At 46.8% G+C, this 70,184-nt stretch overlaps 3 protein-coding genes and 2 non-coding genes across 6 annotated transcripts; 3 read left to right on the top strand and 2 right to left on the bottom strand.

Annotated features, from left to right (window-relative positions):
• The first annotated feature begins 1,560 nt into the window (after nt 1-1,560).
• On the top strand, nt 1,561-28,292 carry Haus7 (HAUS augmin like complex subunit 7). Of its 2 annotated transcripts, none has more exons than XM_026412810.1 (10): nt 1,561-1,695; nt 2,509-2,624; nt 6,895-6,962; nt 8,614-8,675; nt 15,415-15,506; nt 16,033-16,191; nt 16,341-16,437; nt 17,176-17,400; nt 18,964-19,078; nt 28,134-28,292. In XM_026412810.1, the coding sequence occupies exons 1-10, from the start codon at nt 1,585-1,587 to the stop codon at nt 28,202-28,204; spliced, it is 1,116 nt and encodes a 371-aa protein (XP_026268595.1). In that variant the 5' UTR covers nt 1,561-1,584; the 3' UTR covers nt 28,205-28,292. The 2 variants fall into 2 exon arrangements, with proteins under 2 accessions (XP_026268595.1, XP_026268594.1); XM_026412809.1 differs by having other exon boundaries at nt 1,566-1,695; nt 17,188-17,400.
• On the bottom strand, nt 22,442-22,515 carry Trnaa-ugc (transfer RNA alanine (anticodon UGC)). Its single transcript has one exon. It is a non-coding gene; the product is annotated as a tRNA-Ala (tRNA).
• Nucleotides 22,543-22,614, top strand: Trnag-acc (transfer RNA glycine (anticodon ACC)). Its single transcript has one exon. It is a non-coding gene; the product is annotated as a tRNA-Gly (tRNA).
• A 2,664-nt stretch (nt 28,293-30,956) lies between the features above and the next one.
• Nucleotides 30,957-31,667, top strand: Trex2 (three prime repair exonuclease 2). Its single transcript, XM_026412832.2, has one exon. It carries the CDS (start codon nt 30,957-30,959, stop codon nt 31,665-31,667), a length of 711 nt encoding a protein of 236 aa, XP_026268617.1.
• A 13,909-nt stretch (nt 31,668-45,576) lies between these two features.
• Zfp92 (ZFP92 zinc finger protein) lies at nt 45,577-48,867 on the bottom strand. The gene is made up of 4 exons (XM_026412830.2): nt 48,835-48,867; nt 48,392-48,518; nt 47,130-47,234; nt 45,577-46,796 (listed from the first exon to the last, which is right to left on the bottom strand). Exons 1-4 carry the CDS (start codon nt 48,865-48,867, stop codon nt 45,577-45,579), a joined length of 1,485 nt encoding a protein of 494 aa, XP_026268615.1.
• Nucleotides 48,868-70,184: the final 21,317 nt, after the last annotated feature.

Below are 70,184 nucleotides of genomic sequence, written 5' to 3' on the forward strand. Positions count from 1 at the left end.
TGCTGGGACCCTGGGCCAGGGCTCTTGGGCCTTCCTCTCCCTAGGTCCCTTCAGCTCAAGTTTGGAGGCTCCATGACCTCAGAAGAGCCTAAAATTTCAAATCATTCAAAAAGCTGGGCCTGGGTCAGGGTCTCCCAAAGCCAAGCAGAGGTCCCTTCCTGTTAGCCTTAGATTCTGCGCACTCCTTCCTCCCAGGATAGAGCTGAGCCTTCTCCTGTCATTTGGATGACTGCAGTTTCCATTAGCAGGTCCCTGACTTCCCTGCCTCTTGACTTGCCCCCCAAGATTCCCCTCCAGCAGAATGCAGGGCAGTTGGCAGATAAGGGACAGTTGCTGGCCCTGGCTGGCTATCTACTGCCTGTTGCTGTCTCCTAGCTTCCCCACACCATCCTTCAACTCCTACCTGCCTTGTCCAGTCAGCAGGGTCCAGTGAGGGGGCATTCAGCAATCTGAGGGCTTTGGAGTTCTGGGGAAGGAGGGGCTGACAAATTTCACTCCAGTCTGATTCCACAGGCCTGAGAGATGCAAAGAAACCTGTAAGTGGTCAGGGCAGGAACGAGCCACAGGATCATCCAGGAAAGCCAAAAGTAGACAGGGGAGGAGGGTTGGCCAGGGCCTAGCATAATAATAGTAAACATCTGCCGGGTGTGGGGGTGCTCATCTGTAATCCCAGTCACTCAGGAGGCTGAGGCAGGAGGATCACAAATTCGTAGGTCAGCTTCACACACTTAGTTATCGAGTCCCGTCTTAAAAAAATAAAATAAAATAAAAGTCTGAGGATATAGTTCAGTGGTAAAATGCCTGTAGGTTCAATCTCCACTAACAAACAAACAAACAAACAAACAAACAAAAAACACCAAAATAATAGTGAACATTTATATGGTGCTTTTGACCTATTATTTCATAGGAATTATTACCTTAGTTCATTCTCACAGCAACTCAATGAGGTAACATTTCTCATTATCTGGTTAGGTGAAGGCAAGGAGGCACAGAGAGGTTAGGTAACTGGTCCAAAGTTACAGAGCTAGTGTCAGAGCCAGATTGAATTTTAAAAACTTCTAACTATATTGTGAGCTAGAGAAACAGGAGACAGCACTCTGCGCTGGGAGATGAGTCGCTCAAGTCTCAGTTTCGTTCTGCACCCAAAGTCGCTCCCCTTCGTCCTCCTGGGGACTAGAGTCCGCCGAGCTCTGACCAAGGAGAGCTGTGGCAGGAGCGCCCTCTCCCGGAAGAGCCTCGCTTCTAGGCGTTCTGCTCCCGGGTTGCCACTAGGGGCGATGCCAGCAGGCCTGCAACACCGAGCAAGTTCAAGCCCGTCCCGCCTCCCGTCCCGCCTCCGGTCCAGCTCGGGTGGTGTTAATGCCCACGCTCGATTCGCTCTCGGCCGGCTATGGAGCCGCTGCCCAATAGGAAGATGCAGTGGGAAAGGGGCGGGGCCACAGATGCTCTAGACCCCGCTGAGAGGCCCCGCCTCCGCCGTGCGAGGACGACGGGGCGGGGAGAGTGCGAAGTGTGGTGTGATTGGCAGCCTGATTGGCGAGTGAGGCTGGGGGAGTGGGCGGGGCTCTGCTCGAAGCGCGAAACATGGCGGGGCAGGACGCTGGTGTTGGTGGCGGCTCTGGGGACGAATACTACGAAGACAAAGGCGAAGACAGCGTGTCCAGGGAAGCCATGGAGGTGTTCAGGAAGCTGAAGGTGCTGCGGGTCCAACAAGCCACCCCAGGGAGGGGGGATGGGTAGGGTCCAGTCCACGGCCTGCTCAGATGGGCCGTGCGTCGCCAACGCACGCTGCCACTGTCGTGGGTCCGGGCTGTACTCTGTTGACCCCGAGTGCGGGGCTGCTTGTAGCCCATTTGCCCTTCTCTTTGGGGTTCCCTGGACCTTGGCTCTTGCTGGCTTCACGGCCCGTGCCCAGCCATGAAGTTGAGTTCAGCGCCAAGCGTGGAACTCTGCAAGACCAGGTCTGGGAACTCAGGCAAGTGCAGAGACGGAAGATGCAGGCCCGGACGTCAAGGGAGTTGTATAGTCTAGGGAGACAGATGAGTAGAACTCAGTGTCACCTGTCAAGTCAGAGAGTTGGGGGGCAGCGTGGTCAGGGAGCTGCCTGGGCCCTTTGCCCTCCCCACACCCCCCCTTCCACAACAGGATTCGTGTTCCTTCTTGCTCCCCCTCCCTGTTTCCAGTCTGAACCTGGGATCTGAATATTTCTAAAGATCCACTCTTTAGCCATTATTTCTAGTCTAGTTCTGCTGCCACCAGAGCCCAGAGGGGGCACACTTAAACGTGATGGGGCAGCAGGCTGCAGCATACGTAGAAATGAGGATGAAGGACTTGCAACTCCTGGCAAGATGGAAGTATATCAGGAGGAGTGTCCAGGGCTGACCTACGGGCACCCTGCCCTAGGCTCCTGGCCCAGGAAGGGATACAGAACACAGGCTGGCAGAAGTGCATTGCCACCCTGCCGTGACAGATTTCCTAAAGCTTCCAATTTTCCTTTTCCTTGCTTAGGACCTAAACTGCCCCTTCCTTGAGGGTCTTTATATCACAGAACCAAAGACGATTCAGGAACTGCTGTGTAGGCCCTCGAAGTACCGCTTGGAGATACTGGAGTGGTTGTGTATACGGTAAAACCTGGGTTTCTTCCTCTTTTTATGGGGTGTCCACCACACCAGCAGTCCACCTGGGGGAGATGGGATGTATCTTGTAGGGCTTCATAATAGCCTAGCTGGAGAGCAGCTGGTTATTGGCTACAGAGCACAAATTGGGGGCTAAGTGGCCCTCAGCAGTACTGGGGCTAGTACATCTATCACCTTACTCGGACAGTTGGTTTGGCTTGGCTTCTGAGTGTTCTTCTAACTTTAACTACAAGTTTGGAAGTCCAGGGATGGCAGGACCTGAGAAATGCTCTGCTTAAATCCTTCTCAGACTAGAGAGCTGAGTGTCACTTGGATTCATGAACTGTCTTGGATCTGTGGTGGAGGGGGACCAGGAAGGTCTGTGTGATGGGTTTACCAGGTGGCTCTTATGCAGTACCAGCTCTTGCTAGCATCTGTATCATGATCCTGTTTCCCAGTCCTTTTGGTCAGGTGTGGCATGGGGTATGTTCTTCCTGGGTATGTGTGCTGGGAGCAAACCATGCCCAGGGGGCAAAGGGAACACTCCAGAATACCCCACAGAAGGTTTGCTTCTCAGCAACACCATTACCTGAGGCACATGTTCTTCCCCTCAGCTCCTGGGCTGAGCATCTGTCTTTAAGCTGCAGGTGCAGAAGTCTTACCCCAGCCTCCCTGGGGAACACAGACTCTTGTGGGATTTGATATGACCTTCAGGAACTTCTCTGAAATGGTGATCATCTGTTGGTATGGGAGTTTCTTATGAGGCCAGACCTGGGCCTGTCTACCTCAGCCTGTGGCCTGCTACCCTTGCCACTGAAAAGGGGGGCTGGGCTAGCTTGCACTCAGCTTATATGACCTGTCAGGCCATAGGATATCAGGAGGACAACCAGAGGATATAAGCATTTTCACATTTGAACCTCTGCCTTTCCACCAGACCTTTCCTCAGGCTCCTCCCCAGGCCTCAATACACCAGCACTTTATAACTTTTTGATCTTACTATACTATTTTCCTTCTTGGAAGCATGCTTTAGGTCTCTGCTTGTCATACATACTCCTACAGACCCTCAAAGGTCCAGCTCACATGCCCCATTTCCTTTTATATTCATTTTTGTTAATGATGATTGAACCCAGTGGCACTTTACCACTAAGCCACATTCCCAGTCCCTTTTTATTTTAATTTTGAGACAGGTTCTCACTAAGTTGCTAGAGTGTCTTGTTAAGTTGCTTAGATTGGCCTCAAACTTGTGATCCTCCTGCCTCTGCCTCCCAAGTCATTGGAATTATAGGTATGTGCCACTGTACAGCTCCATTTCCTTGTATAATGTCTTCTGTTTGCATGGCATGGTGGCATATGCACATTGTAATCCCAGTGACTCGGGAGGCTTAGTGAGGCAGGAGGATCACAAGTTGGAGTACAACCCAGGCATCTTAGGGACACCCTATCTCAAAATAAAACACGAAGATGTGTTGCGATATGGCTCAGTGATAGAGTGCTTGTGGGTTCAATCCCCAGTGTTAAAAAAAACAAAAAGTGTCTCCTGTTCCCAGGGTGAATCATTTCTTTTCCCCCTGGATGCCTATAGTCATTTGAACATACCTACCCCTGCTGGAGTCCTTAGCCTGTTGTTCTCTTGGACCCTTGTCCTAGCTGGATCTCCAAAGCATTGGTTCCAGCATGGTGTGGCACATGGTTGGGAGGTGCTTCAGGGTGCAGCCTGATAGGCAGGTGCACACATGCATGTGCACTGTGTGCTGTTTCAGGTGTCATAGGCATAGATTGATATCCTCAAGGATCCGGGGTCCTAGTGGGCCTGGGTTCCAGTAGCAAGCAGAAATAATAGTTGCATGCTGTGGTTGTTGGCAAGGAGCAGTTGGCATTTGATCTGGGAGAGAATAGGTAATGACTAGGTGGCTGGGGGTATAGCTCAGTGGTACAGTGCTTGCCTAGTGTGCATGAGGCCCTGGGCTCAATCTAGCACTGAAGAAAGAAAGGAACAAACAAATGAAAGAAAGAAAGAAACAAAAGGGAGGGGAGGGGAGGGCAGCACAGCAGTGGCCCAAGGTGGCATCTTGGTGCAGCTCACTCAGGGCCTGGCAAGCCTTGTGAACTTCATGTTCTGGGTATGGCAGGCAGGGGACCAGGGGAGTGAGATGCCAAAATTGGCATTATGGGGGCTCTGTGGCAGATGAAGTTTTAGAGAGGAATCCTGGAGGTAGGGCTACCAATACCACAGGAAAGGATGGTAGAAACCTGGCTTAGAGTACATACAGCCTGTGTGACAGCTATTGTAGGTCCTGGAAGGACCAGTGCCTGGTCCAGGAACCTGGGAGGAAAGGCATTAGTGGTGATGGCCTGGCCAAGTATAAGGTCTTGAGTGAGGCCCCAAGGAGGAGGCTCTCATGGGAGGGAGCACAGATTTGCCAGGCCCAGGCAGAAGCTGGGACCAGCAGGAACCAGGGTACTCTGCTGGCCAGAGAGGAATGGGTAGGGGGCTGAGGCCACATCCCTAGAATGCTTCCAGTACTTCTAGTGTATCCTAGAATACTTCCATCCTAGAAACAGAATCCTTTTAAGAAGCAGCCAAGAAAATATAATGCCGTTTTGTGATCCCAAGTTGGTAAAAGCACCTTAGGCCTCTCAAGGGGTGGAGCATATAGACCATGCCCCGCTTAAGGAGGAGATTTGGTGGAGTGCCTAGGTATTGCCAGACTTCATGACTTATAGTCTCATCTGGAACTTGTTCTGCTCAGAAGATTGCTGTCTTAAGACATGGTGTTTTCTGGAGTGATCATTGTGACCACTGTCAAGGCTGGGGCAGAAGATCTGGGACATTGACTGTAGATTCTATTACAGTAAGAACTTCAGATGGCTTAAAGTGGGTCTCAGCACAGCCTTTCTGGTGAAGGGCTAGTCAACATTGTTGGTCTGTGTTGTGACCACTCCTAGAGGAGTGGAGGTGGGTGGGTGCTGATAAACCTTTATTCACTAATTGTTTTGCACTACTGGGGATTGAACCCAGGGCTTTTTGCAGCTAGGCAAATGCTCTACCACTGAATTATGGCCCCAGCCTTCAATAAACCTTTATTTACAGAAATTGGGAGCCTACTTGTAGGTTCTCCCCATCTTTCAACTCTGAATTATGGGTCTTTTTTTTTTTTTTGGTACCAGGTACTGAACTCAGGGGTGCCACAACATCCCTAGCTAGTTTATTGTTTTATTTTGACACAGGATCTTGCTAAGTTGCTTAGAACTTTGCTGAATTGCTGAGGCTGGCTTTGAACTTGTGATCTTTCTACCTCAGCCTCCTGAGCTGTTGGGTTTATAGGTATGTGCCATCACACATGGCTTCTTTTTTTTTTTTTTTTTTACATTTGGAGATAGGGTCTTATTAAGTTACTTAGTCTTGCTAAATTGTTAAAGCTGATCTTGAGCTTGCAATCCTTCTGCCTCAGCCTTGCGAGCCACTGGGATTACAGGCACCTAGCTGAATTAAGTTTCTTTCTTTCTTTTTTTTAAACAGGATATCTCTGGAAAGAGGTTAACATCAGTATTTACTAATAGCAGAGGTGGTGGTCATTCATTCATTACACACTCACTGGCCTCCTCTGGGTTGTTATCCAGAATTGTGCTAGGCTCCAGAGATATAGAAGAGAAAGCCAGCTTCTGGCCCCAGCTCTGCTGGGATGGAGGGCCACCAGAATGGTTTCAGGCTTCCCTGGGGTGGCCTTTGTGAAATGTTAGCCACTGACTTGGGGATTGGAGTTTTGCCCACCTTTATCTATGTACATTACCAGGTTAAGGACAGTTTCTGCCAAAACATGATAGGAAAAAAAAAGAGGTTACAAGACAGCCCCATAAGGAGCAACCAGGGTGCTTCTAGGAGTGCCATGTGGTTGGACCACTGGTGATGCTGGCAAGAATCACTGTCTCTCTGCTTATAAGTGCAGCAGTGGAACAATATACTTTTGTGGCTGTCCCACTGGCAATGCCTAGGAGACCCTCATTCTAGCCTCTAGTAATATCCACAGGGTATGCACCACCCAGAACAAAACACCAGTCTGATGGAAAACTCAGTTAAGAAGGGGGATTCTCTATGGGCTTGGGTTGTGGCTCAGTGGCAGGGCACTTGCCTAGCATGTGTGAAGCACTGGGTTTGATTCTCAGCACCACATATAAATAAATAAATAAAATAAAGGCTCATTAACATCTAAAATTAAAAAGCGGGGGGGGGTGGTTTCTAGTCCCTTCAAGCTTGACTGGCTTTGCTATTTTCCTGCAGGATCTGTCCCTCCTTGCAGGACAAGTTCAGCTCATTGAAGGGGGCCCCAGTGGAGGTGAAGATTCAAGGTAGGTTTCTTTATGGGAGGGTGGAATGTGATGGTAAATTCTGGGCAATTCTAAGCTTGATCACAGTTCTTCTTACTAACAGCTGTGCCTGAATGCTAGGGATTGAACCCACGAGTGCTTTACCTCTGAGCTATGTCTCCAGCCATTTTTATTTTATTTTGAGGCAGTGTCTTATTTAGTTGCCCAGGCTGGTTTCAAATTTGCCCTCCTCCTGCCTTAGCTTCCCAAGTAGTGGGGATTATAGGCCTGTGCTACTGCACCTGGCTTAGGCTAGTTCTTGAATTCGTTTGATGTATAAGGAGCTTGCATGTTAGGTAATAAACCAAGAAGGTCCTAAAATTCTCAGTGCATGGGATGGTAAGAAGAACTATAAAGACTTGGGGAAAAAGGAAGGTGGTGCCTATGGTGTCTGGGGGAAGCATGGCCCTGTTGACATAAAGATGGCAGGAAGGGAGGAGATGAGCCTGGGTGATACCCTGGGTGTTTAGGGTAGAGGGACAGCAAGTGCAAAGGGCCTGAGGTAGGCTTGTGCCTTGAAACTTTGAAGAAGAGTCAGGAAGCAGATGTGGCAGTAGAGGGAAGAAGAGGGAGTGTAGGAAGTCCAGAAGTGTTGGGACCACATTAGATGAGGCCTTGTGACAATAGAAGTCCATTGGTTTTTACTCAAAGGAAGGCTACAGTCCTGTATTGAATTTCCCATGTTATATGGGCTCACTATGGTTAGAATAGGAGCATGTTGGCAGAGGCATGGAGACCAGTGCTGGGATCTTGCAGTGACTGATCTAGTCGAGAGGTTGTAGGGGAGTGCTAGCCAGGTCCTGGATTTATAGTTGAGGGAGGGTCAGCTGGACTTGCTGAGGGGAAGAGATGATTCAGGGAGGACGTGGGTTTAGGGCTGTGAGTACAGCAGGCATGCTTGTGGGGAGCAGTTGGCATTTGTAGAACATTTCCAGGGATATTGAGAGCTCACACAGATTCTTTGCTTCCTTCTTGCATAGGCCTCCCAAAGCACTGGCCCCAGGCATTCTGGCTCCACATCTTGGCCTTTCTTCGTATTCCAGGTGGTTACAAGATGCCCTGGACACCCTGGAAGATGTGGCTAGGTGTTCTGTGGCCTGCGCAGGGATTTGGGCTTCCCATCTATAAAATGGAGCCAATACCCTCTCAGGGTTGCCACAAGATGACAGAGAGGAAGACATGAAAAGCCCTTAGGGTGTGAACCAGTGTGAACTGTGGTTCCTTTTGCTTTGGCTTTGAGAGGGCTACGCACAGTGCATTTCAGAGGTTCCCTGACCTCTGTTGGCTCCTCAGGCAGCTGACTGGTCTCAATTAGAATCCAGCATTAGAGAGTTCCATACATGTGAGAGCACGGAGGATAACCTCTTATTTTCAGACAAGGAAACTTGTTCAGAAAGGGGCAGCGAATGGGTGCAGGCCACACAGCTAGGGCACTGGGTGTGTCTTTTACTTGCTTTCTTGTCCACCTGTTCTTCTATACTCAGCCCAGCCTAGTGGGTGCTGCTGCTGCTGCTGCTGTGGCAGAAGCCAACTCACTGAGGAAGGGCCTCAGCACCCCGTTGCTGTGGCTTACTGGGTATCTGGTGTCCCCTGTTTGGGTAGGTATTGTAACAGGTTCTTTGTGCTCCAACAGAAATGGTGAAACTAGCCCATGAGCTGATGCTGTGTGCGCCAGATGACCAGGAGCTTGTAAAGGTGAGAAAGGGTCCTTGTCTGTCCCTGAAGAGGTAGTGCACATTTCCTTTCCTAGGCTAGGGACTTCAGCGATGCTATTGTGGGGGTGGGAGGGGTTTCTGTCTCCTGTGCCTTTGAAGGTTCTCTTGCCCCAGAGTCAGCCTGGTGTCTGGGCATTCTGTTTCTGTAGGTGTCCCTGGGGGCAAGAACTGCTAGGAGTCTCTTGGGTAGATAACTTTAATCATCCCTTAGGCGAAGTGGGGAGGACAGCCATGGAGGTGGAGGCAGGTCTCTGGTTTATGATAACCAAGGAATGGGGGAGGTGCTCTTTCCTCATTTGATGCCATACTTGCCTGGCACTGTGGTAGGTACTTTACATCAGTAATTGTCACACCCACCCTTGGCACTAGGTGTTTGTCTTAGCCCTATTTCAGTCTACTTACTCAAGGTCACATGGTGATAGAGCCAGATCTGAAACCCAGATCCCTGGCACCCAGGCCCATGCACTTTCTCCCTCACATGGCCCACCCAAGGTTTGTATGCAGAGGTGCCTGATCCACCCCACAACTAGCCAAAGAAACCCACTCCCTGCCATGAAAATGTGTACAATTCAAAGTATTCGTTTCCACTCTTTGACTGTTGTGTACAATGCAGCTATGCAGTCTTATTGTTATTATTTTTGGTTGTTCTGGGATTGAACCCAGGGCCTTGTGCATGCAAGGCAGCATTCTACCAACTGAGCTATATCCCCAGCCCCCCTTGCTTATTTTTTTGAATGAATCCTTCTTTTCACTTCTTTTAGGTGTGTGACTGGGAGTGAGATTGTTGGGTGAGGTGGTGGCTCTGTGTTTAACTTTCTATTCTTCTGTTAAATCTATCTGGTCAGGTTTCTTTTTTGTAATAAGTAGACTTTAGTACACTAATAAAAGCAAAAAAAGTAATATTAATGTTAAACAATGAGTACAGAAAATTCTCACAGACTCCCCCCACAAGCCTCTCTATCAACATTTGTTACAATCAGTGAACCAACATTGACACATCATTATCACCCAAAGCCCATATCCAGTCAGTTTTTATTTCAGCTTATTCTGTTTTTCTGTTCTCAAGTTGCTACATGGTTGTTGTTTTATTTTCTGCTTCTTTGCTGATGCTTCCGGTTTTAACTTTTGTTCATGTTCATAGTTGCTTATTCAAGCATTTTTATAATGGCTGTTTTAAAATCTTTGTCAGAACATTCCAACATCTGTGACAGCTTGTCATTGGCATCTATTGATCATCTTTTCTCATGCAAGTTGATGTTTTTTCATGTGCCAAATAATTTTGGATCGCATCCTGAACATTTTGGCTATTCCTTTGATTCTGGGTCTCATTAAATTGTGTGGAGAATGGTAACGTGTATTCTAGCAGGTATTTGACCTGGTTAGGCTCAAACAGCAAGGTCCAGCCATCCCCTGTGTCCTGCTGTTCTGTTGGCAGCTCAACTTCTTCCAGTCTGTCCTACATGTGCTCCACCCAGTGGTCATCCTGGGACCTGGGCCTTGGTTTAGTAATCCAAGTCAACTGTTAGGTCGAAATCAGATCCACCCATGCACAGGTAGGGCTCAGCCCAGGCATTCAGAAATAGATGAATGAGGTTACTTTCTTGAGCACCTTCCTCTCCACCATCTCTTTAATATGTTTTCTAGTTTGTTGGGGCTTCCTGTTCCCATTCTCCATGACCATGGTACAGTGGTTTCTGTAGAGAGAGTAAAATGTACTAAGAAGGTTATCCCTGTGCACTTGATGCTACTATCTCTGTGCCCCTCAATGGAGCAGAGGCTCCCCCCATCAGAATTTTTATTTTGAGAGAGTCTCAGTAAGTTGCTGAGGCCGACCTTGAACTTGTGATCCTCCTGCCTCAGCCTCTCTCTGGGATTTTAAAGGCATGTTCCAATGCTCCAGCATCCATCAGAGTTACAGCTTCTGCAGATTTGTCTCCCTGGCTACTTCTGTCACCCCCACCATATTGCCTGGGGTCTGAGTGACAGATTTCCTACTATCTCTGAGCCTTGTGGGTTCTCTTCTCTGCTCCTTGAGCCAGAACTACCTAGTAGGTATGTCCTAGGGCTCTGTACATCTGCTCTGAAGCACTCCCTTCTGGTGTTCCATCTGGCGAGCTCTCCACCAGGCTGAATGATGGCTTTGAATTCTGGTGTTCCTCCCCAACCACCTGCTGGCATTTACTGTCCAGAGATTTCAACTCCTGCCCTCTGCCTTCCAGCTCTGACAGACGGGTCTTCAGTGGGAGAAAAAGATGGTGTGTTTTCTCCTGCAACTGGAACCTTTCTCCTCTCTTTAGTCTTTTGTAGTATTTATTTTGGCAAGCTGCACATATTATAAAATCCACTATTTTAACAATTTTTAAAATAATTTCCAACAAGCTCTGAGAGGGCTCTACTCTTTTTATTCATTTTTATTTTTATTTAGAATACCTCTATTTTATTTTTATGTGGTGCCGAGGATTGAACCCAGGGCTCTGTACATGCCAGGCAAGTGCTCTACCGCTGAGCCACAACCCCAGCTCCAGCTCTACTCTTTTTAAAAGAAACATTTTAACATACATATAAGATAAAATTTGCTATTTTTATTATTGCCACTATCCATGTCTAGGATTTATTATTCTTCCCGAGTTGAAACTGTTTTTTTTTTTTTGGTTTGAGATTGAACTCAGGAACACTTAGCCACTGAGCCACATCTCCATCTCCAGCCCTTTTTGTTTTTTATTTGGAGTCAGGGTCTCACTAAGTTGCTGAGAGCCTCGCTAGGTTCTTGAGGCTGCCCTTGAACTCACAATCTTTCTGCTTCAACCTTGTGAGTCACTGAGATTACAGTTGTATGCCACTGTGCCTGGCTGTACTCAAAGGTTTTAAACCATTTTTAAAAGCATAAAAGTGGCATTTAGTGCATACATTCACAATATACTACATCCGCTGCCTGTAACTAATTCCAAAACATTTTTATTCCCTGAAAGGAGACCATGTACCCATTAAATAGCCTCTTCCTGTTCCCCACAACCCTGACACCCATTCATTTAGTATCTTTGTGTCATTTAAATGGGATTTTTCACTGAGCACAATGTTTTCAAGGTTTGTCCAGGTGGCAACACAGTATATCAGGGCTTTATTCCTTGTATGGAATGAAAACTAGAAGCAAATGTATGATTACATTGACATTATTGAGACATGGGAAATACATTTGTAAGATTGGAAGGTTTGGTCAAACTCTGTCATCCTAAATTTTAATTGGGAGTATCAATGCTAATATATTTTAACTTAAAAGTGTATATGCATTCCCTTCTCTTGTCCTCCACAAAGGTCTAGATCAGTGATGGTCCAATTGTAACAGTGATGGCTGGGGGAGGAAAAGTACAAATTGAGCCAGGAATACCTTATGACAGCAAGGAGGAAGGCAGCCATCCACGACTTAGAGTGACGTCTGTGGGACTCTGGAGCCAGCTAATGATAGAAACCTTCACTGGCCAAATAGGGGCATACATGAGTGCCATGAGCACAGTGGCTGCTGTGGATTGCTGTCCTTCACATACACTCTAACCCAGGTGTTCGTAATGGTGGTTTAAAGAGTCATCATTTGACATGAAAAGCACAAGAAACAAAAGAAATAGGGCAAGTGGACTTTATTAAAATTAAACACTTTGGTGCACCAAATGACACCTTCTAGCAAGTGAAAGAACAACCTACAGAATGGGAGAGAATATTTGGAAATCATCTATAAGGGACTTATCCAGAATTCATAAAGAAATCAATAACCCATTCAGAGAACCCATTTCAAACATGGTCCAAGAATCTTGAGTAGATACTCCTTCAGAGAAGACACACTGATGACTAATAAGCTCATGGAAAAATGGTCAGCATCATTGGCTGTGAGAGCTCTGTGAATCAGAACCACAGTAAGAAGCTCTTCACACATACCAGTGTTTTTTTTAAAGGACAATAGCAAGTGTTACTGAAGATGAGGAGACATTGGAACCCTCACACATTGCTGATGGGGACATGAAATGGTGCAGCCACTGTGGAAAACTATCTGGTATTTTCCCAAAAGGTTAAACATGGAATAGCCAAATGACCCCAGCAATTATACTCCCAAGGGAATTGAAAACACCTGTGCACACCAAAGCTTATATGTGAATGATATTACCATAATAGCCCCAAACTGGCAAAAACACCCAAATGTCCATCATCTAAATGGATCAACTGATTTTCAACAACAAAGAATAAATATTGGGGCTGTGGTTGTGGCTCAGAGGTAGAGTGCTTGCCTAGCATGCATGAGGCACCACATAAAATAAAAAAAAAATAAAGATATTATGTCTACCTGTAACTAAAAAATTTTAAAAAAAGAAAAAATATTATAGCTAGACACAGTGCTATAATCCCAGCAACTCAGGGTACTGAGGCAGGAGGATTGCAAGTTTGAGGCCAGCCTGTCTCAAAAAATGAAAAGGGCTGGGGATGTAGTTCAGAGTGAGAGCGCTCCTGGGTTCAATCCCTAATACTGTGAATTAAAAGAATAAACTATATGGGGATCCTTGAGGACATTAGCCAAGAGAAAGTACTCAGGCACAAAAGGTCACATACTGTGATTCTATGTACATGAACTGTCTGGAAAAGGCAGATCTATGGAGATACAAAGGAACTTGTTGCTAGGGGCTGGGGACAATGAAAAATGACTGATAATGGTGACAGAGATGTTCTAAAATGTGACTTTGTCAACAACCACCAAACCAGTACTTTAAAAGGGTGAATTTCATGGTATGTGACTTAAAACTCGAAAAGTATCAGTCCAGCCACATGGAATGACAACATCTGGGAGAACACCAAGTACGAAGGCCATGAGGTGTTGTGTTCTTGGTATGTTTAAGAAATCACCAGAAAGCCCATTAAGCCCTGGTAGAATGGAGGGGTGTGGCAAGGGTATGGAGCAGGATGGGAGGACCATGAATACCTTTGTAAGCTCCAGGAGGCCTTAGAGTGGTGGTGGTGGTCATCAGAGAGTTTCAAGTTCAAGAACACTGATTTCCATCAAGTATCACTAAGACGACTGTGGCTAAGGCATAAAGGTTGGTTGGAGCAGGGGTGGCCATTGGGAGGTTCATTGGTAGGTTGGCAGTGTCCAGATGTGTGTAGTTGCTGGCTTGAGTGGTGGTGGTAGCGGAAAAGGTGGGGGACTTTCTGGGTTTGGCCAAGCCCATTGGACTTGCTGATGGATGGTTTGGGGTAGGGTGCAAGGGGCTTTGTCCTGGGGTTCAGCATGGTGTAAGGCCTTATGGATTCATTCTGTAGATCTTTCCAGAGTGCCTTTGCTGGGGAGTAGGGAGAATACAGGGTTCCAGCAAGGTGCCTGCAGACCTGTCTGGGATTACGTACAGAGGCCAGCAAGTGCCCTCAGGCCTTGTTGGGGCTGGGGCCTAGTGATCCAGAATAGACTGGGTGGCCAGCCCTGTGGCTTTGGAGAACCATAGGGAGACACATGCCAGGACTGCCCAGGGGAATCAGTGCTGTGGCCATAACCTGAACTTAGGCTGGCAGAATGCTAGATAGGCTACTCACCTTTTTCTGAACATTGGGAATAGGGTTCCTGGAGCTATCTTTCCACTGAGGAGGTAATAGCAGGCAGTAGTATTTCATCCTAGGCCACTCGTAAAAGCTTTGTGAGGTTCTGAGTAAAGACACTCTGTGTTTTTGTTGGGGGCATTTCTTATCTAGACAATCCCACCATCCAGTGTGTGTGTACCCTGCAAGTGTGCCCTTTGGGTCGATTGGGAGACTGAATCAATAGAAAAGGAATAAGAAAGTCCCAGTGGCAGTCTATGGTCCTGGAGTTGGAAACTTCTAGAAGACACTGGTCATTTTCAACTTGGTCACATCAGTGGGAGCAGGCCTGCTGAGAATAGCAGGCAGCTGCAGATGTGAGACTTGGTACCTATGGACAGGAATGGGGAGCTGAGCTACCCCCAAGTCTGGGAGCTGAGCTACCCCCAAGTCTCCTCACCAGGGCTGACCAGCCCTTTTGTTGAAGCCTGTGTCTTCAGTGTGGAAGTTCAATATGAAGGCTTGTTGTAGGGCATTCTAGAAAGTTGCCAGTGATGTTCTCTGGGTCAGTTTTCCTCAGAACAACAATGAGGTAAAATCTGTGAGACTGACCCAGCTTTTATCATGGTGCTCTTACTTTTTCAGGGCTTTCTAGGGCAGGCATGACCTCTGAGGTTGTTTGGTTCTGGGCCTTTCTGGAAGGAGGCAACCCTTAAACTCCTGACCAGGTAGCTCCTTATAGGAATTTCAGCGCAGGAGATCAGGTCAGCCCATCAGGAGCTGCTTCCTGAGTCCTTCCTGACTGGACCTCCAGTCCCCTGCTGGAGAGCAGGCCACCTCCAGGGCCCCCTCATATCACACTCACCCCATAAGCCATGCAGCTGGTTGTATGACAAACACACTGCAGTATGTTTCTACAGCATTTGTCATTTTTCAGAGTAGCCCTAGGCGTCATTGCAACCTGAGGTGGGGGCTGGGCAGGGAACACTTCATGGCAGCAACTTTTGAGACAGTCCAAGATGTTGCTGGGTGCAGACAGGGAGCTGGTGGGCCAGGTCCTTCCTTTTCAGTGGCCCCCAGCAGGAATCCACATGAGAATAGGGCATCTAAAACAGATAAACTGGGCTTAGCCTGGGTCTAGCCAGCAGACATATGTGACCTTCCCTGTACAGGGCTGTGCCTGTGCCCAGAAGCAGCTGCACTTCATGGACCAGTTGCTGAATGCAGTTCAGAGCTTGAACATTAGATGCTTCACTTGCTCCAGGTAATGGTTCCCATAGCCCAGCAGGGCACCCTTGACAGGCTGGTCTTGTTCTTAGATATGGAACTGGAAGGGACCAGGATACCTTTCTAGCTGGGATCTTGCTGTCTCCCTCCTGTGGTACAGACTGCTTACTGGTCCAGGAGCTGGAGGTACAAGCTGAGAAGGACTGTGCTCTGGGGGACTGGCTGGCTGGTCAGGGGCCAGCAGTGTTCTAATAGGGTGAGGTACATCCTTTGGGTGCCAGGTTGCTGCCCAAGGTCCCAGGCACTGTGCCTAAAGGGGTACTGTGGTCTTTGGAGAATACAGTCTGGGAACATTGGAGGAGGGTGAGCCCCTGGGTGCCCATGCAGATGAGTGGGCTTCTTGGAGGAGCCAACGGCAGGCAGGGGCAGTGAGTGATGCCGAGCAATGGGCTTCATGCTCCCTTTCCTTCTGCCTGCTCTCCTCTTGGGTCTTTCATGTGGGCTGTGGGCTCATTGGGTTTGTGTTCTGCCAGTGATGATGTGTCCTGGGTGTGCCTTTGCAGCCTAAAGGAGCATTTGGAAGACACCACAGACAAGAACGAAGCATTGCTGGGAGAGCTCTTCACCAGCTCCCACCTGCGGATGCTCCTGAACCCCAGGTGTGACCCATGGCCCCTGGATGTGCAACCCCTTCTCGATAGACAAAGTGACAACTGGCCAAGGTAGGGATCACAGAAGGCTCCTGTCCCAGCTTCAGCCCTGCTTACTTCTGTCACCAAAGGCAGATCCTTGTGTGTGGCCCATAGTGTGCCCCACTGCCCTTGGCAGCAGTGGCAGACAGCTGGAAGTGTCTCCCTTTCTTTCCCTATAGGGCCAGCCCCTCTGCTCACTCAGAGGAGGAGAAGGTGCCACAACTGGCCAGGCAGCTGCAGGAGAGTACTGCCAAGCTGCAGGCACTCAGGGTAGAGGTGAGGGGCATCAGCTTCCATGAGCTATGGGGCTTAGGGACTAGACCCTGCTCTGTGTCCTAGGGCAAATGACATCATCCCCAGAATGGGGTGCTCTGAGACTTCATTGAAGTGGCTTGTGTACATGGCCTGCTGGGTTCTAGAAGGTAGAAGGTGCTCATTTCACATGGAGTTGGGGAGGTGGGTGCAGAGGTGGAGCTCCCCCCATATCTGGAAAGCTTCTGAAAGAAGGGGAAGGCTTGGCTGGGTGCAGTGGTGTACGCCTGTAATCCCAGTGGCTCAGGAGGCTAAAGCAGGAGGATCACGAGTTCAAAGCCAGCCTCAGCAACGGTGAGGTACTAAGCAACTCAGTGAGACCCTGTCTCTAAATAAAATACAAAATAGGGCTGGGGATGTGGTTCAGTGGTCAAGTGCTCTTGAGAGTTCAATCCCTGGTACCCAACAAAAAAAAAAAGGAAGGGGAAGGCTTGGTCTCAGGCAGCAGCCATGTGCCAGGCATATACCAGGCCTGAGCTCCATTGCTCCTGTGTACCTTGTTAAATGTGGCCCTCCCAGCAGCCCTTGACTGGGCCTCTTTGTTGAGCCACTCGAGCATCAGCAGCAGGGCCCAGGCTGTGCTCAGCTCCTCCATCTCCTAGTTTTCTGGAAGCTTTCCTCATCCTGCTTTGCAGTGCTTAAGATGCTGGCTCCTAGCCCAGCCAGGGCAGCGTCTAGGGACTGTCCCTTCTGACTTTGCAGTGCTTTGCGCAGCATAAGCCAGGAGCTGCTGCAGGTGGGACTGATGCTAGTACCCTAGACCAGAAGCTGCGCCTGGTTGTCTCCGACTTCCACCAGCTCATCTTGGCCTTCCTCCAAGTCTACGACGATGAGCTGGGGGAGTGCTGCCAGCGTCCTCGCCCTCACCTCCACCCAAGCGGCCCCATCGTCCAAGCAGTGTACCAGACTCTGACTTCCTGCAGCCAAGTAAGAATCCTCCTTTCCTCTTCCTACTGAGAGCTCACACCTTCCCAGGTTCAGGGGCCTCAGCAGCCCCTGATGAGGGATGTGAGGGCTGGGACAAGGGACTGCAAAGGGCTTGACTTCGGCTTCCCAAGCTAGTGGCATGGAAGGGCTCTGGGCTCTAGGCCTGGGGCCTTTGGTGGTTTGGAACAGACACTCTGCACTTGTGCAGTGGAGGGGATGAGACCTGATGTGGATGTTGTCCCTAGGAGACCCACTGCCTTCCAGTAGAAGGGGCATTAACCAAGCCAAGAGCCTGGGTTCTGGAGAGGTCTGTACATGGCCTGAGTTTGGTCTTTGTTGATTCCATATGAGATCCTTTTCCTGGCCTTCCAGCCCCTGTCCCTGTGGTGGTCTTGCTCCATTTTTACACTATGTCCTAACATACCAAGGTGCTTTCAGTATTTTGTATGACCAATCTGTGCACCAGACACGCAGACAAATGCTTGTTGGTTTGTGCCCAATGAGCCACCTTGGACAAGACAGGAGAAAACTGTCTCATATAGCTATGCCAACTAAGTAAATGTTCTCTTGCTTTGTTCTGCATTTTGGCTCCTGTTAGGCCAACCTCAAATGCTGGGTTAATATCATTGTAGTTACCATGTGCAGAACTCTGGCCTTGGCTCAAGGGTCATGATGTTTCTTCTTCATTCTTTTCTTCCTTCCTTCTTTCCCTCCCTCCCTCCCTCCCTCCCTCCTTTCCTTCCTTCCTTCTTTCTTTCTTTCATCCCAAGAGCATTCTCCCTCTGAGCTACATCCCCAGTCCTTTTTTCTGTTTGTTTTGTTTTTCCTTATTTTTTTACTTTGTGGTTGGGTCTCCCTAAGTTGCTGAGGCTGGCCTTGAACTTGTGGTCCTCCCACATCCTCCAGAGTTGCTGAGATTACAGGAGTGTACCACCATGCCAAGCTTATTTTGGGGTTTTAACAGAAAGGTTCTAAGACTTCCAACACTTGGGCCAGCCTGGCCAGGAGACCCCCCAGCAGGACAGTTAGGGCATTGTATCCTCTCATCAGAAAGGCCTTTTTTCTCTCGGGACATTTCTTTTTTCTTTTTTTTGTTTTTTAAAGAGAGAGTGAGGGGGGGGGGAGAGAATTTTTAATATTTATTTTTTAGTTCTCGGCAGATACAACATCTTTGTTGGTATGTGGTGCTGAGGATCGAACCCGGGCCGCACGCATGCCAGGCGAGCGCGCTACCGCTTGAGCCACATCCCCAGCCCTTGGGACATTTCTTTTCCTACCTTACCATTTGCTTTGCTTGGACTGGGATGTCACACAATGCTGGCATGTCACTGAGCACTGAGGGTTGCCAGAATGACATGATTGGGTAGTATCCCCACCAGGCCAGGAGGAAGAAGACTTAGGTTTGATTGGTTATTCTCTGGGTGGGAGTTCTGCCCCTTGCCCTTGGCTATTTCTGGGGTGACTGCTACCTGCTGAGGGTGAGTTTGCATGGGAAACAGGAAATACCATCTCCAGGGCAGAGCAGCAACACTGAGTGCCTGCATGTGTCTCTTCCCGTGCTAGCTGTTGAAAGCAGTTGTGGAGGTGACCAATACCTCTGCAAAAGCTGTGGAGATGGTGAAGAAGCAGCAGGACGAGCAGATTTCTTGGGGCAGCAGCAGCTCCGTGATGAGTCTAGGTATGTGACTGCCACTGACGGGGAATGGGGGCAGGTGTCCCAATGCATGCCCAACACTCACTTGGCTCAGGACTCTACTAGTCCTTGGGGAGCATTTGGGGACTGGCCCTTTCGTTTTTTCTTTTTCTAATGCATGTTTCCTTCCCTGGAGAAAAAAAAAATACTCTCAACAGATTATAAAATAAAAACATTCATAATAGAAAATTGGGATAATCCAGAGATGTATAGAGGTATAATGACAATCCAGAGGTGGTCAGTGTTACTGTTTGGAGTCTGTTTCCTGCTATTCTTTCTCCTATTGTCATTTTTAATTTTTTATAACTTAAGTGTAATCATTACATATACAGTTATTTGTTTCCTTTAACTTCATTTTATATGACTTTTTCCAGTTTTCCTAGTAAAACTTTTCTTTTTTCCTTTGGATACCAGGGATTGAACTCAGGGGCACTTGACCACTGCTAGCATCCCCAGCTCTATTTTGCATTTTATTTAGAGACAGGATCTTACTGAGTTGCTTAGTGCCTTGCTTTTGCTGAGGCTGGCTTTGAACTCATGATCCTCCTGCCTCAACCCCCTGAGCCACTGGGATTGCAGGCATGTGCCACCCTACCTGGCCCTAGAAAACATTTTTACTTGTCAAATACTATTCCACTCAGGCATTTGCTGTAATTTGCTAAACATTTTCTATTACTGAGCCTGCAAATCATTTTCATTATTTTCTATTGTATATAAAAATAATGTAGAGTTCTAATGTTGGGTAGTGCTTTGTTAATAATGTCTATATGGTGGGACAGTAATTATTGTTTAAAGAATTAGTTACAATGACATGAGGGAATGCATACTATAAAATGTTAAAGGAAAAATCTAGAAGAAATCCTTGAAGGAAATGAGCAGGATATGGACATTGATTTTTCTTTGTGTTGGAATCAGTTTGTTTATCCTTCTGTTTGTATTTGTGTTTGTATCTGTGTGTATGTATTATTTATTGTGGTGCTGGAAATTGAGTGCTTTACCACTGAGCTATATCCCTAGCCTTTTTTGTTGTTTAATTTTGATACAGGGCCTTGCTAAGATGCTGAGGCTGGTCTTGAACTTGTGATCCTCCTGCCTCAGCTTCCTCAGTTACTAGTATTATAGGTGTACACCACTGTGCCTAGCTGAATTTAATTTTAATTAAACTTTTTTTTTCTAAATTTTTCTTAATTGTGGAAATATACAGTCAGAAAAGCTTTTTTGTTTGTTTTTGAATAAGAAAAATAGCATTCTGGGAAGAGTCTCATTTTTCAGATCCATAATGATCAACTGGTTTGGATATTTTCCCTGTGCTATATCAAACCCAAATTGATGATTTCTAGGACAATGGTGTGTGACCCAGGTGGAGAACAGAATGTAGCTGTGATGTACCCTCAAGGTCACTGCTGACCTTAGTAATAATTCTTTGTGAGATTTATCTACATCATCTGTGTCTGTAATCTGCTCATTTCATTGCCATGTGGCACAGGCCAGCAAGCTTTTTCAGTAAAAGACCAGATAGTAAATATTTGCAACCTTGCAGGCCACATGGTCTCTGTGACACTTCCTCTTCTCTGCTTTGCTAGTGAGAAAGCAGCTCTCTGGGATGCAGAAATGAATGAATGTGGCTGTTTCAGTAAACTTTTACTTATAAAAATAGGTGGGGCTGGGGATATAGCTCAGTTGGTAGAGTGCTTGCCTCGTATGCACAAGGGCCTGAGTTCAATGCCCAGCACCACAAAAAAAAAAAAGCAGGTGGTCTATACCTTGTTGACTCCTGCTATATAGTGTGCCACCTGCCTACAAGGCATTGTGTCTGCTGTTCCTGGACATGTGGGTTCTTTCAATTTGGGGGTCTTGTGAATAATGCTGCCATGAATATTCTTGAACAAATCTCCCTGTATACACTTGCCAGTTTCTCCAAGATGTCATCCTTGGAGTAGAATTCTCCACCTTGCCACGTTGCTGGTCCATGCACGAGCCATCTTATTGCTTCATGTCTCATCAGTACTTGGTGATGGGTGCTATTTGGTAGGTGTGTAGTGGCCTTTCAGTGCAGCTTTAGTTTGCATTTCCCTATTTACTAACAGGATTGTGCTTTTTCATACTTTTTTTTTTTGCAGTGCTAGGGATTGAACCCAGGGGTGCTATATTGAGCCACATCCCCATCCCTATTTATTGCTTTTTTCCAATTAATTAATTTTTTTTAAGAGAGAGAGAGAGAGAATTTTATTTTTAATATTTACTTTTTAGTTTTCGGCGGACACAACATCTTTGTTTGTATGTGGTGCTGAGGATCGAACCCGGGCCGCATGTATGCCAGGCGAGTGCACTACCGCTTGAGCCACATCCCTAGCCCCCAATTAATTAATTAATTAATTAATTTTGTGGTACTGGGGACCTAACCCAAGGATGCTGTACTACTAAGTTACATCACCAGCCCTTTTCATTTTTTGTTTTGAGACAGGGTCTTGCTAAATTGCTGAGGCTGGCCTCAAACTTGCTATCCACCTGCCTCAGCCTTCCAAGTCTCAGGGATTATAGGTGTGTGCTACCACTTCATGCATTTATTTACCATTGAAGTTTCTCATGTGACGTGCCTGTTTAACTATTCATTTTTATATTGGGTTGACTTGTCTTTTTCTCCTTGATTTGACCCCTTTTTGTATTATAGATACAATTTCTCAAATGTAAAATATCTCGTGGATATCTTTTTTCTTTTCTTTTCTTTCTTTTTTTTTTTTGGTACCAGGGATTGAACTTGACCACTGAGCCACATCCCCAGCTCTATTTTGTATTTTATTTAGAGACAGGGTCTCACTGAGTTCCTTAGCACCTCACTTTTGCTGAGGCTGGCTTTGAACTGGCAATTCTCCTGTCTCAGCCTCCTGAGCTGCTGGGATTATAGGAGTGCACCACCATGCCCGGCTCTCATGGATAGCTTTTGTTTCTTACTGAAGAATACTTTCCTATTTCAGCTATCATCTTCCAAAAGATTTGTAGCATTACCTTCAATAGTGAGGTTAGTAATCTTCCCAGAGTTGATCTTTGAATGTGGTATGAGGTGGGGGGTCTAATTTCATTTTTTTCCTATAAGGATACACATTTGTCTTGGCACCATTTAATGGAAATCCACTCTTTCCCAATTGGTCTATAGTACCATTGCCTCTGTTAGTTATTTAGTGTCCATATGTATGGATTTTTGGGTTCTCTATTCTTTTCTATTTCTGTTTTCTTTCTATCCTTGCATCAGCACCATATTTAACAAGATTAGAAAATATGTCAGGTACAGTGGTGCATGCTTGTAATCCTAGTAGCTCATCAAGACCCTGTCTCTATTCTTTTTTTGTGTGTGTGGTGCTGGGGATTGAACCCAGGACCTCGTGCATGCAAGGCAAGCACTCTACCAACTGAGCTATATCCCCAGCCCAAGACCCTGTCTCTAAAGGGGCTGGGGATATAGCTCAGTTGGTAGAGTGCTTGCCTACCATGCACGAGGCCCTGGGTTCAATCCCCGGTCCCACATAAAAAAAACCAAAAGACCCTGTCTCTAAATAAAATATTGAAAAAGGGCTGGGGGGTTGGGGGCTGGGGCTGTGGCTCAGTGGTAGAGTGCTTGCCTAGCATGTGTCAGGCACTGGGTTTGATCCTCAGCACCACTTAAATATAAACAAATAAAGGTATAAAAATACAATAACTTCATTAAAAAATGGCTGGGAATGTGGCTCAGTGGTTAAACATTTCTGGGTTCAATCCCTGGTACAAAAAAAAAAAAAGTCAAAGCAGCAGGTGTAGTGGCACACGCCTGTAATCCCAGTAGCTTTAGAGGCTGAGACAGGAGCATCACAAGTTCAAAGCCAGCCTCAGCAACTTGGTAAGACCCTAAGCAACTTATTGAGGCCCTGATTCAAAATAAAATATAAAAAGGGCTGAGGATGTGGCTCAGTGGTAAACGCCCCTGGATTCAATCCCCAGTATCAAATATAAATAAATAAAAGTCAAAATAAACCCAACAAAAGAAGGTAAAGGTAGTTTCTTTATCTCTATCAGTGCTCCCTTCTTTCTTCCCTCCCTTCCTCTCTCCTTTTCTTTCTTGTGCTGGAGATTGAACCCAAAGCCTTATGCATGCTAAGAGAGCATTCAAGAGCTGGGATTATGGCTCAGTGGTAAAGTGCTTGCCTAGCACGTGCAAGGCCCTGGGTTCGATCTTCAGCACCACATTAAAAAAATAAATAAATAAAACAAAGGTATTGTGTCCAACTACAACTAAAAAAAATAAATATTAAAAAAAGAGAGAGAGAGCATTCTACCTCTGAGCTACACCCCAGCCCTATTTTTAGTAACAGCTTTAACTAAGGTAAAATTTATAAAATTATAAATTTATAAAATTCACCCTTTTAAAATTGTACAGTCCAGTTGTTGTTTTTTTTAGGATATTCACAGAATCACATAATCATTACTACTATCCAAGACTACAATATTTTCTTGGGCTGGGGATGTGGCTCAAGCAGTAGCGCGCTCGCCTGGCATGCGTGCGGCCCGGGTTCGATCCTCAGCACCACATACCAACAAAGATGTTGTGTCCGCCGAGAACTAAGAAATAAATATTTAAAAAAAATATATTTTCTTGTGTGTGTGCTATTACCTTGTTTTTTTTTTTTTTTGGTCTTTTTAATCCTTTTTTTTATATATATACTTTTTTAGTAATTGTTTTTTACAGGGCTGAGGACCGAACCCAGGGCCTTACGCATGCTAGGCACTGAGCTAAATCCCCAACCCCCCAAGTCTACAATATTTTCATCACTCATCTCTATGGATTTATTTCTTCTGGATATTTCCTGTAAATGGGATCATACAATATGTGGTCTTTTGTTTCTGTCTTCTTTCTCTGGGCATAGTGATTTCAAGGTTCATCCACATACTACATTTTTTTTCGGGGGGTTGGGTACCAGGGATTGAACCCAGAGGTACATAACCACTGAGCCACATCCCCAGCCCTTTTAATTTTATTTTGAGACAGGGTTTCACTGAGTTGCTTAGCGCTTCACTAAGCTGCCGAGGCTGTCTTTGAACTCATGATCCTCCCTCAGCCTCCCAAGCTGCTAGGATTACAGGTGTGCACCACTGTGCCTGGCTGGCCGGCCTCTATAGGTTTTGATATGAAACTAGATTTTAATTTTTTTTTGGCAGGGGATACCAGGGATTGAACTCAGGGGCACTTGACCACTGAACCACATCCCCAGCCCTATTTTGTTTTTTATTTAGAGACAGGGTCTCACTGAGTTGCATAGCATGTTGCTTTGAACTCACGGTCCTTCTGTCTCAGCCTCTTGAAGTGCTGCAATTACAGGTGTGTGCCACGTCTGGCTCAGATTTTAATTTTATTGAGGATCCTTTTATGTGAGAAATGTCTTCATTCTTTTTTTTTGTTTTGTTTTGCAGTGCTGGGGATTGAACCCAGGCATGCTCTACCACTGAGATATACCCCCAGCCCTTTTTATTATTTATTTATTTATTTTTAACTTTAAGACAGGGTCTTGCTAAGTTGCTAAGCCTCTGGAGTAGCTGGGATTACAGGTGTGTGTCCATGCTTGGCTTCTTCACTTTCTTTTTTTCATAATTGTATTGGACTCTGAATTTTGACAGTTTGGTTATGATGTGTATTGGTATGGGTCACCTTGAGTTTATTTGATTTGGAGCTCTTTGGACTTTTAGATCTGCAGATTTCTGTTTTTCATCAATATTTAGCCAGGCACTTGACAAATCTTCCTTCTCTACTTTTTTTCTGGCTTAGGGCCTCAAGGTCAACTGGAAGGAAGAGCTAAGGACTTTCATTGGTCTCCCCTGGTCATTCACATGGCCTTCTGAAGACTATTAAGAGCTTTTCAGAGTGCTGTGGACAAGCTTGTTCCTTAGTCTTTCTTTTCAGGCCTTTTGGTTAGTCTTTTGTTTGCCACACTGTTATACATCACCTCAGGCAGCACCAACCAAAGCCTTTGTCTGTGAATGTTTTCCACTAATGTGTCCCCAAGTAGTGGCTTCACATGGCCTCTGAGCCCCCTCCCAAGACTGTCAATGGATGAACTCTCCAGCTGGCTCTCTGCTCTGACAATTGGCCTTCTTGCCGCTCTTGTCCTTGGCACTCACCTGCCACATGTAAACCAGACACTTAGGAGTCTATTCATACTGATTGAATGGCAACTGAATCCTCCATTTTAAAATTTATTATAGCATTTATCCTAATCACCACTGTCACTCTGACTCTTGCCACAGTCTGTATAATTGCTGTTAGTAAAATGCTTATAATCTATACTGTCATTATTATAATAATGATTACTAGTATGCTTAACAGTATGCCATTTCACTGGTCACCAGGGAACAACAGGACTGGTGATAGGTGTGGCTTTTCAGAGTGGCACTCTTTATGTCTAGGCTGTGTGAACCAGACAGTGCTGGCCCTGGCCCCACACTTCACCTTGAGCTCTCAGCATCCTTGAGGTTCAAAGCCAGGGCTCCTGACAGCTCTTGTCAGTACTGCTTTCTGATTTACTTTAAGACATGTTCTTAGACTCTAGACATGCTCAGAGAAAGGAGCCAGTATCATATCCAAGCCAAAGTGCACTTGGAATGGTCCTTTGCTTCTCACCTGTCTCCCAGCATGCACATTAGGGCCTTGGTCTCAACCTCCTCAAGCCCCACCTCTTGGAAGGATTTTTGTTTCTACCCCTACCAATCTGGGTGCCAGTAGCTGAGCTGTGTTGGTGACATGTCCTGGAGTATGAAGTGAGGGTTTGTGTGAGGTGATGAGTGCACCTGCTGTGAATGGAACTACCATGAAGTCACATTTAGAAGACAAAGCAACACTGTCAGTGCTGAGAATGAGGGAGTGTGTCAATGACCCCAACACAAGAAAGATGTTTACAGCTATAGACAGTAGGAAGGGAGTGGGAGCCATTTGCCTGATGCCATGCCTGGGGAAGCTGCGGGGACAGGACAGCCAAGGCAGCAGTGCTGGGGGAGCTAGTCTGCCTGGTGGAACTTGCCACAGTGGTTCCAGGGCCTGGCTGCTCTAGAAGCAAAGCAGGTGAAGCAGGCCTATAGAGAGGGGACAGCTACATAGGCAGATGCCCCCCAGCAAGATTCTAGCCTGCCCTGGTGTGAAAAAAAATGATGGAGCCAGGACATGGGCGGGGCACAGGGGCAGCCTGCCACCTAGGCTCCTCTCCCCAGCCCAGCGACTATCCAGGGTAGGGGATGAACACTAGCACCAGGAAGAGACGAAGCCTGGGCATGTAGGAAATCTGACCTGGAGAACTTTCAGAGAAAAGACTGAGCACTTGCTCAATGTGACACCCAAACACAAAGACCTAGCAGTGAGGAAAGGCAAACGGGCAGCACATGTCTAAGAGTGGGGGGAAAAGCCAGAAAATGGGTATGAGGCTCAGAGAGGTAGAGGCTGGATGGAGGTGGCCAACTGTCTCCAGAGCCAGAGAGGAAGGGAAGCCTTGAGTGGGCAGAACTGAAGTGGGTGAGTCTCCACACCAAGTCCAGAGCAGATGGAACCCAAAACATGCAGCCCAGGACCCATGCCATCAGGAGTGCCAGGACCAGTGACCTGAGGGCAAAGCTTCCAGAGAGAAAGCTCAAGCAGGGCCTCAGGAGCAGCCATGGGGGCCAGATGATAGTATCTTACAAGGGCCAGGCACAATGGCACACGCCTGTAATCCCAGTGACTCTGGAGCCTAAGGCAAGAGGATCACAAGTTCAAAGCCAGCCTCAGCAACTTACTGAGTCCCAGTCTCTACATAAAAACTAAAAAGGGCTGGGGATGGAGCTCAGTGGGATAGCATCCCTGAGTTAAATCCCTAGATCCCCCCTCCACTAAAAAAATAAGGACCAGGTAGGTGGCTTAGGGCCTCGGATACTGGACATAGCCAAGCTGTCGGAAAAAATCAAGGCAAAGCAGCTGGAAACATGCCAGGGTTTGATAAAGGCAGATGCCACCCAAACTAAAGGCAGGTTGGAATCTGGGAAAACACCATCTGCAGAGAGGAGTGGATTGCCACAGGAAGCCCTCTCAACTGGCATGCCCTGGAAGTACTGGTGGCAATTGGGAAGGGTCCTCAGGGCAAGGTTCAGAGTGGCCAAGCACATCCCCTCTCTGGAAGGAGAAGTCTTCCACTCAGGCACACCTATGTATGAGTCTTGAGCTCCAGAACCACCCTTGGGATGGGCAGCGGATGACAAATTTAGGTGATCACTAATGTCTATGTTAATGACCTTGAAATGTGCAAGGCAAAGTACAGCTGAGGGTGGGATGTCCTCCCCAGGAGAAGGTGGGGGTGGGGAGTCAAATCGGTAGAGGAAGAAACAGGTTTGTGTTTAAGTTAGGAAAACTCAAAGATAGAACTTAGCTCTGGGTGGGAAAGGGCAACTGAAGCTGATGGCTGGGGAGGCCTATGCAGTTACTGGGAACATCAGCTATAGCCCCTCCCTCCTAGGCAAGCTGGGTATCTCGTGTAGTGAGTGTAGTTCCAAGCAGGGTGGGGTGGGCAGCAGAGACAGGAGCTCTTCAGCTAAGGTCTTAGAGCTGGCTGTTCCATATCACTGGGTTAATTATTATGCACACACATTATTCATCTGATTAAAATAGACACATCATCATCAGTCAGAACAAGCCCCGGCTTCTCACTGCATTGCATCCCCTGGGCTCTGGGGTGGCCGGCAGGGGCAAGGATGTGACTGGCCTGAGCCTCGGCTCCATGCTGTAGTCAGTGTGACCCAGCCCAGGACTCTGAGCTGCTTGCCTGGCACTTACAGTAGTTTCTGGGCACAGTAGCTACTAAGACTGGCACCTAGGTTTCAAGCCCCATGGGGGCTAGGTGGGGCCCCCTCCCTGCCACTCAGTCATGTCTGAGAGGGAGGATGCGGGCCTCAGGTGGGAGCCAGGAGGCGATCCTGGGAGGTGCTGCCCAACACTGCCTTTGCCAGGCCCAGAAGCACTAGACTCACTTTTCTGTTTGTGTTTTTCTTTCCTCTGCAGCCACCAAAATGGATGAACTAACCCAGAAGTATAAGGTCTTCAACGACAGTCTGCAAAAAGGCACAGAATAATGCAGGAGCAGGAGGCCCTCCCAGCACGCTTGCTGGAGAAGTGGTTCCAGTACCCATTGTGCCTCCATTTGCCGGGTGCCTTCAGCTTCTTGGGAGGGTGGGTGGGAGGGCAGAGAGGGCCAGGGCTGTTTGAGCTACAAAGAAAGGAAACCTCAGACTCTTAAGAAGTTGCCTCCAGTCTGCTCTTTGCTTCTGCCATTTGGGTCCCTTGTCTCCCCTCTGGCCTGGGCTACTGAGCTCCCTTCCTGTCCCTAGTATCACAGGTCTGGGGTCTGCTGTCCTGGTGGGCCTGGGCCCTGCCTCTACTCCTTCCTATCATTACCTGCTTAAACTTGGCTATGCCTGGTGGGCGTGGGCCCTGCCCCTCGCTTGTTGCCTTCACTCCTTCCTGTCATTGCCTGGTTAAGTTTGGCTGTGCCCAGCCAAGGCCTCCACTCACCATGCATGCACCCCTCTCCCTGCCACCCCTGGCCTGTCCCCATTCCTGTGTGAGCACTTCTCGTAGCCCCTCAGGAGCCCTCATCATGCGCCTGGGAGACAGCTTGTCTATTCCTTCCTCCCAGGGTGCTCAGCATCTATTGGGGAATTCTTGATGTAGCCTGACTGGTTGTCCAGGAAGCTGCTCTCTGGGCTTCCCAAGATGACCCAGTATCTCTCTGAGCAGTGTGCCTGTCACAGACACCTCCCTCCCTTTGAGCATGGGAACAGGAAGGACTGGTGGGGCCTGAGGGAGGGGGCTCCCTCCTGCCTGAGGCTGCTCTGCCTACTCAACTCCCTGCACCGTCACCTTTACTCTCCCAAATTCTCCTATGGGCACTTGAGGCAAGGAAGCACCAGGGAACCAGGCACCAGGCCCCCTCCTGCTATCACCTGGGGTGGCCTCTAGATTGCTGCTGTGGGGGACAGGCAGACCTGTGCTCTCCACTGTCCGGGTGAACTGACTGCCTTGCAGGTCAAAGGACACATGAGGGTTTGCACTGGGCAGAGAGCAGCATCCTGATGCCCTCCCTATTCCCCTAGCAGGAGATTGGACCTGTAGTGTGTCCACTGCCAAATGCTGGCATGTCGTGCTCTGGAATGAGGTTCTTGGGATTCTACATGCTTCCTGGACCAGGGATGGTTCTCTGGCCATCCTCCCATCTTGACGGTGTCCTTCATCGGGAGCCAGGTGGAAAAGGGGTCCCAGGAGCTGGGCTTTACTCCTATTCTGTGATCCTGGGGTCACCTAGCCCCTACCCCCCCATTTTGCGTGTTCCTATAAGTGGAAGAATCTGTACAGGCACAGCCCAGCCCATGGGGCTTGCTGGGCCAGGCCCAACCACTTCTCCAGCCCAGCAGAGTTGCTCCTGCCTCACCTCTTCCCTCTCTGACAGCCTCTGCTCAATGCTTGTTAGACACCATGGGTCATTTCAACCTGGAGCAGATAAACATCCCACTCCCCTTCCTGATGGAAGATGAACCCACAAGGTGGGTGAGCAAAAGCCAGGCAGTGTCTATACTGGGCACATCCCTGAGGCCACCCCTGGTCATTAGGGTGACCCAAGCCTGTTCTTAGCACCCCTCCTTCTTCATAGGCCGAGTGAGACGTGGGTGCTTGTTTCACTGTTGAGGTCACATTAGGACAGCCTGGTCCCCAGTGATGGGGAAACCAAGGCCTGGAGAAGGTGACAAGTCTGTGTGACATGTCCATCATGGGGCTTGGCATCAAACTTGGGTCTGCCGGACCTGGTAGCTGCAGCCTGACCCTCATCAGACTCATAGGCAGGACTAAGTAGAGGGCACAGCCTTCTGCCCTACTCCAGCTTCCTTGTACCTGTGAGGACACGTTTCTGCAGCCCATGGCAGCACTCTTCGCTCACCGGAAGCCTGCGTGTGGCCAGAGCCTGCTTCCCAATCTGTAAACATGGGGCGTGTTTCCCAGTGGTGGTGAGCTTGAGAGGGGGTGGCAAGTGAGCCGGCCACACAGGTCCTGCGGCCTCAGGCCTCTTGGTTGCCCAACAAGCTGCTGGGGGCGGGCCACAGCTACTGATTAAAGGCTGCCTCGAGCAGCCTGTGTGGAGACAGGTGTCCCGTCCTGCAGCCTAGGAAGCCGGCCAGCGCCTGCCCCAGGTAAGCCAGTGTGGTGGGGTTGGCGAGGACTGCCTCTGGGAGCCAGGAGGCAGGCAGAGGCCTGTTTAGAGCTAATATTGGAGGAGGAAGGCTAGGACCACTGTGTGGGCTTTCTTGGGTGTCTGCTCCCAGTCTTGGTATCTACGAAGTGGCCAAAGTGCCATTCCTGGGCTATATCTGCCTCCCAATGTCCCTGAAGGGAACTGCGGCTAGACAATGGCCTGGCAGCAAAAGGCAGAGGGAGGGCTTGGGACTAGGATCTGGGCTCTGTAGGCCTTCCCTTTCCTCTGTTAGGTGGTAGGAAGTGTGGCTGGCTAGGGAGAGATGTGAGGGATAAAGGGGGATGGGTCCCTAGCAGGCCCCTTCCAGGACAGAAGTTAACAGGTCCTGATCACTGGGTCCCAGCCCTGTAGAGGCCCATTCAAAGTCTCCTTGGACGTAGGCTTTAGATATCACTTCTAGAGCCAAAGCTCTGTGAACTGGAGTGGGGGTAGCAAGGAAGTGAAACCTAATGGGGTCAGAACTTTGACCAGAGAGATGGCTGTGGGTAACAGGGCCCAGGTGTCCCCATCTCTTTAGCATTCAGATTTATGCCTCTTACTCTGGCAGCTCTAGGCCTCACTGCCCCTGTGAAAACATCACCATGTCTGAGCCAACCCGGGCTGAGACCTTTGTCTTCTTGGACCTGGAAGCCACTGGGCTCCCCAATGTGGATCCAGAGATCGCTGAGATATCCCTCTTCGCTGTTCACCGTTCCTCCCTGGAGAACCCTGAGCGTGATGAGTCTGGCACCCCCATGCTGCCCCGTATCCTGGACAAGCTCACATTGTGCATGTGTCCAGAGCGCCCCTTCACTGCCAAGGCCAGCGAGATTACGGGCCTGAGCAGCGAGGGCCTGGCGCAGTGCCGGAAGGCTGGCTTTGATGGTGCTGTGGTGCGGACGCTGCAGGCCTTCCTGAGCCGCCAGGAGGGCCCTATTTGCCTTGTGGCCCACAATGGGTTTGACTACGACTTCCCTCTGCTCTGTACAGAGCTTCAACGCCTGGGTGCTCACCTGCCCCGGGACACTGTCTGCCTGGATACGCTGCCAGCATTGCGGGGCCTGGACCGTGCCCACAGCCACAGCACCCGGGCTCAAGGCCGCAAGGGGTACAGCTTGGGCAGCCTCTTCCACCGCTATTTCAATGCTGAGCCAAATGCAGCCCACTCAGCTGAGGGCGATGTACACACCCTGCTCCTCATCTTCCTGCATCGCGCTGCTGAGCTACTCGCCTGGGCAGATGAGCAGGCCCGCAGTTGGGCCCACATTGAGCCCATGTACACACCCCCTGATGGCCCAAGCATTGAGGCCTGATTCCACCTCACCAGTTCATCCAGGCTCTGTGGCCTGGAGCTGGTCCTCACCAGGGAGATTTGCTGCCCCTTATCCTAGTTCTTAGCTGGGTGACCCCAGGCCTGGTTGACCATAGAGCCCAAGAGCCTTTAAGCCCACCTCCAGGCCTATACACCCTCTTGGTGGCCTGCACGCTCTTGCCGTTGGCAGCTTTGGGGATTCCATTCTTCCCCTGTTTCTCAATAAACATCACTAACTACTTACCTGCTGACTTACTGGCCAGACCTTGAGGCCAGGCTCCCTGCCTAGGCCTCCCATCATCCTGTCTAGAGAGCAGGCAGGGAGCTGTGCCTGCCAGAGAAGAGCCCCCAGCTTGCCCCACTGTGGTCTGTCCCTGTGGGGATGTCAGAATCCATGCGCTACTGACCCTGAGCCACTGGCTGCCTTCCTGGCTTGTCTTAATGTCACCTTGAGTATGCCTCTCTGTAGTGTTGCCCCGGAGGTCTAAGAAATGAACGAACAGGGTCTTGGGTTGAGCAGCTTCAATATGTGCCAGGAAGGGAGATGAAAGGGGGATCTGAGCCTAGAGAATTGGCACCTATCAGGATGCAAAGCCCAGTCCAGCACTCAGCCATTGTGGGGCCCATCCAGAGTTGTCTCTGTGCTGTGAAGTGGTAACAGGGTGAATTAATATGGGGCACTGGGAGAAGGGAGGTGCCTCCTATCCACATGCAGGCATAGTACATGTACATGCTGCGCCACAGGAAGTCCACGGAAGCATGCGGGAAAGGGGTGCACAGAGGAGGTTATGTTGTAAAACTGACCTGAGGAGTGGAAGAGGGGTAGGTAGCCAGCACAGAGGGCACTACCTAGAAAGGAACATATCCTGGGCCCCACTTCTAGAGGCGCAGCCCTAGGAAGGCTAGGAGGGCACCTCACTAGCCAACTCAGCTGGGCTTTGGGTTGCTGGTTAATCTGTCTCTGGAGCCCCACCCTGAGGCACTCCCATCTTGCAAGGAGGTGGACAAGGAGAGACCTGTCACCCAAATCCTGGGATAGGTAAGAAGGGGTGGAGTGGCCACATCTAAGAGTGACTCTCACAAGCAAAGCCTCCAGCCTTGAGCCAGCCAGGCCCGTTTGGGGAACCCTAAGTAGGTCAAAAAGTGTAGGACTTCTGCAGTATGCAAGGTGGCAGGATGATAAGGACAGAACAGAGGCAGCAGCCACACCAGATGGTCCTCATGGCCTGGCTGGAACTGAGCCTGATGGTAAGGGTGAGCTACAGATGGTTGTAAGCAGGAGAGGGCAGGATCTGATTTATGTGTAGTTTTCAGTACCTCTCAGGCTGCTATGTGGAGAATGAAACTAGAGGAGGTATGGGGAGGGTGACAGTAAATAAGAGACAGAGAAGTAGAAGGGTTAGGGATGTGGAAGGAGAGTCATCAGTCTGGTTAGGGACAAAATGGTGGGGACAGGGGAGGGATGTAGTAAGGGGAAGCCCTGCAGTGGCTAGTTTGGGAGTGGGCTCAGTAACCAGGTCTTGTCACAGCCAAGCTTTCTGATCAGAGCTGTGCCTGAGGGAGTGTTGCAAAGCCAGGGCTGGGCGGGCGGGGCCAGGCCTCAGAGAAGCTGAAGGAGTAGGGGGTACAGGGTCTCCCAGAACTGCCGACCAGACAGTTTGTCCCTTTTATCTGTTGGCTGGGCTCCAGGTGGGTAGCCTGAACCAGCAGGTGGTGCCCTTGGAATGCTGGCCTTACTGCTGACTCAGAGGGCGCTCAATGCCAGGTCGTGCAGAGAGAAAGACTGCCCAATCTGTGTCAATGTTGCCTCTGCAGGGTGGTCTCCAGTTTGTGTCCTCCCATCCCTCCAGGACCAAGGAGCCTGTCTCTCACCATTCTGGGCTCCCTTGACCTCATGGTGTCCTGGCCTCAGGCACCCTCCCTGAGTTGGTGCTCCCCGGGACCAGCCAGGACAAGCGTTGTGCTTCCATGTAGTGTAGACAGGCTGTGACCTGCCTCCTGCTGTTTCAAAGCAGTGTTATGCTGATAAATGTATAGCAACTGGCTATCCAGGAAAGGACCCGGAAGCATTTGTATTTATATTTGTATGTTTGTGCCTGAGCTGTGACAGCATCTGATGAACAAATGTAGATCCCACATAAATGTTGGCTGAGATTCTCATTTATCTTAAGGTGAAGGTAAAACAACGAGGCAGTATGTTGGAGCATCCTTACTCATGGTGATCATAATGTCATGGTTACAGACAAGACATTCTTCAGTTTGATCTGTATTATTAACATTTTCCCCATCATTTGCTAAGTCTAGGCAATTAAAAAAAGCAGAAATAAATTGCTGAAGGTGGACTTGGCAAGAGATTTTACATAACATGCTAGACCTTCCATTTCCACCATGCAGATCTTCTAGATGAACAGCAACACATAGAAAAACATGGTCAAATAAGATGTGATGGTGGGCTGGGGTTGTGGCTCAGTGACAGACCACTTGCTTGCACATGTGAGGCACTGGGTTTGATCCTCAGCACCACATAAAAATAAATAAACAAAATAAGGATATTGTGCTCATGTATAACTAAAAAATATTTTCAAAAAGATGTGGTTGGTTTTGAGTATCATCTTTCTTTTTAATAAATGGAAGGTGTTCTCGCTACATACAACAGTTTGGGTGAGTCTCAGAGCAATATGTTGAGTGAAAGGAGCTGTGGTGTGTCCTAAGAGCCAACTCCAGAGCTCCAGCTTGTCCCTGGCCTACCACCTGCCCCTTGCCAAGCTGCATTATTGATTGACATGAGATCATGGGGGATATCTGCCCATGGGGACGTCGCTGTGATAACAAGAGCATACCTGGGGAACATTTGACACAAGCCAGTTGAAAACAGAATTATCCACAGAGAGAGACAAACACTAAAATTAAAAGGCCATAAGCATTTCTAGCTTGTCTGTGCAGGAGACAGTGACAAGAACAGTCATAGCTCTTAGTTATAGAGGCTGGAAGTTCAAGACCAAGGTAATAGCAGGCTCAGTATCTGTTGACAGCTCCCTTCCTCATGGATAATACCTTCTTGTTGAGTCCTCATGTGGTGGAAGGGACTAGCTCACTCTGTGGGGTCTCTTGTATGGGCACTAATCGCATTCATGGGACTCTGCCGTTATGATCTACTCACCTTCCAAAGGCTGCCTCTTATAATATATAACCTTGGTGATTAGATTTTAAAATATGAATAGGGGGCACACTCAGACCATAACACACAAAGATACACAGACACAAGTTTCCATTCCCCCCGTGTATACACACCTCTAAACCCCCACGTACTCCCACAACCCGTTCATGCACATATACACATACATGCCCCTCATTCCCACATATTCACTTATGATTTTGTATAAATGGCATTTTACTAGATGCTGCTTTTTAAAAAAATCATAAAAGCCTTTGTTGTTCGAGTTTTTCTTCTTGTTGCAGCACTGGTCGTTGACCCCAGGGGCATTTTACCACTCAGCTACATCCTCAGCCCTTTTTTAGAATTTCAAAACAGGGGTTTGCTAAGCTGCTGAGATTAGCTTTGAACTTGCTATCCTCCTGCCTCAGTCCCCTGAGCTGCTGGGATTATAGGCATGTGCCACCACACCTGGCCTCCCAAGTCACTGAGATTACAGATATTTGCCATTATGCCTGGAATTTTTAATGATTTTCTAGTTGATTTCCTCTAGATTTTCAAATGTATTGCCATCATTCTATTCTTTTGTTTTAAGTAGAAATTTTAAAGCAAGTGAGCAGAAATTTTATTAAAAAGTAAGAGAAAGATTCAGAACTCCTGGTGTAGCATGCCTGGGAAGAGGGAGAGTGTCCCATGACTCTTCTTCAGTATCTGTACTTATGTCTCCTTTCCATTGCTGGTCATGTGTTCATGTGTGGTTATTTTTTACTTAACAAGGATCGTAAGAGATTCATACATTTTAAAGAAGAAAACAGTATTTTTTTGGTACTAGGGATTGATCCCAGGGGATGGATCTTAACCACTGAGCCACATCCCCAGCCCCATTGTGTAGTTTATTTAGAGAGAGGGTCTCACTGAGTTGCTTAGGGCCTCACTGAGTTGCTGAGGCTGGCTTTGAACTTGTGATCCTCCTGCCTCAGCCTCCCATGCTGCTGGGATTACAGACATGTTCCACCACGCCTGGCAGAAAACAGGATTTTGAATTCTTTCTCCTTTTTAAATTATCTGCTTCATTAACTTCAGCTTTTATTTTGATTAATTCCAACAATAAATTTTCTTTGGTTTAGTTTTTGCTCTTTCTTCCAGTTTCCTGAGATGAAGACTAACCACCTTTGTCATCCCCCTTCTTGAAAGACTAAGGCATGCAAAGGCTGCAATTGTGCACCTAACTATGTCCCATTAAACATGCTTCTTTGCTTTGCTTTAGAGCTAGTTCGTGATTTCGCCTTTCATTTCCTTCCCAATCTAATGCTTGTTTAGTAGAATTTATCTTAATTTTGGAGTAGTGAAGATTTTGCAGTCATCTTTTATTGTGTATTTTAGTTGGATAAGATGTGAGAATGTGTTGCTTAAAATATCATCTTTTTGTCTGGGTGCAGTGGGCATGCTTGTAGTCCCAGGGGTTTAGGAGGCTGAGGCAGGAGGATCACAATTTTTAAGGCAAGATCCAGTAATTTAGTGAGACCCTGTCTCAAAATAAAAAAATCAAAAAGGGCTGGGGGATGTAGTTTAGAGGTAGAGTGTCCTTGAGTTTGACCCGTGATACCCCAAAAAGAAAAATCATGACTGAATGTTATTTAGGGACTGTGTGAGTTTTCTAGGGCTGCCATAGCAAAGCATAATAAACTGGGGGACTAAAATAATTGAAATGTATTATTTCACAGTTCTGGAAGCTGGAAGTACAAGATCAAGGTGTCATCAGGGTGGGTTTCTTCTGCGGGCCCTGAAAAGTCTGTGCCATACCCCTTCCCAGCTTCTGGTATTTGCTAGCAATCTTTTCCATTTCTTGGCTTGTTGATGCACAATTCTGATCTCTGCTTTCTTCTTTGCATGGTCTTCTCCCTGCCTGCATTCTCTGTGCCCAAATCCCCCCTTTGTATAAGGACACAGTCACCATGGATAAGGGCCTAACCTAATAACCTCATCTTAACTTGACGACCTTTATAAGAACTTTATCTCCAATGAGGTCACATTCTCAGGTACTAGGGTTAGGAGTCCAACATATTTTAGGGGATGAGGTGACCCATAAAATTGGCGAAAATAATGAATACTTTAAAAAAACGTGTCACAGACTCTGAAAATTTGCGTCTCCTTAAGGCACATGGGGTTTCTATATATTTCTAAAAGCTAGTTTGACAATCATACTACTATTTAATTTCTTTACTGTTTTATTGTTTTTTAAATCAATTACATCTGTCTAATTCTATGACAATATAGGAAAATATTCCATTTTAATTTCCTTTCACTGAGGTCTTCCTTCTGGTCCAGTAGTTTTTCTTTGCACATGTGCAGCTGCTGCATGTATGCTTACTGCTTTTGTGACTGGTTAGTCTGCATTCTCATAGTGCCTGTGTGTCTATCTATCCATCTATGAAGAAACCTTAAGGCTTTGGCTCTTGTGATGTGGAGGCTTCAGGGCAGACTGGGAACTGAGGGAAGAACTGCAGTTTGAGTCCAAAGGTCACCTTTCTATTCAGGTGATCTTAGTCTTTCTTCCTTAAGGCCTTCAGGTGATTCCGATGAGGCTGCCCCACATTGTGAACAGAAAATATGTATGTACTGGTTTAAATGTTTAATCTCATCTGAGCAATATTTTAGCATATTCAGACTGGTTGGTGTTCGACCAAAATCTGGGTACCCTTGATACAAGAGTCAAACTGATACCTGAGCCAGCCTCACAGTGACTATTGTATAGTTATTCTTTGATCTTTTCTTAATGCATAAGGTCCCAAGTCTGGATTTAGGCTTCCCAGAATATTCTGCCAGCCCCTCTGTTGTCACTTTATAGAATGAACCATACAGTTTACAAGAATGACCTCCTCTTACCACTTCCCCCTGGAGATCTCTGTGGTTTCAAGGGTTATTTGATCTGGTGGCTTTGCTTCTAGAAGTAGTTTCTCAATCCTCACTTTCCTTTCCCTGCCAGGTGAGTGGTATTGGGCTAGGATTAGGGCCCATGGGCTACTGACCTTTCCTCAGCTTCCAGTTGCCAGAGTTGCCCAGGGAAGCCAGACTACTCTCATCCTGTGGTGGGTTCCTTCTGTTTGGAGGCTTCTAAGATATTCCCATGTCCTGGGAGCTCAGGAATGTTTGCCAGGCAATGCCTAGGTCTGTGGCAATTAGAATGGGAGCCTAAAGTCCCTCTGATGTGCAGACAAGGAGCCTTTGACTTCTCAAAGATATTTCTTTAATCATTTGTGAAAGCACATGGCACACAAATGTCAGAGATGGGAAGCAGGGAGCAGACCTTGGATCAGCAAGCTCTTTTTTATTCAGTGGCGGAGTCAATTGGTGGAACACCTGACGTGGCTAAGTTTTGAGGTGAAAAAATGGCTGCTGGCCACCACGAGGGTCCGGGTTTTATATACAGACTTAGCAGAGCCAGGCCATGAGAGGAGTTAATTACTTTTGGCGGGCCCTTTTGGTGGGCAGGGGGTAGGGCCAGGTCATGGGAGGAGTTTTGGTGGCAGGATTATTTAGGGTGGGGTGGGAGGACAGGTAGGTAATGATATCCTTCAGCTTGTTCAGTTTTCCCTCTGACCTTGCTCCTTACTTCAAGCCTCCTGATCAACATTCTCCCACTTTCCATCTTTTGATTCCTAGTTGTCCTCAGGATATAGCCCTAGTCCCTGGGGTCCTGTAATAGCAGCAACCCCTTAAGTGAGTGTCCTTGTTACTGTCTGACAATTGCCACAGTCCCTAGCCTTCTAGGTTGCCAGTCTCCTCCCATGGCAGTAGCCACAAGGTCTCTGCTTGCCAAAGGGTGGCTGTGCTGTTCCTGGATGCCCCCATGGCCCTGGGTAGCTGGGGTAATGGGCCTGCACTCAGCTCCTCCCACCCTGACCCTGATGCCAAACTTGAGGAAGACCCTGCCAACCCAAACTCCTCCACAAATGTAGAAAATAAGGCAAACAGTAAACCAAATGGGGATGATGACAGGCACTCCAGTCCTCTACTGACATTGCAGAGGTCATGAAAGGAATCTCACCCTGTAGCCAGGCAGATAGCATCTCAAGATAACTCCCATGCCATTGAGATTATAGGTTTATGAAAAACTCTGAAAAGGGGAGAGGAAAGAGTTCTTCCAACAGGGAACCCACGGATTTTGAATGACCCTGCTTTCATGCTGAGTAAGGTGGGTACCCAGCCTAGCCATGCCCCCTCCTCTCCATTTGGCTGTGTAGTTGCTCAGGCTAGGTAAGGGATGAGTTCCTGCTGAAGGGTTCCTGGTGGCCATCCTAGGCACTTGTCTGCCTGTGGGCTTCCCTCTGTAGGTGCACGTGTATCCCACAGTCTGCCTGAGTCTCCGCTGCTGAGGGGTGACCTCCATGCACACTCAACCCCAATAGTTGGGCTGGAGAAAGAACTCAGTCTCCCTTCCCCAGTAGGCTTGGCCCTGCCGAGTTCTACCCTGTATCACTGCCCTGAACCTCAGCATCAACCAGGGCTCCTGGAAAGAGTGCTCAGCAGCCCTGCTGCAGGTGTTCTTGTTACTGAGCATCTTTAGAAATGCTTGGCCTTTAGGGCTTCTTAACCTCAGTTAAGTGCTGTCTATCACTTGAAGTGATTATTTTGACAACCAGATGAACACGTCTGACCACTCATTCAATTTCTACCCATTGCCACATACTGGCTCCCGACCTCCCGGGATTTACATGCAAAGAGTCAAAGGCCCATAGGTAGAAATGGAGCAATCAGTGGGGCTGTACTCCCTCAAAATGCTCTAGGGAAGGATCCTTCCCTGCCTTTTCCAGCTTCTCATGGTCCCACAGGTTTTTATTGGTTATGCCCACATCACTCCAATCCCTGTCCTCACTTGGCTGTCTTTTCCTTATGTGACTATGTCTACACATGACATTTGCTTTTCCATTCTGTTCCCATAAGCACAGTATATAATCAAGATACCTTGGACCCCAGTGTTCCATCTCTGCAAAACTAAACTACTCTTATTCCCCTCAACCATGCTTTCTTCTTTCCTCCTCTATCTTTCTCCCTCCACCCTTTTTGTGCCTGCCTGACTACCTCCTCATACCTTGTTTCCACTCAACTAGCTAAAGTGTGAAAAAGCACATCATATTATTAAGTGTAGAATATTTTTACTGAAAAAAACCCCAAAATTAATTTGATTATTTGTTTTGATTTGATTTTGTTTTTCTGTCAAAAGACTTTGCTAGAAATTTTTTTTTTCAATCTTGGAATAATTATAAATTCTTGGAATTATCAACATGGGTTACATGGCTCTGTTTCGTATTTATGGTCAAGGCCACTGTCAAATCTGGGCTGGGCTAAATAAAAACACAATAAGAACAAATGATTATTCCTGATTCTGAGTCTAGGCAACATATATATCATATTCATCCTCAATTCAACAGTTAAATGTTCAGTTCTGTGTCCACTGAGTGAATAGATACCTAAATGAGAATGTAAGGTTACTAAGGATGGTTGAAAAAAAATAACCCCAGTATTAGTAATCACATTGTCAGAGTAGGCCTGGATACTGAAACTACTGATGCTGAGAGGAATTGAAGAAGGCCCCCAACATGGAGAACATACCATGTCCTTGGTTTCAAAGGGTCAATACTAAGATGTCAATCCTCCCCCAAATGATTCATTAATCCAATGCAATCCCAGTGAAAATCCCAGCAAGCTTTTGTTTTTCCTAGAAATTGGCAATGTATTGTAAAACTCATGTGGACTTTGAAAAATAAGAACAGAGAACAAATTCCTTATTGATTTCAAGATTTAGAAAGCTACAGTAATCAAGAGTGTGGCATTGACATAAAGGTACACAAAATGCTTTATCTGGTTGGGATACAATAATAAAATACCATACACTGGGCAGCTTAAACAATAGATTTATTTCTCATCATTCTGGAGGTTAGGAAGTCCAAGATCAAGGTGCTGTCACATTTGACTCTTGGAGCATAGCTTCATTCTCTCTGTAGCTTTACATGTTGGAGAGAGGACACTGGTATTTCTTACCTTTAGGGAACTAATCCCATCACGGAGGCCCCTCCCTCATGACCTCATCTAAACCTAACCTCCTCAAAGATCCCACCTCCCTAACACCAGCCATAGGGCTTACACACATGACTTTTGTGGGGACACAAATATTCAATCCATAGCACTGATGTGGCATCATGAAGACTCTAGAAACAGACTCACAATCATACATACAACTGATTTTCCACAAAGGCACCAATGCAATTCCACCAAGGGAACAACTATTTTTGCAACAAATGATACTGGGGAAACTGGATATTCAGATAGGAAAAAGGGAATTTTGAAAGACATGTACTGTATAGAGTCCATTTATATATAGAACTTTAGGAAATACAAATTAATTTATAGTGACAGAAAGTAGAGCAGTAATTATAAGGATGGGGGTAGGGAGGAGCAGGAAGGAGGGGCTACTGGGGCCAAAGGCCATTACTCGGGGGGTGATGGATATGTTCACTGTCTTGATGGTGGGGATGGTTTCATGGGTTAACACACATGCCAAAATCCATCTAATCGTACACTTTAAAGATGTGTAGTCTATTATATGCCTATTATACCTCCATAAGTTGTCAAAGAAGGGTTAAAAAACCAAGAACCCCCAGTAGCCTTCATTTCCAGCCTGAAAGTTCCTAGTTGGTGGAAAAGGACTGAGTTTAACCTTCCTAGACACAAAAGAAGGCACTGTGCCATTCACAAATGCCCAAGGCCTTGAACTTGATGGTACTTCTAACATAAAAATAAGGATCTTCTGAAAAGCTGTCCAGGAATCCTGGAGGGTCTGTTATTGTGAAGTCATAGTTATATTGGGGCCAGCAAAAGACAAACCAGCTACAAATACCATGGCTAGTGGGAACTCCTGAGGAATATGGTGGTGGCCCCTGCTATGCTTCCCTTTTATGTTACCTCATCATGCACAGTGGACTTGAGCCATACAGAACCATATGTCACACCTCACAGACTTAAGAACTATCATCTGGATAGTTATTGTATAGACTACACTTTACAACATTGGTGGTTGTTAAGATGTCAATTACTATAGCAGCTATAGTTTACATTAATTTTCCTTCCTCCATCACAGAATAACTCATGTTTTGAAAACCTGCTCCTCACCTAGTACCAGCTAAAGCCACACTCTGGAGTGTGGCATCCTAAGCTCTCTACACTTGAGGTCTAATTGACCTTAAACCTAGAACAGTCCTGGAGAAATCCCTCAGCCTTTCATGGGTTCCCCCAACATACCAAATGCTCACTCTCCTTTCCTTCACCTGTTCCAATTCAAGCACTTCTCAGCAAACCCACAACAGAAGTCCCTCTACTTCCACTTCCTGTCTGAAGAGCTGGGCACTCTCACTTATGGGTGTGGATTCTGCCATGTTGTGTTGCCTGAAGTCTGGCAACAGAAATTGCCAAAGCCAGAGCAGCTATTCTCCAGGAGGTGATGTGGCAGCTTGTTAAGGAACATACCAGGCTGGCCAAATCTCCCTTCCTGGTCGCAGTCATGGTATCCAACCAGCTTTAGTTGGCTGTCCATAACCCAGTCAGAGGAGTCTATACCCTGTTGTAGGACCCCAGACAGAGCTCCATGCACCAGGGAACCCAAAAGGTTACCAAAACACTGGCTCTGGGCTCTTCCCAGATTCCTGGTGAAGGCTTTTCCTAAAAACTTTAACACAACTGCCTGTTTAAACATTCAAAATAGCCCCTACCTATTAGAGGGCTTCTTTCAAGGCCAACACTTGTAGAACTTCTTTATTTGCAGCCAAAAGAAGTGGAAGCAATCCCATCTCACAACAAATTCAGCCAGGACCACTTACCAGTTGCATGGAGATACTGCCACAGTATGTATACACCTCTTGGGAAAGCATTCATTCAAAGTTTCAAAGAGCAAATGGTCCAAAGGGGAAGGGGCCTAAGATTGGCATCCAGGAAAGATCCTGGGGAGGGGCAGCAGCTGGAGGAAGGAATGGAAAGCAGCAGGACTTTCCTGGATAGTTTAATCTTTACACTCTTTTGTCTCTCAAAAAGCAAGGGCAATCATCCCCATCTCCCACATAGCAGGAGGGATGGAGCCCAATTTACAGGCACCATACAAGGAAAAAAAGAGTCCTTTCCAGGCCCTCTCTTCCCTCTCTTATTCCATGCAAAACCCGTGTTGCATACCTGATTACCCTACCTGAAAGAAAAAACTACTCTTATTTGAGTTGTAGTGAAAATCTAATTAACAGGAACTAAATTACACTGAGAACAGGAGAAACAAAAAGACTAGCTTGCCATTACAAGTATCATTTACCTAGGCAAGCTCTAGAGGTTTTGGAGCTTTCCAGGGCACTCAGACAAAGTCAGAGAGCAGTGCCCTGTATCTCTCCTGGTAGACCCACTTTCTGCTGAAAATGCTACACATGATGCTTTCTGTAGGGTGTAGGACTAAGGTGAAAAAAGGGTGCTTGTGTTAAAAATAGAATTAGCTTATTATACATTAGAACCAATGGAATGTCACTGTCCTGAGAGAGCCAGCTCTTCTCCAGTAGAAGTTGGTGACTGTCCGGCTTGTAGGAACTGAATAGTTCCCTTCCCAGAGCACTGGAAATGGACATTAGAGTACATGGGACAAAGACCTTACACAGCCTTCTGCTATGGATACCTGCTCTATGTGGGAACTGGTTCCCTGCATCTCTGCAGGCCCTAGGAGATTGTCTGAGACTCAGAAAAAACCCAAATGCCAATTACCTCACCAGGAACTTCAGAGACATGTTCCTACTGGAAAACATAAAGTTGCAAATGCTTTGGATTGCCTCCACGTGAGGCTGGAGCTGAGGAGACTGAGCCCAAGTGCAAAATGTGCTGAGTGCGCAGAGTCCATTTCACTCGCATCTGCTAGTGCCAGACCTGGGCTGTTACAGAGGAAACAAGGCTGAACACGGCACACAGCTGTACGCTTATGGGGCACCAGCTTACAGACAAGAAGGCAATCATAGGACAAGGAAATAGGGAGCCACTGGACACAAGCCACCTTGAGACAACAATAAGTTACAGAACTCTGGAACCTTCCACAAAATAGTTCATATATATAAAACTTATATACATGTGCGTGTGTCTACATGTATGAAATTTTTGGAGTTGTCCTAATGACTGGCACTCCAAGCAGCATCCTTGGAAGGAACCTGGATTTTTAGGTCCTCCCACATTCTCCTGGCAGGAGGAAAACATCTTTGAACCTCCCCTGTCTGGCAGGAAAGTGCATGCTCCTCCTTGGGGTCCCCATGGGTGGCCTCCACCACACCTATCACTTACATACCCTTGGAGGGGCTCTCTCTTGGGAGTGTAGCAGGATGAAACGAGTGGTCAACTGACCAGGATGCTGGGCTGAGAATACCAAGGGGTCAGAATTCCCAGGCCTCCAGGGACAGTGTGGGTAGAACAGGACAGTGCCTGCTGGCAGCTGCCTCCAGTTAGTAGCAAGCTTTCCTCTTGAAAACTCCCCTAAGATTTCATAAAGTGCCTTCTGAAGGGTCTGCCCTGTCCATGGGGCTGAAGGGGGGAGAAGAGGTGCAGGCTTGCCACCACCTTATCAGATGTGGGCCTGGGATGGCCCCTTTCTCCTGCTTGAGGTCTTGTCAGGGGGTTGGGGAATTCTTATTTAAGGAGTGATTCCCTGCACTCTCATATGGCCAAAATCTCCATTATCAACTTACACTATCCCTGAATACAAAAACGTTCCAAGCAAGGGCACCTTGGATATTCTAAGAAATGTCTTGTGAAAGGCAGCTGCCCTGTCACCCAGATCCAACTCAGGAGCAGTTAAGTTTAAAGCTTTAGGCACTGGCGGGTGTGGGGGTAGGCAGAGAGGCCGGGACAGCCTTTGCTGGGTAGGCAGGTTTGGGGTCTGGTTGACAGAGGCAACAGGGCATTAGCTGGGGGCTGGTGGGCAGGGAGGAGACTGAAGCCAGCAGGACAATGGGGGCACAAATGTTGCCATGTCTTGTTCAGAGCCCACTCCTGTGAGGAACCACAGGAGGTCCATCCAGGGCTCCTCTCCTAGAGAGGAGAAGCTTAGGCTGTCTTGGTCTTATCCTTTGTGTAGAACGCAGGGCAGCCATTTCCCAGAAACCCCCTCTGAGCGGCAGTGAGGCTATGTGCAGCTCCTCCTCCGAGCAGCAGGGGGCGCCCAACAGGACCGGAATTTTCAGGCACAGCCTCCCACGGTTCCCCACACCTGCAGGGCTTTTCCGCGCTACTAGCTAGCTAGTAGGCTCGTGCCTTCCCTAGGAGCAGCAGTCTAGTTTCAGAGCTCTCTGCGTTTAATACGCCCTGAAAGAGTTAAAGTGCTTGTAGTGTCTTCTACGCAGAAACACTAACTCTTGGCAGGAGGCGAATGGCCCCGCCCTGGAGTGAGGACGGGGCCATTACCGTGTAAACTCCTCGCACGAGGCGAGGCGACGCTGCCTCCTCCCTCCACACAGCAGGCAGTTGTCCGCGGATGGGGGAGCGATTCCGCAATGTACAAAGCTCAGCCGGCGCCTCCGCACGCGTGCGTGGGCGCCTAGGAGTACCCTGCTAGGCTGGGCCAGGCCTCGGGGTGCAGTCTCTCAGCATCGACGGCCCCTGTCCCCCCCCTCCCCGCCCTACCCTTAGGGACAGAGCGCACTTGGGGAAGGGCGCGTCCTTCCACTCAAGAGTCGTGCTCTGTTTCTTGGCCTCAGGGAGAGGCTTTGCCCTGGGTCTTCCCAGAGCCCAGAACGCTGGCCCCGTGGCCGCCGTCGCTCCCCTCAACGAGTGACTTCCCCTCGAAAGCCGCCGCCTGGGGCTTCTCGCCGCCATGGGAGTGCCTGTGGCCACTCAGCTGCGACTTACTCTCGAAGGCCTGGCCGCAGTGCTCACACGTGTGTGGCTTCTGGCCGCTGCGGCTCCGCCGGGGCTCGGCCGAGCTGCTCTCGCCGCCCTCCTGGGGCCGCGGCCCTCGGTGCCCACGCCTCGGCTCAAGGAGCATGCATCCGCGCCTCAGCCCCTTGGCGCGGCCCCGGCGCTCGGAGGCCCGTATGCCACCGTGCACCGCCTGATGCTTGAAGAGGTTGGCGCGGCGGCCAAACGCCTTGCCGCACTCGCTGCACTCATAGGGCTTCTCGCCGCTGTGCACGCGCCGGTGCTGGCTGAGGCCAGAGCGGCCGCGGAACGCCTTGCCACACTCCTGGCACGCGAAGGGCTTCTCGCCACTGTGGCTGCGCTGGTGGTGAATGAGCTGCGAGACGCCCTTGAAGGCCTTGCCGCACTCGGGGCAGGTGTAGGGCTTCTGGCCGCTGTGGGTGCGCTGGTGCTCGATGAGGTTGGAGCTGCGGCTGAACGCCTTGCCGCACTCGCTGCATGCATAAGGCCGCTCGCCACTGTGGATGCGTTGGTGCTCCAGCAGCGCGAAGCTGCGCCGGAACAGCTTTCCGCACTCGCTGCAGGCGAAGGGCTTCTCGCCGCTGTGGATGATCTGGTGCTTGATGAGGTTGGAACTGCGCGTGAAGGTCTTGCCGCACTCGCCGCACGCATACGGCTTCTCACCGCTGTGGATGCGCTGGTGCTCCAGCAGCGCGAAGCTGCGCCGGAACAGCTTCCCGCACTCGCTGCAGGCGAAGGGCTTCTCACCACTGTGGATGATGCGATGCTTGATCAGATTGGAGCTGCGGCTGAAGGATTTCCCGCACTGTTGACACAGGTACCGTTTCTCGACGCCCTTGGAAAGCTGTTGCCTTAGAACCGGATTTTGTACAGAGTCCCCGGGACTTCTCTGTGCAGACACTATCTTGGTGCCTCCTGGCTGGGGAGGTGACCCTGCCACCTGGCCCCCTTTGCCGCCCTGAAAGTCAGGTCCTGGGAGTCCTCTTCCAGAATGTTTCTGTTTTGAAATGGCTGCCTTGCTCTTTATCCTCTCACCTGCAAAAACAAAGAGTGCCAGGCAGTGTCAAGTGTCACCCCTCTCTCGGACTCTATTGAGGGTTTTACTCTTCTTCACCTTGGCAGAAAAATATCAGGCAGGCAGACAGAAGGAGAGAGACAAGATGGACTGGAAATGGTGGCTGAAATGGTGTGAGGCAGCAGGACAGAGGCTCTCACTTCACCAGGATGGGAGGGAAGCCCTTGGGAGACAGACATCTGACACTAAAGACAATTTCCCAGCCAGGGTGGATGTGCCAAACCATCCTGGTGTGGTAGCAGCTCTTTCCTTTCTTGGGATTCTAGCAAGTGGGATGAGCACTCCTCACTCACCTGCATGTGATTCTGCCTCTGCTTGGCCTCTAAGGGAGCCTGCTACCCAAGGCCCCTCCCCTCGCTCCAGCTGGGACACCAGGGGAGGCTTGGAGAAGGCAAATCCTGTTCACAGAAATAAAGCAGGTTAGCAACACTATGGCTAAGGACAGAGTGACTCCTAAACACAGTACAGCCTTAACATCTGCAGATAATAGAAAGCAAAGAACTTTCTAGAAAGTGCCACTAAGAAAGTCCAGAGAAAGGTCACCCACAGCCATGCTCCTTGAAAGGTGAATGTCCCTGTTTCACCATCCAACTCAACTGAGAATCCTGAAGTTTCCTTGGAAAAAGATGGGTCCCTATCTGTCTGGTGAATGTCAGAGAAGCCAGGGGAAGAGCTAATTTCTCTCAATGGGGTCAGGTTACAGAATTGAAGTCTGTAGAGTCCAAAGAAAAGGCCTCAGTGCTAAATGGCCTCCTCACAACCCCAAAGGCTTTGGGATTTAGTGGGAGAGCCACCTCTAGATTTACAGCCCACTCCCAACAGCCAGGAAAATGCTGGGAAAAAGCAAGGCCTCAGCTCAGCTGTAGCCAATAACATGCTGGGCTGCAGGAGGGGAAAGGCCAGTCCCTGAGCTCCTCAGACACAGGAGGCAGGGCAATTGTGGCACTCTCTCAAAGCTTCTGCCACAGCCCCACCCACCCAACCTGTGACTCTTGGTTTTGCCCTTCAATTAGTAAAATTGACATCCCTCATGGTGTCAAAAAGACAAGAAGTTGGGGGCATGTTGACAGAGGAAGGGAAAGGCTGCCTGCTCACACCTGTCCCAGCTTCTTCTTGGATTCTTTGAGGCACATCTAGTGCACACTTAGTCCTTGCTTGGCACCTCCATGGCTTATGTGAGGAAATCCTGCTGCTAAATTCTACAAAGTGGGATGAGTGGAAAATGAAACTATTATAAAGATGAATCAAGTTTAGAATAGTGCATAGAAATATTGCAGCATAACTGGCATTATATTATAAGTAGAAAGATATTTAGTTAATTCATGACTTTATATACAAGATAACTGATTTGGCACTAAACCATTTAGCTGAAAACTCCTATTGAGATGACAGCTGGCCTACAACAGATGACTAGACTGGTGGAGATGGACAAATGCATTTATTCTTGGACTCATAGTAATTAACCAAAAAAAAAAAAAAAAAAAAAAACCTCAGAAATAGAGTCCAGAGGCAGAACAGTTGGGCCTGGGTGTTTGTATATGGTAGGGTCACTTACCCAATGACACTAAATGGCCATAGTTCTCCAGCATCACCTGCTTGTAGAGGATTCTTTGTTTGAGATCCAGAAGCTTCCATTCTGTCTTTGTGAAGTACATTGCCACATCCTCAAATGATACTGGGACCTAAAATAAGCCATTCCTGCAGCTGTAGGGGAATTTAAGCCCTTGGGTCCCAGGATGAGCCAACAGCAACAGAATGTGGTTGTCCCCACCCCACCCCCAGAGAGCTCAGCAGGAAGGGCAGGCTGAGTTGTAAGCAGACCACTTATGAAAGAGGAGCTGACAGAAGTCAGGACACCTACTTTGTGGCACTCAGGAAAGGGGCATGATGCTGAGGCTAGCCTAAGCTCTCCTGAGTAGAATGGAAAGGCCAGAATCTGGAGGGGCATTGGAGACCGCTGAGGGAAGATATTGGGGGGGGGGAGGGCCACCCACTCACCTTGGGCCTTGTCCTCAGGAGAATGGCCGCCATCACCAGGCACCTGGAGAAGCTGAGGGAAGTACAGAGCCCTGGTGAGACCAGGCTGGCCTAAAGCACCAACCGGCTGCTCAGAAGCCAACCACAACTTGTTTCAAACCCTGGGTGGTTTTTCTTGTCCAGTGGAGCCGAGCAAGGTCGGGCTTTGGTGAGTGTGGTGGTGAGGTGGAGCAGGAACAAGCGAGTGGTCTCTCCCTGAGAGACCCAGGACTCAGGTGTCCCACTGAGTGTGGCTGCTGCACACTTGCCCACTGCACACCTTGATTACATCTGCAAAGACCCTATTTCCAAATAAGGATACCTTCACAGATAGACAGACCATCAACACGTCTTTTTTGGAGGGGCACAATGTAGCCCCCAACATGTTCCTAAACAGCCTCCATGCCGTCTTTTCCTCTGTGCAGTGGGCTGAGGGCCAGGGATCCCATGCCTACCTCTCACACCAGGCCCACCCATCTCACCTTCCAAGGGAGTCTGTCCTTTCTTTTTTAAATTTCCTTCTTTTATTAGCTCTATTCTCATCTGACTAGGACCCCCTGACCCTAAATTTCTAGCCTTTCTGAAGAAAAGAAGGATCTGTTGAAGTGGAATGAATGCTAGAACTATTGTCCATAGGGCAACTGGCCCAGTCTCCTCTGCAAATCAGTGTCAGTGGGAAAAAAGAGGCTGGGAAGACCCTTCTAGAGGGAAGTAGATTTAAGGGGCCCAACACCCAAGTGCAAAAAGTAACCTCAATAAGATGCTGGAGTGGGCTGGGGATGTGGCTCAAGCGGTAGTGCGCTCGCCTGGCATGTGTGCGGCCCGGGTTCGATCCTCAGCACCACATACAAACAAAGATGTTGTGTCTGCCGAAAACTAAAAAATAAATATTAAAAAAAATTTTTTAAAAAATAAGATGCTGGAGTGAATGAAGAGTCATCAAAAGTATTGGGGATGATGATGAGGTGGCCATCAGAGGACTAAAGGGGATCATCAGTGCTCATGTATTGAGTGGATAATGGCACTGAGTCATGTAAGAAAATGTCTTTTTTTCTTTTTGGTACTGGAGATTGAACTCAGGGGCACTCGACCACTGAGCCACATCCCCAGCCCTATTTTGTATTTTATTTAGACACAGGGTCTCACTGAGTTGCTTAGCACCTCGCTGTTGCTGAGGCTGGCTTTGAACTCATGATCCTTCTGGTTCAGCCTCTCAAGCTGCTGTGATTATAGGCATGTATCACTGTGCCTGGCCCTTTTTTCTTTTAAAATGTAACTTGAGAAGTGCACATATGTTGGCCCTACCAAAAGTAAAGTCATGCTAAGAAGTTATAGAGAAATGGTTAATTTGTATAACTATCCAAAGGAATTATGGGGGCTTAAGGTTTAGCTTAGTGGTAGAGTGCTTATTTATAGTGAGAGAAGCATTGGGTTTGATTCCCAGAGTGTACACAGTCAAAGTTATAAGTTTGTCTTGAGTTGATTTAAGTCTTATCTAACAGATCTGCTAATGGAAAAAAATTGGATCTTCAGATGTGTACAGGTGAAAAATTATTAAAGCTTATTTTCCTAAACTCACTTGGCTGTTACCCCATTAGGACCTTAGGCTACTATACTTAATCTTCAAGTAAAATTTGTATCTTCCAGATCACAACAGTACCATGGGTAAGCCCCATACCTCTTCTCAGACTCCCAGTGGCTCCAAAGGCTCATCTCTTATCTGACCCTTTTTGAAATAGTGTATGACAGACTGTTTCTGTACACTGGCTAGTCCTGAGTGTGCTGTCAGCCTAGATACCATGGTTGAGGCCCTCACTGACTTACAGCAACAGGTCAACTCCCTGGCTGCTGAGGTCCTACAGACAGGTGAGACTTGGCTATGATCACTGCTGCATAGGGGTGAATCTGCATACTGCTCCAACAGGAGTGCTGTTTTTGAAGCAACAAGTCAGGACAGATTGGGATAACATTCGCACACTAACCTTCCAGGCAGGCATCACAATTAAGGGAGAAGGCAGCCTAGGGCGGGTTCTCTTGTAAGGAGACTTAGTTGTGGTTCTTACTAGGACTATTAACCTCAATCCCACTTCTCTGGTTTGATTCCTGTTTGCTAAACCTCCTCACTAAGTTTATCTCTTTCCACCTACAGGCCATGAACCTGCAGAAGTCCCTGAGGTTTGCTGGGGACTATTAACTATCGTGCCTGAGGCCTCACTGCCATCATCATCTGTATCAGATCAAGTGGGGCAAAGATTCTACAGTGCTCACCTGCCAGCAAACATCTCCTGTAAAGCAAGGAACCCCAACACTCCTATCCCAACCCCTTGACACTTAGCAAGGACTCAGACTTCATGCCCCTCTCTAGCATGAAGTAGCAGAAGATGTGATCTGATGCCCCAAATCTGAAGGATTTCAGAGTTCTGAGTCCCTGATGGAGCAATGGTAGATTAGGTAGATAGACAGGAACAGGGGAGGTGGGGAAAGGAAACCCAGGTTCTTCCCCTGGGGGCACCCAACTGACTGTTACACTGTCCAGGTATCACTTTCTTGCAGTCAGACAGCTCCTTGTCAATATAGAGAAAATGGATATGATCTATGCTGGAAAATAATTTCACCATGGCAAAACTGGTTCAGACAGAGTAAGCTCTGGTGGAAACTACACTGACCAGCCCAAATAAATAATTCATGGGTCTGGAGGATACTAAACAGGCCATAAGCACCCACAGTGCAGAAGACACAAGGCTGTTTCCTCTCTTGGAGGAGTTTCATTCCAAATTAAAAAAAAAAAAAAGCACCCTTTATACATTTGTAAAACAAAAAACAGAAAAAAACACCATAAAATGTTAAAGAAATGTGTATTGAAGCATTTGAGGAGGAAATGGTATGCAACTCGCTAAAATTATACATATATATGAAAAAAGGATGAAGCAAAATAAGGCAAGATGGCAATTACTGCTAAATATGGAAGGTAGGAACCTGGGATTCTCTAGACTCTTCTTTCTACCTGTCTGTATACTTGATAGTGTTTGCTATAGTTTGGATCTAGAATGTTCCCCAAAGGCCCGTGTGTTAAAGGCTTGGTACCCAGGGTTAAGGTATTGGGAGATGAGGTCTAGTGGGAGGATTTTAGGACAGTGAGGGTGTGCTATTGAAGTGAATAGTGGGACCCTGGCCCCTTCCTCGTTCTTTTGTTGCTTCTCTGTGTGGTGGTGAGTGCTGTTGCTCTGCCATGTCCACATGCTATGACATACTGCCTTGGCATAGGCCCAAAGCCAGGGGGCCAGTTGTTCACAGATGAAAGTTCCAAACCTGTGAGGCAAAACAAGTCTTTTCTCTTTATAAGTTATCTTAGTTATTTTGTTATAGTAATGGACAACTGACTAACATGATGTTCACAAAATGGAAAAAAGCTATGGAAACCATTTTGGTCATTCCTCAACGAGTTAAACACAGTTACCATACAACCAGCCAATTTTATTCCTGGGTATATACTTACAAGAATTGAAAACACATGCTCAAAAACTTGTATACCCATGTCCACAGCAGCAGCATTGACCAAAGCCAAAAGATGAACACAACAAATGTCCATCAGCAGATGAATGGATAAACAAAATGGTCTGTATATACAATGGAATATTATAAAAAGGTTGGAAATTCTGACACATGCTACAGTGTGGGTGAACCCTGAGGACATTTTGTTAAGTGAAAAAAGCCAGACAAAGACATAAAAGGCCACATATTGTATGATTCCATTTATATGATGTAATACGATATTTCTCAAGAGCTCTCTTGACCTAGTTTTGAAGTTGTAGCTGGAAACTCTCTTCTTTCTGTCCTTCATGGGCAATGTGTAAGCTCCCATTGTCCACCACTTCTTGTACCAGGATCCAACTCTCTGGGGCCACTAAACACACCCCTATGGACTCCTTATTGGGCTCCTACACTCTGGGGCCAGGTTCCAGACAACTAGGAACAAATACAATACCCCAGACCCCACAAAATTCTTCAAATTTGCAAATCCACAGACAGCTACCCCACTCACTGACTAGGCGTAAGTTGTCCCTACATCTCCAGCTTGCTGTTGCCCTGTTACTGGGTGAAACCCCCTGTGGCCCCTTGTGGCAGCCTTCTCTTGTTCAGAGCTTCAAGAATCTGAGTTCTGCCTTTTTCAGAGCCCAGTGTTACTGTGCAGTGAGCCACATCCAAAAAATCTGATGCAACATATGACATGTTCAGAATAGGCAAATCTGTAGCCCCAGAAAGCAACCAGGGGCTGGGGGCTGGAGATGGGGAAAGACTGCTAATGGGTCAGTGGTTTCCTTATGGGGTGATGAAAACTACATACAGGTGGGGTCACACCACACCGAATATACTACATGTCATTGAATTGGTCCTTTTAAAATGTTAGAGTTTGTGTTGAGAATCTCACCTCGATTTAAAAAAGGGGAGGGGGTCCTACTGGAATTGTTCAGATGCTCATAGGCCACACATATATTTTCATTGTGATACACTGTCAGTCACTGGGTGCCCTGGGACTCTAAAGAATCACTGATAATTTCAAGGTTTTCAGGATAAAATTATTGTTTTGAAACCCAGCATAAGCTTGTTTTTCACTGTCATAACAGTTCTTCAAGGTTATTGTCTATTTTGGAAAAACTGGAATGAGGAGGAGGTATCTCTAGTTCCCCCACTCAAGACATAAGAGGTAGGTCTGATCCCAGATGGGGCAGAAAGCTGTCAGGTAGTGATCCCTGAGAGACCCACCCCATGGTCAGGATTCCACCTAGTGGAGGCAAGGCCACACGAGGCTCCAAGTGTCTGTCTTTGAGATCTACTATGGAAAGTTAGCTATAATTTCAACTTTGGCAAAAGGACTTGACAGGCCTGTACTCACAGATCCCAGCAGTGACTTCAGGGCAGGCAGGGTGGCATTCCCTAGTATGTGCAGAAGGAGGCACCTGGAGGGCCGCCAGAGCACAGGACAAGTTGAAGGATGATCCAGGCCCTAGAGCTCAGGTTTTCTGCAACATGAGGCTGGGCATTCAGGTGAGGCCCTTCAACCCATGCCTCAGGTGAGGCCAGGGAGTCCTGTCAACCTGTGTACCCAGAAGCCTCTTCCTGGGCTGGTCCACTTCTTTGAGGGGCCTCAGCCCCCGGCCAGCAGCAGACTTCCCCCATCCTTGCTCTGGCAAAATGGAGTGTTGCTGGGCAGCCTCACTGCAGGCTGGCAGCAGAGGAGAGGAGGCTTGGAAGGAGTCCACTGCCCAAGGAAAGAAAGCCTTGGTGAAAAGGGAAAGCCCGTCAGCGCACCTCAGAATCATCCTGAACACCAACACTAGGTGGGGCGCTTTCCCCAGAAACAGAAAACAAACCAAACAACATTAATTAAAGCATTCAGAGTTTGGGCTTTTTCATCCAAGAGGATGGACAGGCAGCACCACTTCAGGTGGAACGTCCTCGGGTCCATCAGCTCAAGACCCCAGCTGCCTCCTCTCAGCCCTGCTAGCTCTTCTTGTTCTGGGGTCCTAGTCACCTGCCACCCACTTCGTGAAATGGCCAGGGAGATCAGCATGGAGGGCCTGCCTGGGCACTCTCACAGATCAGCCCCTGGGCCAAGGCTCCATGAGCCTAGCTTGGTAAGGCCCTCTGGGGAGCTCTTCTACCACTACTGTGTGCAGGCTGTGGGGACAGAGGCTGACCTAGACATAAAAAGGGCCGTCTAGGTTGTTTGCTGAGGATCCTTCCCACAGGTGTTCAGGTCCTGCCCTTTTCTGTTCACGGATCTTCCTGAGATGCCCATGTCACTCAGAGCAAACCCTCATGCCCCTTCCTGAACCATTTCTCCCCCACCCTTTCCTCTGCTCCAGGCATACTGATGTCCAACCTCTAGCTCCCATAAGCCAGGCCACTCCCGCCTCAGTGCCTTTGCACCAGCTGTTCCCTCTGTCCAGAATGCTCTTCCAAAGCATAAGCACATGACTCTTTCTTTTACCACCTTCAAGTATTTTTGGAGAAATAGTGCCTATGAAATGAGACCTATTCTAGCTTCACTATGTAAACTGGAAACTGGACCTCCCTTCCACAGTTCTTACCATCTTTTAACATTTTTTATAATTACTAATTTAAAACGTGTACTGTTTATTGTCTGTTTAGCCACCAGGACTAGACCAGAGAGCAGAGATTTTTTTTTTCTTTCTTGTTCCCTGATAGATCCCGGATGTCTGCAGCAACCTGGCCCATAGAGGGTACTTGGAAGATATTCATTGGGCTGAACTAGTCATAACTAGCCCTGTGGGGAAGTGTTGGGCACAGTTCCCTGCTCAGATTAGCTCACCTTGCTCCCTCTTGCTCTTCCCCATCTTCCATCCAGCCCGTCCCTTCCTCTTCCTTAGCTTGGTTAAGCTTATGCCCTTCCCTGGTGTAGGATGGGATGACACACATCTACTGAGATGCACAAACCCCCACCCTAGATAGCCACAGGAGCACAATTTTGTACGTCCCCCTATCAGGGGACCCTCTGGTTCTGTGCCTGTGGACAGTTTGCCAGGTGCCCCTGGGCAACAGTGTCATGGCCTCACAGTGGCAGATTGTCCCTCGTTTCCACACCCAGAGGTGCAAAATCCAAACTTACCTGGTGGATTAGCGACGGGATGCTTTTGCGCCAGCTCCAGGACCAGCGGCAGAAAACCAATCAGAGTAGAGAAACTGGAAAACACGGGCTGAGGCTCCCCAGGCGTCCAGCTCAGGCTGATCCCTCTCCTGTGGTGCCCCTGGAAGCGGGCAGCCCCGAGGGCCAGCCTGGCTGCTTTTCGCCCTCGCCTGCCTCCCAGGACGTCCCTGATTGACGCCGCCGCTGCTGCTCCTTCTACCCTGTGGCTACCTGCACCCGCCCTCTTGTGCCCCTGCTGAGACTCCAACCCGCTCCACTGCGTCCCTGCCCAGCTGGCTACCAGGTCTCCTCGGGCGGCGAGGGCTGTCGGCCTCCCCTCCCGCCCCCCCCCTCACCCCGCAGGCCTGAGGCCAAGGCCGCCGCCTCCGAGAAGCCCTCCGGGGCGGCGTCCCTGGAGGCGGGGGTGCCCAGCCGGGTCTCGACCTCGCCTGCGGGCGCTCCTTGGGAGGAGCGTCCTGCGTGTCTGTCCGTCGGTCAGGCAGGCTGGCGCTGCTGAACGGGGCCGCAAGCGGGCGGGGCTGGGGCGGCGGCGGCGTGGGAACGGGGCGCGAGGGGGGGCACGGAGCATGCGCGGCGCGGTGGGAGGGCGGCTCGGCCCTCGCCCGCCCCACAGGGGCGTCTGGCCTCGCTCCCCACGCACCCCTGGGCACTTCCGTTTTCCGTCTGGGCTGCTCCCAGGGCTTGGGGTCACGGTAGTCACTGTACTGAAGTCCCTGGAGGACATAGGGGAGGGGCCAGCATTGGCAGAGTACTTCCCCTGGGACAGACCACTGGACGTTAAGTCCATCCATTCATCCATCCATCTCTCTGAGGTCTACGGGGCCCCTGCAGAGTGGCTAGCATCAAGTGGGGAGGCTGTGGTCTGGCAATAAAGGACCAAATTGCGTGCACTGGAAGGAAGGGATCAGAAAGTGGTGGGGGGCATGAAAGGGGACTTGGGGAAAGTGGATATGGAGGCAGATGGAGAGCAAAGAGGAAGCCAGCAAAGGCAAGAGGCAAGAGGCAAAGACTTATTGGTTACAGAGGCCTGCCCCTCAGGTTTTCCCACACGAGCTTAAAGTCAGCCCCCAGAATGGGCATTGGGGTTGCCATTTTCCCATAGGTTATGGTCCACATGGTGGAACCAAGATGGCAACTCAGGGCTGACTTGGATGTTGCTCTGTTGAGGATTATGACTTCCTTGAAGAAAATGTGGGAGAGTGAAAAAAAAAAAGACCAAAAGAAAAGTAACAGGGGGGAAAAAAAAAACCACCCAGTCACACTGCATGTCTCACCTGCTACAGGCAGGAACAGGGCCTCCAGGGCAGCAAACCCAGATTTAGAAATGGGAGAAGGACCTGGGTTGCAGAGGTTACACTTTCCTCCCCTGGCTCCACTTTTCCTGCTGCACCACCCCTTCATTTTCCCCTATCCAAGACTGGCCTGGAATGGGCCAGCAAGCTCCTGGGCTGCAGGGAACAGGCGCTGTCCTAGGGCTGCAGTGCTGCCTGCTGAGCAGGAGTCTGTGTGAGGTAATTCTATCCTGGGTGCAGGAGAGCAGCCAGGCTTGGCTGCAGCATATCCCCAGGGGCTCCCATGGGGAGGGATCTGGAGAAGGGGTTCTGGGTGAAGCCAAGCATCTGTGGAAAGTTGAGAGAGCCTCTTGAGAGGGTCTAAGCCAGTAGGCTCAAGGTCAGGCCCTGTGGGCTCAGTTTGCATTGGGGCAGAGGCTGGAATGGCTGAATGTCCTCTGGGTCAGCTAACATGCTCTGCTGGCCTGTCTGTGGAGGGAGGTGGTTTGGGGGATGTGCAAATCTTTGAGAGGTGTCCTCCAAGCCCCAGGTACTGACTGGGTTGATAGAGTCTGGGAGCTTAGGTATGGACAGGCTGTGTGGTTTCTGTGCAGCCTCACCCTTGCACCCCTGCCGGGAAGGAGCATGCAGGTTGGGAGGGAGATGTCCAAGCTGTGGTCTAAGGAGACAGTGGCTCTGGCGGGCGGTTGGGAGCAGTGAGTGGGAGTGCATGTGAAAACGCCCCAGGTCACCCTGGCTGCTCTTTGACCATGCAAAAGCATCAGGGTACTGAGTAGCCTGTGATTTGGAGGAGGTCATGTAGTATATGAGGTCAGCTCTCACACCTCTGAAGCCCTTAAGGCTTTATGGGACCCTCATGGTGAGGCAAGTGGGTGGTGATAGTGTGGCCTGGGTACCAGGAGGTAGAAGATTTGCCATGGTTGGGAGAGAGCTACTCCCTACCCAGGGGACTATCTTTGCCTTAGGATGCTTGTGGACTTGACATGTGAGTCAGCTGGCACCACCACTGGGAGGTGATCTGTCATCCACCTGCTGCCTGAACTGCAGCTTCTTTTACAGCTTCAGCTGAAGCAGTGGTTTCCAAATGTCCCAGAAAGGAACCACCATTGTCCCTCTCCTCAGTGTATCCACCACTGTCCTTCATGGCCCCTCCCAGTATGGTCTTCCTTTCCCTATATTGACTCTTCCATGTGGCTATCACTGTCCCTTGACTGTCCCTCTCAGTGTGACCACCCAGCTTCCTCACTATCCTGAACTGTCACTCAGGATCTAGCCTCTTTACATCTTCAGGTCTTGGCTCTGGTTTCAGGCTGCTTCTGTGTGCTTGAGAGTCTTTAAATGTCAATTAGGATCACATATTTCCTTGTTTTTGCTCAAAGAGAAAGAAATCTCTCATCTGTGGAGAGAATAGGAATGGTTCTCCCAAGTTCCAGTGGGCCATGGAGCCAACGGACTATTGGAGTCATTAACAGTTGCTTTAGGAGTGTCAGGTGCAGCTATGCTTTGACTAATTAGGATCTGAATTTGGGGATGGAGGTTAAAATGCCCTGAGCCCTGTGGGGGAGTGTTGTGGTTTGGATATGAGGTTCTTTCCGAAAGCTCATGTGAGACAATGTAGTAATGTCCATAGGGGAAATGATTGAGAATTGCAGCCTAATCACTGGATTAATCCATTTGACAGATGAATAATTTGAAAGGGCTACTGTGGTGGGTGATAACTGTAGGCAGGTAGCATTGGCAGGATGTAGGTCACTGGGTGTGTGCCTTTGAGGTTTATATTTTGTCCCTGGCACCTTGCTTGCTCTCTGCTTCCTGGCTGCAATGAGATGAGCAGATATCTTCCACCACACCCTTCTACCATGATGTTGTGCCTCACCACAGGCCCAGAGCAATGGGGACGGCCAATTATGAACTGAGACCTCTGAAACCATGGCTCCAAATTAACTTTTTTACTTTAATTTGTTCTTGTCAAGTATTTTGGTTAAAGCCACAAAAAGCTGACTAACAAAGGGAGAGGCAGGCCCTTCAACAAAAGGAGGTCCTCTTTTAGCAAGGAAGAAGAGGGAATGGGTGTTGGGAGGGCAGTTGTCAGTGCCCAGTCTCCAGGCATCTATTCAGGTGACAGGGACCACATCTAGGAGGACCATCAATGGTGAGGACCTGAAGAGCCATCAAACACTTTTCCAGAACTTCCTGGCAGAGGAGAAGGCTCAGTATTCCCATGGCCCAGGACAGCTACTCAACCTGAGATTGGCCTGAAGCTGGCCTGCCCTCTCTAGTGGCCACATTCCCTCATGTCCACGTTTGGAGGGAGGGGTAAATGAAGCATGCCTATGAGTGGGTTCATTCTTGGGTCACCTGGAGTCTTCCATGATACCCCATTTCTGTCCCTACCCCAGTCCTTTCCTCAGAGTTCCAGCTCCTTGTATCCAGCTGCCTTCTTGATTTGGATTTTTCCACCCCACATATCCAAAACTGAACTCATGATTTTCTACCAGGGCTGCTGCTTATCCTGTGTCCCCAGATACAGTGAATGGAACCCCTGTGCATTCTTGTTAGATGCTAGAAAGTAGGGATGCATCTTTTGCTCATCCTTCACATCCCACCATACTTGGTATTTGGTCAGTTTACCACATTTTAGATCTGTAAATCTTCCCTTTCTGCTCCATGACACTACCATTACTGCTTTTCACAAGATGGGCATCTCTAAGGGGGAATCTCAATTGGCCCCTATTACTCTTCCTGCACCTATTCTTCTTCCCATATAATTTCTTACAAACAACCAGGTTCTTGAAATATAATGTGATCACATTACTCATCTACATGAGTGTGTGTGTATTACTTTTAAACTTTTCAATGGGTTCCCAACTCTTTTAGAATAAACACTAACCTCTGCTCAAGGCTCACAAGGATGGCATGGTCTGGTCCTTCCAGCTTCAGTGCATAGTTCTTGTTCTCTGTCTTCCTCTCTGTCTTTCCGTTCTGCAGCCACACTGCCCTTTTGTTCGACACTCACCATATTCCCCAGAACTTTTGCACATGCAGTTCTCTCATCTGACAGAGTAGGAGCCACTTTCTATAAGAGGGGTGGAAAATGCCAGATCTGCGATTTCCCAAGTTTTCTTGCAGTTAAGGCATGAGTACATGACCCAGGCTCCCCTCATCAGATACACCCATTGGTAACTGAATCTGAGGCTCCAGACAAGAGGAAGCAGGAGCCCCACAGATCCCACTTGGGCAGGCTGATGGCAGAAGGGGCAGTGCTACCTGTTTCCAAGGAGCAGAGGCACCTGAGGCTCTTGAGGCAGCATCCCAATCTCCATGGTGTCTGTGACACCTGTGGGTGTGAGCCACAAGGAAACCCTCCCCAGCTAAACACAATGGTAGGGTCTTGACCTTTGTCCCTCTCTGCAAAGCCCCAAAGCCTGGTTCTCCAATCCTACCCCAAAGCATGGGGGATATCCTAGAGCAATTCCTGCACTGTGTCCATCAGCCAGTCTGTTTGTGTTGTTTGCCATTAGGAACCTTGATGGACCAGGTCTCTGCAGGTGCCATCTGATCCCGTTCCAGGGCTTAGGGACACCACTTGCTCCTGGTTTGCTTCTTTGGCCTCGGTGGCTTTTTATAGAGTCTTTCACTGGCTCCTGTTCCTGCAGACTTCCTTTATGGTTGGTGTTTGTTCATAGTCGTCAATGTTTAGAGGCTTTGCGTCACTTGTTGGCTAAATGATAGTATCTCAGGTCCCACACAGTGATGCCTCCCTGCGTGACTATTTACTGGGTACCATTTACTAAGATGATGTTTCTCAGAAGAGGAGGCTTGGAGCAACATTCCTAGTGCTATTGTAAGACTTGTGGGCATTAAGGGGCTATTGTAGTGTTTTTATTTTGAGACAGGATCTTGCTAAGTTGCTGAGACTGGCTTTGAACTTGTGATCCTCCTGCCTCAGCCTCCTGAGCTGCTGGGATTACAGGTATGTGCCACCATGCCTGGAAAGTTATCCATTGTTATATGCCAATTGCCCCTAGTGGCTTAGCTGCGAAGTTCTGGCTGAGGGTCACTCAGGAGATAACACTCAAACTGTCTTGTAAAGCTGCAGTCTCTGAAGCTTCACATTCCAACAGCCATATGAGTAGATTAAAGTGGATCCACTTTAAGCCACTCATATGGCTATTGGAATGTGACTCAGTTCCTCATCACATGGACCTGTCCATAAGGCTGCTCATGTGGAGTTCTCCACTAAATGAATGATTAGGGTGGGGAGAGAGGAAGGAAGGGAATATAGAGAGGCGGAAGGGAAGGGATACCCAAGACACAAGCTGCATTCTCTTTTAACCTACAGTTGGAAGAAAAGTTATAGCATGTTGATTCTGGATTATTCTGTTTGAGTCACTATGTGTAGCCTTCACTCCTGAGGACAGGGATTATTAGACTACACATCTCAAAAAGAGGAGTGTCAAAGAATTGGTAGATCCACTTTTAAAATCATGTTTTAAGATATGTATGGTAATTCTTCATCAGGTGCCGTGAGAGGGTGGGTTGGACACGAGATAATTCTTAAAGTGTTAGGTCAGTTAGGGGCCTCTTGCTATGAATACTCAAGGCCCAATTGATGATGTTAGACTTAAGTCAGGTTCTGCTCTTAGCCAATGGTGGAGAGCAATCCTTCTGCAGATAGTAACTTGAAACCAGGATAAAATATTAACAACAAAATTTCCTGATAGCATCAACACTAAGCAGTAGAAGCAGAAACTATGGGAATATTACCATGAGAAGGGACAGCAGGAGATAAGTTTCTTGCTTGTCTGCAAGTGAAGGTGGGCATTGAGGACATCATGGTGGATGGCTAAAACTCAGAAACAGACTTCAGGACTTCTACAGCAGAAGGAAAGCAAGAGAGATGTGATCCTGGAAAGGACAGAGAGATATGATGTCAGAAAGGACTCTGCTTGACCTCTGAGTCCACACAGGAAAGAATCCAAGAATGGAGCTGAATGATATTTCCGTTGATGCTCAATACAAGGGAAATAGAGTTTGGACTTTGAGTTTAGCTAAGTCTACAGCCTTGTAAAAGAACTATAGCAACATGAGAGTCAACAAAATCTCTTTGGAGAAATACAATAGAAACCAAGAAGCCAGACCTACAGAACTCATTATTGGCAATGTTCAGAATATAATGCTAGATTACTAGAAGAAAAAGAAAGAAAATAAATTACTAGAAAAGAAAGAAAATGTCCTGATATTTAAAAATTATTTAAGGGAAACTGACCCTGAAATGACCCTGACTAGGATAATTTGGAATGTTTTAAAAGTATGCTTAAGGACATAAATCATGCTCATAACAAATTTTTAAAAAGAAAATCTCAGATGTGGAAAAGAAAGTATCGAAAAGAATCAATTATAAATTATAAAACTGATAAATATATATGAAGTGGAAATTTTACTGAACTTTTTGGGGGTGGTACTGGGGATTGACCTGGGGTCTTGAATATGCTAGGAAAGCACAGAGCTACATCTTCAGCCTTTATTTTTTATTTTGAGACAGAGTCTTGCTAAATAGCTCAGACTGCCCTTGACTTTGTGATCCTCCTGCCTCAACCTCCTGAGTTATGGGGATTGTAGGTGTGTGCCAGTAAGCCTGCTAGATGGCATTTTTATTTATTCATTTGTTTATTTTTTTCATTCTTGGTAATGTACCCAGGGACATTTTCACCCATGAGCTATACCCCCAGCCCATTTAATTTTTGTTTTGAGAAAGGGTCTCTCTAAATTTCCTGGGCTTGCCTTGAACTGGTGATATTCCTGCCTTAGCCTCCCAAGTTTCCAGAATTCAGGCATATGCCATTGTTCTGGGATAGATGGTCTTAATAATAGACTATAGATGACAGAAGAAAGAATTACAAATCTAAGAATGGATAAATAGACATGACTCTTTCTGGAAAATGGAATAACAAGATTTTTAAATTTGCTCTAGTTAGTTATACATGACAGTAGAATGTATCTTGAGACATTGTACACAAATGGAGCACAACTTCTGCTTCCTCTGGGTGTACGGGGGGCAGAGTCACTCCAGTAGTGTGATCATACATGTACATAGGGTGATAATGCCTGTCTCTTTCTACCATCCTTGCCATCCCCATAATCCCACCCATCCCCTGACTCCCCTTTAAACAAACCAAAGTTTCTTCATTCTTCCATACCCCCCTGCCCTACTATGGATCAGCATCCAGTTATCAGAGAAAACATTTAGCTGTTTTATTTCATTGTCTTATTTCACTTACCATGATATTCTCTAGTTCTGCAAATGCCATAATTTTATTCTTCTTTAAGGCTGAGTAATATTTCATTGTGTATATGTACCACATTTTCTTTATCAATTCATTGTTGAAGGGCATCTAGGTTGGTTCCATAGTTAAGCTCTTGTGAATTGTGCTGCTATAAAAATTGATGTGGCTGTGTCACTGTAGTATCCTGATTTTAAGTCCTTTGGGTATAGACCAAGGAATGGAATGGCTGAGTCAAATGGTGGTTCCATTCCAAGTTTTCTGATGAATCTTCATACTGCTTTCCACAGTGGTTGCACCAATTTGCAATCTCAACAGCAATGTATGAGTGTGCCTTTCTCCCCACATCCTCGCCAACACTTATTATTGCTTGTGTTCTTGATAATTGCCATTCTGACTGGAGTGAGATGGAATCATAGAGTAGTTTTGATTTGCATTTCTCTAGTTGCTAGAGATGATGAAAATTTTTTCATGTTTGTTGCTTGATTGTATTTCTTCTCCTGTGAAGTGTCTATTCAGTTCCTTATCCAATTTATGGATTATTTTGGTGTTTTTTGAGTTCTTTATATATCCTGGAGATTAGTGCTCTATCTGAGGTGCATATGGTAAAGATATTCTACCATTCTGTAGGCTCTCTCTTCGTGTTATTGATTGTTTCCTTTGGTGAGAAAAAGAGTTTGAGTTTGAATCCATCCCATTTATTGATTCTTAATTTTACTTTTTGTGCTTCAGGAGTCTTGTTAAGGAAGTCAGGTCCTAAGCTGACATGATGAAGATTTGGGCCTACTTTTTCTTCTGTTAGGTCCAGGTTCCTTATTATAGTGCCTCAGTCTTTTATTCTCTTAGTGTTGATTTTTATGCATGGTGAGATATAGAGGTTTTATTTCATTTTGTTGCATATGAATTTCCAGTTTTCCCAGAACCATTTGTTGAAAAGGCTATCTGTTCTCCAATGTATGGTTTTGGTACCTTTGTCTAGTGTGAGACAACCATATTTATATGGGTTTGTCTCTGTGTCTTCTATTTTGTACCATTGGTCAATTTGTCTGTTTTGGTGCTAATACCACGCCATTTTTGTTACTATGGCTCTGTAGTATAGTTTAAGTTCTGGTATTGTGATGCCTCCTGCTTTACTCTTCTTGCTAAGAATTGCTTTGGGGCTGGGGCTGTAGCTCAGTGGCAGAGCACTTGTCTAGCATGTGTGAGGCACTGGGTTTGATCCTTAGCACCACATAAAAATAAACAAAGAAAATACAGGCATTCTGTCCATCTACAACTACAAATTTAAAAAAAAAAAACGAAATGCTGGGCTGTGGATGTGTCTCAAGTGGTAACACGCTCACCTAGCATGCGCGGGGCGCTGGGTTCGATCCTCAGCACCACATAAAAATAAAATAAAGATGTTGTGTCCACCAAAAACTAAAAAATAAATATTAAAAAAATTTTCTCTCTCTTAAAAAAAAACGAAATGCTTTGGCTATTCTGGGCCTCTTATTTTTACAGATGAATTTTATAATTGCTTAAAAAACTTTTTTAGTAATACATGGACACAATATATTTTATTTATTTATTTAATTTTAAAAATTTTAGTTGTAGATGGACACAATACCTTTATTTTATATATATTTGGTGCTGAGGATCGAACATATGTGCGAGGCAAGGGCTCTGCCACTGTTCCACAACCACAGCCTTCATGATTGCTTTTTCTAGTTCTATGAAGAATTTTATTGGGGTCTGGGGTTGTGGCTCAGTGATAGAGCACTTGCCTAGCATGTGTGAGGCACTGGGTTCGATCCCCAGCACCACATTAAAAAAATCTAAATAAACAAAATAAAGGTATTGTGTCCATCTACAACTATAAATCTTAACAAACAAACAAGAAAGAATGTTATTGCAATTTTAATAGGCATTGCATTCAATCCACATAACAGTTTGGGTAGTATGGCCATTTTTACAATATTAATTCTGCCTATCTAAGAGCATGGGAGATCTTTCAATTTTCTAAGGTCTTCTTCAATTTCTTTCTTTAGTGTTCTGTAGTTTTAGTTGCAGAGGTCTTTTACTTCTTTTGTTAGATTGATTCTCAGGTATTTTATTTTTTTGAGGCTATTGTGAATGGGATAGTTTTCCTAATTCCTCTTGCAGTGGATTCATCACTTATGTATAGAAATGCATTTGATTTACAGGTATTGATTTTAAATCCTGTTACTTTGCTAAATTCATTTATTAGTTCTAGAAATTTTCTGCTGGAAGTTTTAGATCTTCTAAATAAAGAATCATGTTGTCAGCGAATAATGATAGTTTGAGTTCTTCTTTTCCTGTCTGTATCTCTTTACTTTCTTTTATCTGATTGCTCTGACTAGAGTTTCAAGGACTATGTTGAATAGAAGTGTTGAAAGAGGGCATCCATGTCTTGTTCCAGTTTTTAGAGGGAATTTCTTTCAATTTTTCTCCATTTAGAATGATGTTGGCATTGGGCTTAGCATAGATAGCTTTTACAATGTTGAGATATGTTCCTACTATCCCTAGTTTTTCTAGTGTTTGAACATGAAAGGGTGCTGTATTTTGTCAGATGCTTTTTCTGCATCTATTGAGATGATCATATGATTCTTATCTTTAATTCTATTTATGTGATGAATTACATTTATTGATTTCTGTATGTTGAACTGACCTTGCATCCCTGGAATGAACTCCACTTGATTGTGGTGCACTATCTTTTTAATATGTTTTTGTATGCAATTTCCCAGAATTTTATTGTGAATTTTTGCATCAGAGATATTGGAATGAGATTTTCTTTCCTTGATGTGTCTCTGTCTGATTTTGATATTAGGGTGATACTAGCCTCATAGAGTGAGTGTGGAAATGTTCCCTCCTTTTATGTTCCATGGAATAATTTGAAGGGTGTTGGTGTTAATGCTTCTTTGAAAATCTTGTAGAACTCAGCTGAGAATCTGACTGGTCCTGGGCTTTTCTTAGTTGATAGGCTTTTGATGGCATTTTCTATTTTCTTGCTTGAAATTGATCTATTTAAATTGTGTATGTCCTCCTGATTGAACATACATTGAGTAGATGATCATATGTCAGTAGAAATTTGAGGGTGTCTTCAAGATTTTTTCTACTTTATTTGAGTATAAATTTTCAAAATAATTTTTAATTATTTCCTGTATTTCTGTAGTGTTCATCATGCTATTTTCTTTTTCATCACAGATGTTAGTAACTTGAGTTTTCTCTCTTTTTCTCTTTGTTAGTGTAGCTAAGGGTTTATCAATTTCATTTATTTTTTCTTTTTTTATGCTTTAGTCAATTTTAATGATATTTTTTCCTTTAATTTTTATTGTTGGTTGTTCAAAACATTACATAGTTCTTGACATATCATATTTCACACTTTGATTCAAGTGGGTTATGAACTCCCATTTTTACCCCGTATACAGATTGCAGTATCACATCAGTTACACATCCACTGTTTTACATATTGCTATACTAGTGTCTGTTGTATTCTGCTGCCTTTCCTATCCTCTACTATCCCCCCTCCCCTCCCCTCCCCTCCCCTCTCTCTACCCCATTTACATTTCTCCCCCTTGTTTTTTTCCCCTTACCCCTCACTTCCTCTTGTATGTAATTTTGTATAACCATGAGGGTCTCCTTCCATTTCCATGCAATTTCCCTTCTCTTTCCTTTCCCTCCCACCTCTCACCCCTGTTTAATGTTAATCTTCTTCTCATGCTCTTCCTCCCAACTCTGTTCTTAGTTACTCTCCTTATATCAAAGAAGACATTTGGCATTTGTTTTTTAGGGATTGGCTAGCTTCACTTAGCATAATCTGTTCTAATGCCATCCATTTCCCTGCAAATTCTATGATTTTGTCATTTTTTAATGCAGAGTAATACTCCATTGTGTATAAATGCCACATTTTTTTTATCCATTTTTTTTATCCGTCTATTGAAGGGCATCTAGGTTGGTTCCACAGTCTTGCTATTGTGAATTGTGCTGCTATGAACATCGATGTAGCAGTGTCCCTGTAGCATGCTCTTTTTAGGTCTTTAGGGAATAGACCGAGACGGGGAATAGCTGGGTCAAATGGTGGTTCCATTCCCAGCTTTCCAAGAAATCTCCATACTGCTTTCCAAATTGGCTGCACCAATTTGCAGTCCCACCAGCAATGTACAAGTGTACCCTTTTCCCCACATCCTCGCCAGCACTTGTTGTTGTTTGACTTCCTAATGGCTGCCAGTCTTACTGGAGTGAGATGGTATCTTAGGGTGGTTTTGATTTGCATTTCTCTGACTGCTAGTGATGGTGAGCATTTTTTCATGTACTTATTGATTGATTGTATGCCTCCTCTGAGAAGTGTCTGTTCAGGTCCTTGGCCCATTTATTGATTGGGTTATTTGTTATCTTATTGTCTAATTTTTTGAGTTCTTTGTATACTCTGGACATTAGGGCTCTATCTGAAGTGTGAGGAGTAAAGATTTGTTCCCAGGATGTAGGCTCCCTATTTACCTCTCTTATTGTTTCTTTTGCTGAGAAAAAACTTTTTAGTTTGAGTAAGTCCCATTTGTTGATTCTTGTTATTAACTCTTGTGCTATGGGTGTCCTATTGAGGAATTTGGAGCCCGACCCCACAGTATGTAGATCGTAGCCAACTTTTTCTTGTATCAGACGCCGTGTCTCTGATTTGATATCAAGCTCCTTGATCCATTTTGAGTTAACTTTTGTGCATGGCAAGAGAAAGGGATTCAGTTTCATTTTGATGCAAATGGATTTCCAGTTTTCTCAGCACCATTTGTTGAAGATGCTATCCTTCCTCCATTGCATGCTTTTAGCCCCTTTATCAAATATAAGATAGTTGTAGTTTTGTGGATTGGTTACTGTGTCCTCTATTCTGTACCATTGGTCCACCCCCCTGTTTTAGTACCAGTACCATGCTGGTTTTGTTACTATTGCTCTGTAGTATAGTTTGAGGTCTGGTATCGTTATACCACCTGATTCACACTTCCTGCTTAGAGTTGTTTTTGCTATTCTGGGTCTTTTATTTTTCCATATGAATTTCATAATTGCTTTATCTATTTCTACAAGAAATGCCGTTGGGATTTTGATTGGTATTGCATTAAACCTATAGAGAACTTTTGGTAATATCACCATTTTGATGATGTTAGTTCTGCCTATCCATGAACAGGGAATATTTTTCCATCTTCTAAGATCTTCTTCTATTTCTCTCTTTAGGGTTCTGTAGTTTTCATTGTATAAGTCTTTCACCTCTTTTGTTAGGTTGATTCCCAAGTATTTTATTCTTTTTGAGGATATTGTGAATGGGGTGTTTTTCCTCATTTCTGTTTCAGAAGTTTTGTCGCTGATATACAGAAATGCTTTTGATTTATGCGTGTTGATTTTATATCCTGCCACTTTGCTGAATTCATTTATTAGCTCTAATAGTTTCTTTGTAGACCCTTTTGGGTCTTCTAGGTATAGAATCATGTCATCTGCAAATAGTGATAATTTAAGTTCTTCTTTTCCTATTTTTATGCCTTTAATTTCTTTCATCTGTCTAATTGCTCTGGCCAGTGTTTCGAGAACTATGTTGAACAGAAGTGGTGAGAGAGGGCATCCCTGTCTTGTTCCAGATTTTAGAGGGAATGCCTTCAATTTTTCTCCATTCAGAATGATGCTAGCCTGAGGCTTAGCATAGATTGCTTTTACAATATTGAGGTATGTTCCTGTTATCCCTAGTTTTTCTAGAGTTTTGAACATAAAGGGATGCTGTACTTTGTCAAATGCTTTTTCTGCATCTATCGAGATGATCATATGGTTCTTATTTTTAAGTCTATTGATGTGGTGAATGACATTTATTGATTTCCGTATATTGAACCAGCCTTGCATCCCAGGGATGAATCCTACTTGATCATGGTGCACAATTTTTTTGATATGTTTTTGTATCCGATTCGCCAGAATTTTATTGAGGATTTTTGCATCTAGGTTCATTAGAGATATTGGTCTGTAGTTTTCTTTCTTTGAAGTGTCTTTGTCTGGTTTAGGAATCAGGGTGATTTTGGCCTCGTAGAATGAATTTGGAAGTTCTCCCTCTTTTTCTATTTCCTGAAATAGCTTGAAAAGTATTGGTATTAGTTCCTCTTTAAAGGTTTTGTAAAACTCTGCTGTATATCCATCCGGTCCTGGGCTTTTCTTAGATGGTAGTCTTTTGATGGTTTCTTCTATTTCCTCAATTGATATTGGTCTGTTTAGGTTGTCTATATCCTCCTGACTCAATCTGGGCAGATCATATGACTTAAGAAATTTATGGATGCCTTCACTATCTTCTATTTTATTGGAGTATAAGGATTCAAAATAATTTCTGATTATCTTCTGTATTTCTGAAGTGTCTGTTATGATATTGCCTTTTTCATCCCGTATGCTAGTAATTTGAGTTCTCTCTCTTCTTCTCTTCATTAGCATGGCTAAGGGTCTGTCAATTTTATTTATTTTTTCAAAGAACCAACTTTTAGTTATGTCAATTTTTTCAATTGTTTCTTTTGTTTTGATTTCATTAATTTCGGCTCTGATTTTAATTATTTCTTGCCTTCTACTTCTTTTGCTGTTGTTTTGCTCTTCTTTTTCTAGGATTTTGAGATGAAGTATGAGATCATTTATTTGTTGTTTTTTTCTTTTTTTAAGGAATGAACTCCAAGCAATGAATTTTCCTCTTAGAACTGCTTTCAATGTGTCCCATAGATTCTGATATGTTGTGTCTGTGTTTTCATTTATCTCTAAGAATTTTTTAATTTCCTCCTTGATGTCTTCTAAAACCCATTGATCATTCAGTAACCTATTGTTCATTCTCCAAGTGATGCATGATTTTTTTCCTTCCTTCTTTTATCATTGATTTTCAGTTTCATTCCATTATGATCAGATAAGATGCATGGTATTATCTCTACTCCTTTATATTGTCTAAGAGTTGCCCTGTGACATAATATATGATCTATTTTTGAGAAGGATCCATGTGCTGCTGAGAAAAAAGTGTAACTGCTTGATGTTGGGTGGTATATTCTATATATGTCAATTAAGTCTAGGTTGTTAATTGTGTTATTGAGT

Source organism: Urocitellus parryii, chromosome X (assembly GCF_045843805.1).
Source record: "Urocitellus parryii isolate mUroPar1 chromosome X, mUroPar1.hap1, whole genome shotgun sequence".
In the NCBI taxonomy this organism is placed as follows: Eukaryota; Metazoa; Chordata; class Mammalia; order Rodentia; family Sciuridae; genus Urocitellus; species Urocitellus parryii.

Excerpts from the sequence above, each read along its gene's own strand:
- Haus7 (XM_026412810.1), top strand. The coding sequence starts at position 1,585 with ATGGCGGGGCAGGACGCTGGTGTTGGTGGCGGCTCTGGGGACGAATAC. Across the intron at positions 2,625-6,894 it reads CTGGAGTGGTTGTGTATACG|GATCTGTCCCTCCTTGCAGG; the intron begins GTAAAACCTGGG and ends ATTTTCCTGCAG. Across the intron at positions 16,192-16,340 it reads CAAAGTGACAACTGGCCAAG|GGCCAGCCCCTCTGCTCACT; the intron begins GTAGGGATCACA and ends CTTTCCCTATAG.
- Zfp92 (XM_026412830.2), bottom strand. The coding sequence starts at position 48,867 with ATGGCGGCCATTCTCCTGAGGACAAGGCCCAAG. Across the intron at positions 48,519-48,834 it reads TCCTGAGGACAAGGCCCAAG|GTCCCAGTATCATTTGAGGA; the intron begins GTGAGTGGGTGG and ends GGCTTATTTTAG. Across the intron at positions 46,797-47,129 it reads AGAGGCAGAATCACATGCAG|GTGAGAGGATAAAGAGCAAG; the intron begins GTGAGTGAGGAG and ends TTGTTTTTGCAG.
- Trex2 (XM_026412832.2), top strand. The coding sequence starts at position 30,957 with ATGTCTGAGCCAACCCGGGCTGAGACCTTTGTCTTCTTGGACCTGGAA.